Raw genomic sequence first — 72,089 nt, 5'->3', positions numbered from 1 at the left:
ACCTCCTTCTAACCTTGACAAGTTATAAGGCTTTGTGTATCACTGCATACAAAAATTTGAACCCCCTTTACAAGTTTAAGAACGGTTTGTTCTCATCCTAATCTACCCTGGAAATTTTAGTTTATTATTCATTGTTTTTAACGTTATTTTCTTTTTTATCTTTGTTACCACTTACCTTCCATTTACTTAGTTAACCTTTTAATTTTCCATAGATAAATGTTCTCAACACGTATATGTATAATCAAATTGATCGAAATGTAATACATCATATAGTTCTGATAATCTTCATCTTTTTATTCGACGAACAAAATGAATAAAATGCAATCCTACAATTTGTATCCGGTTTTTTGTGTCGATAATACAGATATGTGGATGATCGTTATCAGACCTATCTACTAACATCAAAAAAGACTGAAATCTCCACAAAACCCCTTCTGATAATAATCGTATGGTCACTAGTGACTGACTTCAAGAGATATGTCCTGGAGTTCTAGTGAGAAGCAGTGACCAGTGGAGTTCAATCAGGTCTGTTGGGAGATATCAACTCACTGAAGACAATTGATGAACGGTTGCTCAAACTTCGTGGATTGGTTGAAGTTCAACATTAACACCATTGGATGCCGGCTCAGTGGTCTATCGGTTAAGTGCTCTGGTGCGAGACTTGTAGGTCCTGGGTTCGAATCTCGCGAGTGCAGAATCGTGGATGCCCACTACTTAGGAGTCCCAAAATAGAACGAAATGATCGTGCAGTGCTTCCAGGTCTTCAATGGTTGTCTAGCTTCAATCTACTGATGATTTCAACTTTGCAAATAGACAAAAGCATCCAATATTCATCCGTTACAACAATATCAGTATTAATATCAAACTTAATAGACTTCAATCAATAAATAATTTAAGGGTTACAACAGTTTCTAACGTTGAATAATTCCTTCCTAGCCAATTTTTATATATTTCTTCTTGCTACTTAATAATAATCAGTAGTTTAAATTAGATTCGACTATTTATGTAGACTGCATCCGTGAACATTTCAAGTTCCACTGTTGTAACAAACAAATTATTTCGCCCGTTTTTACTCTTACGTTTACATTTTATTGTGTTCTAACATCATCGGTGCCGCCTCACACTCTTTTTGTTTGTTGTCCTCATGTTTAATCTTTACATACCTCCTATATCATAAGGAAAACCTTAATAAGTCTGCTACCAGAATGCTTATTACTGACTTCCTAGCTACTTCCTATGAACTCAGATTAGTTTTACCCTTGAACTAGAACAATAGATAAGAGATAAAAAGGTGAATAAGATCTTGACTCTAAGATTGGTTTATATGCAGAAAATAGAGGGTATTTATAGAATTGTATCTAAACTTGGAATTCCTGAACTGTCTGAAACAGTACTAAATATAGTGACGGTATATGTAAGTATCCAACCGTAAACACATTACGTGATATTTCATTTTCTGAATTTTTCTCAGGATCATTTATTTGACGCTTACTGGATAAGGCATTTCCTGACATTTTCTTGGCCTCTAGAGACTATGACGAAGAATATTTCGAAATCCCCAAATATAAACCTTCATAACTGTCCAGTTCATTTAAATACGCTAGAGATTCTTATAGTGATAATATTCATGGATTTACAGCATTACAAGGCAATCCCTTACTTGGAATCCGGAAGGGAAGCGGAAAAGAGGAAGGCCAAAGAACACATTACTCTGGGAAATAGAAGCAGATATGAAAATGATGAATAACAACTGTGAAGAACTGGAAAGGAAGGCTCAGGACAGAGTTGGATGGAGAATGCTGGTGAGCGGTCTATGCTCCTCGACGGGGGGTAACAGGCGTAAGTAAGTATAGCTATAAAATCTGTAAATACGTAAGTTTTACAAATTATAAGTTCACGTAAACATTCCTTATTTATCAACATACAGGAAATAATGAATCATTGAACTAAATAGAAAGCAATAGGAAGAAGAAGAATAATAAAACGGGAATGAAATATAATTGATGAGTAGAAATTATAAAATTCAACTAATCCATGATATTGTACGATCGTCTTGCATTGTTTTCAGTTAATAACTGTCTCACACCAGACACGGTTGAACTCCACTGATCGTAGCTTCTCACTAGAAGTCCAGGAAATTCATCCCAAAGCTAATCACTAGTTAGCACGTGATAATTGTCAGTAAAGGATTATGAAGATTGTTGAGTTTTGATCGAGATCATGGATGAATCAATGTTAGACCACCATTGTGAACCTGAAAGCATTGGACAGCAATCTCGTCCTAATATGTGAATTCTCAGCATTGCGTATCCACAATAATGCAAACTTACAGAATATCTTCATAAAATATGAGAACCATAATTTAATACTCTATTTGCAAATCTTCCACCAATTGTCTTTCATATTCTGTATGATTCTTTTAATTCACAATTCCTTTTTATCTCCCTTTCTGTTTGCTTCAACTCGATCTTCTTAGGCTTTGATGCCAGGGTTTTCACTTCCGATTGATGTTACATACTATTTATGTCGACAGACAAAAGTTGCACACACAACAGATCCTTTAAATGATATCGATTCAGAAATTTAAAGTTGAATACATGTGATGATTAGACATGTTTGAATTTTTATACGAACTAGGAATTCTCGAAATAACGAAGTTTAAACCAAGAAGGACTAGGTGAGCACGAATGAATGTATTGTATTTGGAATTCAAAATCAGGTAGTCATCAAGTACAAAGGAATCATTAATTCATACAAACACCACAATACATTCATAAGTAAACCGAAAATACCCATTGATACATAAAATAAGAAAGATTGGTTCAGTTACCAGTTTTCTTTCCCGTGGATTCGTTTTCGAAGCTGTTCAATCTCAAACACTCACTGATTTTTCTAGATAATAATAAAATTCTGTTAAACATGGTACAATAATATCTACTTCAATGTCGCAGACTAAAAGATGTTGTGAATCAGTATTGATCTCTACTAAGTTATACTCCAAAATACAATACTATAGCAGCTCACATACAATTTGGCTAAGCCCTTATGTTAACTTATCTAACGGACAGTCATTCGTACAACAACAACCTATCTATACTATTATACCTTTATTATGTACGTTTGTGCATTGCTTACTGCCTACTCATGTATTCATTCTGCTAGCCTTACTATTAATCGCTTAGTCGATTCAATGATTCATGCTTTTCCATTTGTATATATATACACATCTTAATCCGGTTCACTGAACTGTACTGTACACGTTTACTCGGTCGATTGATCTCTCGCTCATTCGACTCATACGCCCACTCGCTTACTTTACGGCACCACTCTTTCATGCTTGCTTAACGTGCCTGTAATTTTGGATATCTGTGTGTGGTCCAATAATAAATGCGATCAACCTTTCTGCTTTATACTCTGTTTGGACGTTATCGAGTAACGGTTATCAGGACGAACAATATACGAAGTTTAAGGATAATATAGAATATCGACCACCGCAATATGGTATGGAGTTTATTGAACAAATTAGGTACCGGACATCTTCAAAGAAATTTAGATGGTACGTATACACCGAATAAGTCAATGATAAGAACTCTCTCTTTATTCAAAGATATGAAAAACGGAACCAATGTTTGATTATAAACTGTTCATATAAAATTCACTCAGTAATGTTTGTTTGAATCTTACCATTGATGCTTAGGACTGCGACTGGTCAGTCTCTTATTGGCCATATGTGCATACTGTGAGTATTGCCTCGATATTGCCTTAGTTTACAAGTATTATAAGTAAAGATGCATACTGGCTAGCAGTGGAACGATGGTGTTTGAAACGAAAAGTACTGAGTTCGAGTCACAGATTGAACATCAACTCTGAGATGCAGGTACATCCAGCTGACGAGTCCCAAATAGGACGAAACGTGCGTCCTGGATTCCACTACTAGCCACTATCCATCTGTGCTTATAATGCTTGTGAATTAAGGCTATATCGAGGCAATACGTACAGTATGCACATATGCCAATAAGAATCTGACCATTTGCAGTCCTAAAAATCAAAAGGGAAGATTCAAACAAACAATACTAAATGAATTTATATGTTGTATGGTTCAAAATGTTTAGGAACACGACTGTTTACTGAATAATAATAAGTAGTATAAAACAATACACTAGAGTTGATGGGAAGTGTATACAAAGAAAGAATATAAAACAGACTTAACAGTATGAATCGATCATTTATGCCGGTTTACAAATCCTAAAAAATGTCATGCGGTCAAATTCGTTTTGATCATTATTTATATTCACATAACATTCATAATCCATGAAATTATAAGGTCATATAAATAAGAGGAGAAACTATGTATGTAAATGTAAAAATTCGTTTGGTATTGCTTGTTTGAATCTTCTCATCGATGTGTTAGGACTGCAAGTGGTCAGTCTGTAATTGACATGTGTGCATACTGTGCATAGGGATATCAGGACTCAGTGGCTGAGTGGATGACGCGATGGCGTTTGAAGCAAAAGGTACTGGGTTCGAGTACTAGAGTGAACATCAAATCTGAAATGCAGGTACATCCAGCTGACGAGTCCCAAGTAGGACGAGACGGGCATCCTGGATTCCACTACTAGCCACTATCCATCTTAGCTTACTATGTTTGTATGTGTGTATTGATTATACAATTAAAAGTATATACAGTTACTATTTAGTACGTGTTTAGCTGCTTTGAAAACGAACTCATAAGGTAAGAATCCTTCAAATAATACCTATATTGATGTGAATTGGTCAAATGGCGGTTGTCCACAACGTGCTCCTTCCTTTTAACACATAATAAACAGATACTAAAAGACAACATAGCGAACAACAGTTCTCTTATTCGGTAAAATAATATATTTTTTGTGTAAAAGATTAGCTCGAGGATAAACAAGAAGTCAGTTAAAGAATTGACAATTGAAGAACAGGGGTTTCTGTAGGTCATTAACCAAGCTATAAAACTGAAACTTGAACATCAAGTCTAGAATGTTAATTTATTGCTATAATTGTCTTGATAAATAATTTTCTAGAGTATTAAATATTACCATTGTGAAAATTAGAACAACACATGTAAGCGAACAATCCGAAAGATAGGTTAACGAAAGTAATTAGTAGGACATTCTACTCAGCTAATCTTGCGTTGACTTTCTCGAGTCGACCAACTATGTCTACTCAAACGAAGAGAAAGTTACCTGAGTTAATCCTCCTCTATGTGCATTTATAAGTTCAGCTGCTCCTGTGGAGATAGCTATATCGGGCGTACTACTAGGCAACTTAACCAACAAATGAGTGAATATCTACCAGCATGGTTTGGAAAGGGCCAAATAAAAACAATACACAGTTCTATCTTGGCACATCTAATTGTTAGTGATCATATTGTTGATAAATTGAAATCATTTCAAGTGATCTATCGTATACCTCCATCATTTCCCAACGGAGTTCGCTCCCGTCTACTTCATATAGCAGAAGCCATAGGAATTCGTACATTCCATCCCAATTTATGTGTACAGAAGAAATTCGTAACCCCCCTATCCAGGACGTAACTTAACAAATGACATTATTATTATCATTATTTCAAATTTTATTTTTAATTTTGTTATCATTTGTTTGTAATTTTCCGCCTCTTTTCGTTTGTACCCTTCACTATCTAATTATTTACATACTTTTGTGATGACTATTATAAGTCTGAAGGGGTTTTGTGGAGTCCCACAATAGAACGAAACAGCAGTCCAGTGCTTCCAGGTTTTCCTTGGTGGTCTAGCTTCAATTGACTCATACTTTCAACTATTATAAGTCTATTTACCAACGTTTGACCTCCTATTTCCAATGTTTAACTATTAATAAAACTTTTGTTATCGTAATTTAATATTCTTACTACTATCCGTACGCCTGACTTCCTACTATCAACTTGTACTTTTACCTATTATACTCAATGACGTATTCTATTTCATTATGATTATTGACTCAAATAGCCTTGATTGGTCTACCATTTTCGTGTAAATATTCATGTATATAATAGAGTAGAGCCTGATGACGATCGAATTGTAAACAATTGTTTGCTTACATATGTTGTTCCAATATTTTTCTCACTAATTATTGTTTACTTTGTCATGCAAGTGAGTTTATCTTATGAGGATTGTTTATTGAGTTCATTCGTAGGAAATTTTAAATGTATTCGTAGAAGTTTTGCTTATTTTAACTAAAACCAATTAGAGAATAATCAGAAATAATGATTTCGATGTAGGTTTGTTCTTTGAGCTAGATGGTTTGGTCATGGAGCTTTCATCGTCCTTCTGAACGACATCATCAGCACAAACTTCAGGTAGAACACTTCACTTCTCAAAGAACAAACCTACATCAAAATCACCCACCTGAGCTACAAATCTTCTCCAGCATCTCCGAAATAATGATATTCTGTTTGTCTTAATAAATAATTTGGTTAAATAAATCTTGAGTACCAGAAAGTATTGGACAGCTGTTACATCGTCGAATGGGGTTCTTCAGGAGTGTATCCACAGCCCCAAAAGAGGTTGAACCCAGAACTTTCAGTGCTCATGATATGCCCTTAGTCTACAAAATGCTAAACCGTAACTCAACGGCTTATAATTATAATTTCACTCAACAATCTCCATAACTCTCTGTACTAATTTATTTTGTCTATTAAAGTGCTGATTAATCTACATGACTTAATAAAGAAATATATCGTAGGTGACGTTTAATTTTAAATGGCCAGCACAGAAAGTATAAGATATGGGTAGTGTTGGGATCCATCACACGAGTTTCGTCCCATTTTAAACTTATCATCTGGATGTGCTTGCATCCCATAGTTGATGTTTACTCCGGAACTCTAACCTAGTACTTTTCGCTTCAAAAACTAATGCATTATCCTTTCAGCTGCTGAGTTTAGATAGCCTCTCACTTGTGCAATGGGTATAAATTCTTTTTTCCTTTTCTTTTCGCTTTCATTCGCGAATGCACAGACTGTCATAATAATGATATTTGACTGAAATTTGATCAGTCTTATTTCGGATATGTGCATCCTGTACAGACTGCATCAATATTGCCATTATGAAGTAAGTTTATGCATATGATTTTCCCCATTTATTTCCTTTTCTTCCCATTGATCGGCAGTATCCACTAAAGAAAGTGCATCTGCTTAAGTCATTTGTAAATTTTCATTTGAGATTTAGTCCGTGAATTCGCATTACATAATTAAAGATCTTCCATTGAAATGAGGAAACAAGAAAAAATGGTTCAACAAAGGGTTCTGTTTCCAGTGAATTCATTTTCTCAATGCTATAAATTTATACTTTTATAGAGACAGTCAAACACCATTCAGGTCTACCCAAAATCGTTTAAAAAGCTGAACTGTTTCTGTACTAAAGAACAAATCATTAAACGTCTAATCGTCGACTGAATTTAATCAAGGTCATGAATAACCAATGTGAATCGATGAAGTCGATAACATAAATCGGTCCAAGCAGTAATTTGTCCATACTTCGTACTTCTATAATCTGTTCTAGGTAATATACACTGTTACTGTAAAAAGCCTTTATTTCCTGGTGAATTACTTCACGGAAACAAGATAGTTTGACCCCTACATTGGGGTAAGTTAGGTTAGGTAGATCATTGTGTGATTAAGCTTCGAAATATGAATACCTAAATAGGATAGTCACAACATTCTCGTTCAACTCAAGTCAACTGAACATCCACACTTTTATGCGTAATAATAATCAATAATATTGTGGTGAGGGCTACTTATATCGACACAAGTAGTATACAACGATAGTCAGGATTAGGATGTCTGGTAGCAGTAGATCAAAAAGATTGAAAAGGAAAGAACGGGAACAGAAAGCAATTAGTATGGAAATACAGGAACATTGAAGTCTGAGACGATTGATTGACATTTGCAAAGGAACAGTCAAGTCTAAGACAGTTGATTGATATTTTGCAAATGAAGTATTTATTGTATGATTCCCAGATTTTACTGAGAGATTCTGTAATTCCCCTTAAAAGACATTTGATTGTCCCTACTTACGTTCTCCTTAACTACAATGCGTTAGCTATTACCAATCATTTACTGACAACATTGTTTGTTCCCCTATGTTACCATAATAAGTAAATTATCGTTATTAACATGTATTTTATCGATTACTACTGTAAAAGGGTATACATTTACATTTATACAACTATGAGAATTAACTTACCGAAAAAGCAGGACTCTTAAATAAATCAATCTATACTGTATTAATACTTTATTTGTATTGGTTGGTGTGAAAATACTGCTATTTTCGATTTTTTTTTTGATGTTGTGTTCTCTGAGGTGAATCCTTTTGTATCTAAACTTTTTTATTATCTTACTGGAAAGTTTGATTAAGACATCTACTTTAAATAGAGATGAAACTTCTTCAAAATCACTTCTTACATACTTATGCCTGTTACACCTCGTGGAGGAGTATAGGCCACCCACCAGTATTCTCCATTCAACCCTATCCTGGGCGATCCTTTCCATTTCTTTCCAGTTAACATTCATCCTTTTCATACCTGCTTCTATTTCCCAAAGTAATGTATTCTTTTGCCTTCCACTTTTCCGCTTCCCTTCACAAATCTAAGTTAGGGATTGCCTCGTGATGTAGTTTGGTGATTCCCATAATGTATGTCCTATCCACTTCCAACGTCTTTCCCTAATTTCCTCTTCAGCTGGAACCTGGTTTGTCCTCTCCCATAAAACGCTGTTGCTGATAGTATTCGGCCAGTGAATGTTGAGTATTTTGTGTAGAAAACTGTTTATAAATACTTGTACCTTCTTCACGATGGATGTTGTAGTTCTCCACGTTTCAGCTCCGTACAGTAGAACTGACTATCTTGACGCTCGTATTGAAGATTGTGACTTTGAAATTAGTTGACAGTTGTTTTGAGTTCCATATGTTCTTCAATTGTAGAAATGCCGTCCTTGCTTTGCCAATCCTCGTCTTTACATCTGCATCCGATCCTCTTTGTTTATCGACGATGCTTCCCAAAATCACTTCACAAGACTTAAATTTATTTGTTTCAAAGATTATTAGTTAATTGTTAACTTTCATGTGTATTTGTTATCTTACTGGTCGTTATATTTGGCTACTACTGATAGTATGATTGAGTGACTTTGTCTTTGTCAGTTTCCATGAATATTACTGACTTCAGGATGATCTAGAAGTGAAACTGCAAATTCTTTCAAATTTTCACTATTTATAAGATTTAACACGAACATAAATTACAATAGACATTATCAACAGAAACTACTCGATGATATTGATCAGGCACATGTTTATAGAAGTTATAACAAATCAGTGCGTTATCAAATATATGAACTCCGCACGGTTGATCAGATGCATATGTGAGGGCGAGGATCGGCGGCCTATGGTTGATTGGGAGTAACAGGCGTAAGTAAGTAAGCAAGTAATCAAATATTTGATTTCTATTCATTAATCCCTCCAAAGTCACTTGATCGGTAATAAAGTCATGAAAACTAACTGAATTAGTATTTTGTGGAATAATCAACTGCTCAATTCTACATTGAATTAAACACTGATAATGTTGTAAACAACGATGAGACCTTCCGAGTCAAACTATACAACTCAGAAGACAAAATATCAATTTCAAGATTAATACATGTAAGAAAACCAACCAACATTGAATAACTATCAACTTTGAATAAGTAATAAGTAATTAATTTAATAGAATTCATTTTTCAATAGTTGAAATCATGATTCAATTGAAGCTAGACCAATATGGAAAACATGGAAGCACTGGACGGTCGTTCCGTCCTATTGTGGGACTCCTCAGCTGTGCGTATTCACGATCCCACCTCACAAGATTCCAACCTAGGATCTATCTGTCTCGCGCGCGAGCGCTTAACCTCTAGACCACTGAGCTGGCCGGCATCCAATTGTGGTTATGTCTAAGTTCAACCAATCCACGAAATTGAGCGACACATCCACCATTGTCTTCAGTAAGTTACTCTCTCACAACAGACCTGGTTGAATTCATTTTGTTCTTATTCAATCTTTCCGTTTATTGATTTTCACTACATAATTTTTACTTAAAATGAATACAACATTTTCATGTTTCTAATTCATTTATACCTTTTCTTTATCACCTCTATCTCTCTATTTAATAATCCAAAAACATATTATTATGATTTTATGACTTCTTTTAAATGTTCATGTTTCATTTATGGAATATTAGTGAGTTGTAGTAAGAGAGCGAGAGGGAAGGAGAGGGAGGGAGAGAGAGACAGAGAGACAATCAATATAAGTGGGTTTTTTATAAGACAGTGATAGAAAAGTAAGGTAATTTAATCTAGGAAACATTTTTATTACATCATTATAGATGAATAATTTATTAACAATTTTGTAAAAGTGTGTACTTTTTCTAAACCAACATGGAAAACCTGGAAGCACTGAACAGCCGTTTCGTCTCATTGTGGGACTTCTCAGCAGCGCACATCAAAGATCCTGCTTCACGAAATTCCAACTCAGGACCTATCTGTCTCGCGCGCGAACGCTTAGCCACCAAACGACTGAGCCGGTCTTGGGTTCGAATGTCGATAGGCGAGATCATGAATGTGCACTGTTAAGGACTTAAACAATAGGACGAAATGGCAGTCCAGTGCTTCCAGATTTCCCATGGCGGTCTAGCTTCAATTGACTCATGATTTCAACTACAAAATTACTGAGCTCTCCACAAAATCTCCTTCTAAATGATAATCTACCAGAACGGTATGAATTAGTTGACTAATTGAATGATTAAACAATGTAAGCATAAGATATGCTTAACTACGAATTTCAAATTCACTAGCTTGAATAATGTTATGTACACAGTTGATCATTTGATATCCTTTCCAGCTTTCTTTATCACTTATAACTATGCTAATCTTGAACTTCTTAACTAAGATAATTCATATCATTTGGATTTCTTGTTTCTTCAAGTTTAATTACTGTAAAGAATATGAGTAACTTGAATGAATGATGTCTTATAATGATTAAGAATAGAGATATGCTTGGATAAATGAGTTCGAAACTTTTGAGAATACTAACTATTACTGATCTCTAGGATATTTACTATGAACTTAACCATTGGGATAAAACACTTATCTATTTACTTTTTCTGACGAAGATATAAATATTCACTATATAAATAATCTGAAAGAAGTAAGTATACATCCTATGACTATTATAAACTCTCAGACTGATGTTAGGGAAACAAAACATTGAAAAACACGAAGTGGATGACATATGTTTCATCCTAGTTTAGGACTCCTCAATACTAGACATCTACGACCCAACCGGCTATTGGGTTCAAGACCTTCAGTTCTCGCGGCGAGTGTTTAGTCTTTAAACCACCGGGATGATGCATAATTGGTTTTATTTATAACTTTAATCAATCGAAGACATCTTCATTTCACAGATTTCTCGTAGGACGACGATGTTGATCCTGAACCGAAATATCTGCATCTTTCTAAACATTGATCTAATTCTCTTTGGTCAATCGAAGTCAATTTTTGATACAATATATCTTTAAATTATCAAAAATAATCCCCTCACTTTAACCATATATTTATTCACTAAACCTAATTGTTATACTCTTCAAATTCAAATTATGCATTTTGATCAGAGAGGGGTTTTTGGGATATTATAGTGATTTGATAGTTAAATTCATTAGTCAATTGAAGCTAGACCACCATGAAAAACCTGGAAGCACGGGACAGCCGTCTCGTCCTATTGTGGGACTCCTCAGCAATACGCATCCACGATCCCGCTTCGCGAGATTCGAAACCAGGACCTGCTCATTGGTCTAGTGGTTAAGCGCGCGCGAGACTGATAGATTCTGGATTCGAATTCCACTAGGCGGGATCGTGGATGCGCACTTCTGAGAATTCCCATACTAGGACGAAACGGCCATCCAGTTCTTTCAGGTTTCCCATGGTGGTCTAACTTCCACGATCTCACCTTACAAGATTCGAACCCACAACCTATCGAACTCGCGCGTGAAAGCTTAACCTCCAGACCACTGAGCCGGCTGGCATCAAACGGTGTTAATGTCTAACTTCAACCAATCCCCGACATTGCGCCACCCTCTACCATTGGATGTACACTGCTGACGAGTCCCATATTAGGACAAAACGGCCATCCAGTACTTCTAGGTTTTCCATGATAGTCTAGTTTCAATTGTGCAAACTAAATTACCAATACATGGATTTCATTCAATATCTAATTAGATATTCATTAGAATAAAATAAAATAAAAACATGAAACTTATCAATATTCAATTGTCATTATATATTTTAAAAACAACACATTGTAAAGTTGAACAAATGTTTATAACAAAATTCTATTTTACTTATTAACTTATAAGCAAGCTTATATCACTTCTTGAGGTTACGAGTACGTTCTCTTTTCTTTTCTTTTTTTTCTTTTTTTTGTTTTTCATGGTCTAATGAACTGAAATTTGTAATTCTCATTAAAAAAAAACATCAAGTTACTATGCAAATTTACATAAGTGTAAATAACTTATACACTGATATTGATTATTTGTTTAGAGAAAAAAAAGAGAAAAAAAAATGAAAAAATAACCTAAATTCAAATTGTGCTTTCCAAGGTCAAAAGGTGAAACTTAATATTGTGGTTTATCTAGAAATGATATTAAAGTTAAGAAATATAAACAAAAAACTAACCAACTATTTAATATTTCAAAAATAGAAAAAAAAAAAAACTGAGTGGAATTGTCAAATGAGTTCAAATGATTAAGAATTTTATGTTTGTTTTTTTCAGAAGAAGGGGGGGGTTGTGGAGATTCATAAGTTTGTTTGTTGCTGTCAGAATACCAATACATTATGTTAATGATTGGATTAAAATTGATTAATAAGTCAATGTTGAATCGCGTATTCTTGTTTGTTGTTAATGTTATATATTCGAAAAAGATTAAATTATGTTTTAACTTCTGAGAACTATTTATGAACTGTTATTATATTTCTTGTATTTATAAACAATTGTTTACGCAAAATACTCAACATTCACTGGCCGGATACAATCAGCAACAAAGTTTTATGGGAGAGGACAAACCAGCTTCGATCTGAAGAGGAAATTAGGAAAAGACGTTGGAAGTGGATAGGACATACATTATGGGAATCACCAAACTACATCACGAGGCAATCCCTAACTTAGATTTGTGAAGGGAAGCGGAAAAGTGGAAGGTCAAAGAAGACATTGGGAAATAGAAGTAAATATGAAAAGGATGAATGTTAACTGGAAAGAAATGGAAAGGATTATCCAGGAAAGAATTGGATGGAGAATGCTTGTGTGCGGCCTATGCTCCCCCACGAGGGGTAACAGACGTCAGTAAGTAAGTATTATATTTCCTGGTTAGCGATTTTTTTAGCGAGTTATTTTTCTTCGGGGTGGGGTCGCTAACCCCATGCCCAACCCTTCTCCTTTATCCAGGCTTGGGACCTGCAGTATATATATATATATATATATATATATACAGACGATCGAAGAAATCAAGATGGCCGGTGATCAAACAAATGAAGAGTGGGGAAGCAGCAGGGCCTGACAATATACCAACTGAAGCATTAGGCGAAACTTAGAAGTAACTGCAAATATGCTTCACCTGATATTCAGAAAATTTGGGAGGAGGAACAAGCGCCATTGACAGACTGGAGAGAAGGACACCTCATCAAGATACTATAGAAAGGAGATCTGAGCAAGTGTGAGAACGACACAGGCATCATACTACTATTATTACTAGGAAATTTTATCAACATAGTGTTGCTGAATCTCATGAAAGATTTAGTAGACGCCCAACTTCGAAATCATTATGCTGGATTCCGTAAGAATCAGTCGTGCACAGATCAAATTGAGACACTACAGATCATCGTTGAACAATCAACTGAATGGAACTCGTTACCATACATCAGCCTCTTGACTATGAGAAAGCATTTAATAGTGTGGATAGGAAAGCATTATGGAAACTTCTATGACATTATGATGTACCTGAGAAAATCTTCAAAATCATGCGGAATTCTTACGACGGACTACAATGCAAAGTGATGCATAGAGGACAGCTGACTGACATATTCCAATTGAGGACCAGTGTCAAACAAGGCTGCTTAATCTCTCTTTTCCCCTTTCTTCTGGCGGTTGAGTGAAATATAAAGATCTCCACATCTGATGGGTAGCAGGTCGTATACAACTAGACGATTTGGACTTCGCAGATGACCTGGCCCTACTACCTCATACATACTAACAAACGGAGATGAAGATAGTCTGTATAGTAGCAGTCTCTGCACCTTTAGGCCTCAACATATACAAAAGAAGAGCAAGATCCTTAAATACAACACGGGGAACACCATACCAATCATACTTGATGGAGAAACTCTAGAAGAGGTGGAAAATTTCACGTCCCTGGTCAACATCATCAATGAACCAGAAAGAGCTTATGCAAACGTAGAGGCAAGGATTAGCAGGGCCAGTTGATGAATCCTAGTAGATGACCTAAGCTCCTCCACGAGGGGTAATAGTTATAAGTAAATAAGTAAGTATTATTCCGATCTCATTAAAATATGTCAAACAAAGGTATGAATCTTTAACATCATGTTATTGATTAGTGTTATATGGAATGTAAGTCACATGGTTATTATAAACAGTAGTCTAACAGATTATCAAATTAAATTAACTTTAACAAAACGAAATATGATAGATTGTCTTCTACAAACAATTGATCCCTTTTTTGATCAATCTAAATAATATTAGAAGATGAAGATGAACTCTACCAGAACTATGTAACATATATTGGAGTAATACACTTAGACGAATAAATTCATTTAGTATTGTTTGTTTCAATCTTCCCATCGATGTGTTAGGGAAGATTAAACAAACAATACTGAATGAATTTAAATTACACCTCATCACATAAGCAAGTGACTATCAGGACTCAATAGCTAAGTGGATAACCCGATAGGGTTTGAAGCGAACGGTACTGGGTTTGAGTCCCAGAGTAAACATCAACTCTGAGATGCAGGTACATCCAGCTGACGAGTCCCAAATAGGATGAAACGCGCGTGCTGGATTCCACTGCTAGTCACTATCCATCTTTGCTTACTTAGACAAATAGTCTGATTACACACTAACTTGCTAAGACATTTACTTATATGAAATAAAAACTACAGTTCAAACAAAATAAACAAACGAGAACATGAAAACAACAAGGACGGTAAAGAAACATAGATCATATCACTTTAGATATTAAATTAATATGACCAGAATAGATTTAATGTAAGTGTAGGTGTTTCTTTTTTCGGACATTCAGAGTGAGTCTTAGACTTCAACAAACCTAAATGTTAATATTCACTTGGTGTTGTTTACTTGTATCTTCCCATTGTTATTTAGAACTGCAATTGATCAGTCTCTTGTTGGCATATGTGAATCCTGTGAGGACTGCCTCGATATTGTCTGAAGTCACTGGCTTTATCCATCTTTTCTTATAAAGCTTGTGACTTCCGACAATATCAAGACAGTTCTCACAGGATGCACATATGCCAACAAGAGACTGACCAATCGCAGTCCTAAATAACAATGGGAAGATTCAAACAAATAATACTAAGTGAATTTAAACTTCACCCCATTACACAAGCAGGTGACTATCAGAACTCAATAGGTAAGTGGATAACCCGATGGCATTTGAAGCAGACGGTACTGGGTCCGAGTCCCAGAGTGAACATCAACTCTGAGATACAGGTACATCCAGCTAACAAGTCCCAAGTAGGACGAAACGCGCGTCCTAGATTCCACTGCTAACCACTATCCATCTTTGCTAAATGTTAATATTTGATAACTTTCATCCAAGATTATAACAGTTAAGACTAATTTTATAACTATGAGTAACTATATAATCAACCCTAATAATCATAGAAATTCAGTTGATCAATATCATAGTCCATATTTATAAATCCATATGACTTTCCTCTTATGTAATAGTAAGAATCAATGATGCAGACAATAGAATCAAAATTGACAGGATATCTTCACAATAAGTGTTGTAAATTGTACATATGACATTTAAAGGAAAAATATGAATCTATTAAAGAGGTTGTATGATTACAACGTGAGGTGTTATTTATCTTAGCAAGCTGTACATAATTCTTTACTATAGAAAAAGAGCATCTAATAACATAACTATCAGAAGGGGTTTCGTGGATATTATAGTAATTTTAATAGTTGAGATCATGAATCAATTGAAGCTAGATCACCATGGAAAACCTCGAAGCACTGGATGGCCGTTTCGTCCTATTGTGGGACTCCTCAGCAGCGCTCATCCACGATCCCACCTCACGAGATTCCAACCCAGGACATATCGGTCTCACTCGCGAACGCTTAGCCACTAGACCATTGAGCTGGCCGGCATCCAACAGTGTTGATGTCTAAGTTCAACCAATCCACGAAATTGAGCAACTATTCACCAATGTCTTCAGTGAGTTAATATCTAACAACAGACCTGGTTGAACTACACTGGTCAGTGCTTCTCACTACAGATGTCACATGTACTTTTGAGTCCCACAATAAGACGAAACGGCCGTCCAGTGCTTCCAGGTTTTTCATGGTGGTCTAGCTTCAATTGACTCATGATCTCAACTATATAAAATTACTGACTAAGTATTTACTACAGATGAAGTTTATAAGAAACAAAACCTTGGAACAGTTTACTGATAATGATATTCGTGATGATATTTAACCAGAACAATTAAAGTTAAATATACTGACTTTATTAATTCTGAACATACACTGAAGCAAAGTATTTTGTGGTATGTATTCACTAGTAACTAGCTCAAAACATTTTCCTTAGATGTGCTGAGAACCTATAATCACATAAATTTGATTGTGTTGGTAGTCGGACAGACATCTTCCATGATGACAGATAAAGATTACGTAATACTGGAAATTGACTGAAGTTGAACATGTAAGCCACTTCGTTTTGACTTACGGGTCTAAAAATGACTCGCTTCTCGTAAGACCTGATGACCCCGAGTATGACATGGTGAGATTGTAGTGACCTACTTTTTATGACGAGAACACAATTGGTATAATGGAAACAATTATTATTATAACCCATTGTACTAGTGGTTGTTTTACTGTACTTGCCTTTTTAAATGTACTAAAATCACTTTTCCTTCCGTTGTCCATCTTGTTCGTGCGAACTCTCTTACGCTCTACCATTTTGCCTGTACTCTTTGACACGTCTCGGTATTCTTTCGATACCACGAGATCGCCAATAAATATATCTTATCTGAACCAGTAACAGCCTTCTGGTTTTCGGTCTATTGAGGGATCCAAGTCAATATCTGTTGCGTAATCTTATTGTAGTGGTGATCATAGTCAATCGCGACTCGACGCCATCTACAAGATTATGAGTGTGTACTGTCTAATAGTCTAGAAGTAGGATGAAAGAACTCCTAAGAGACTTGCTGTCTTCAATAACGTTTTAGCTAGATTTATTCTAAGTCTACAAACCTTTTATAACAATGTCTTACCATTAATAGAAAAGTTACGTTTTTTATCGATTGCAATTACTATTTTGTTACATCCAGTCAAAAGAGAAAAGATGCAATAATTTTCGGTTGAACATTTAAATGTTAAGTTAATTAAAGTAGAACATGTGATGATGAATGGAAAGATGTCTAGTGTGTGTGCAGATGACAATAACCTGGTTTATTTCACAATGAAAAGCTGATAATATTTAAACGTACTTCAAAAGTTACCATAAATAGCGTTTAAAAAGTAGAGCATGTCGGTTGATTACTAGTGTCCGTTCATAGATGCTTTCGAAGCATTGCTCACATTTGTTGAGGGCACCAAAATAATTCTTGTATTAAGCGTAGATGATTAAACAGGTGTAATAAATTAATTAATTAGAGAGGTTAGAGGTATGAGGGCAGTTATCACTTCCCGGTCGCCCACACCGTGAAAGAGTTCTTCTAGAGGTACCTGAAAAGGAAATTGGATTAGTAGTGGGCTTAATGACCTGAGAGCGTGACCGCAGTGCCCAAGCGACAACTGCTTGAGGTCGGTTACATACGACCTTTTTATGGGTAGTTTTTGTGTTAGCTTCGTACTTTAAAAGGACCTTACCGCCGGAGACGGAAATTCATGGGATAAGGCCAGGTGTGCATTTTAGGGTCGACCTTTTCTAACCCCACCCCCCTTGTGGGAAAGCAGCATCGCTGTTATGCTGGTTGTCTGAAGGAAACACCTTACTGCCGTCACACCTCTGTACAGTCAGCAGTACTTCGCCTTCGAACCTTGGGTTTGCTGCTTTTAGTCTTACCGCTGTTCAACCGACCTGCCTGGCATGGTAGGACCTTGATTGTTCCAACAAGTATAACTCGATTGGTTCATCATGATAGGCAAGCCCGACCACCACTTCAAGGTAGCAGCAACGGTCGGGAAAATTAATTAACTAGGCAGTGAATATTCGTCGGATGAGATAGTTGGGACATTTACCACGTATGCCAAACCACCGGTTACCTTGATGAAAGATGTTGTCTAGCTCAGAGTCACGTTGAGGGAGAATTATGGACAACCTAAAAGAAACGTGACATCAATCTATGAAGACAGTTACTCTTGATCTGAGACATGTCAGTAAATATCGACTACCTGGTTGGGATCCTGACGATAACCACCATCAGGTGCTAGAGACATTAGGTGTTGTGGCTCAGAACCAGTCATTATAGCAAAGATTCATTCACCTTTTGTCTTCATTTAGATCTTTGGTTTTCAGATTATTTCAAACATCTTATTCTATAAATTCGTTCTTTCATTTCCAATCATGTCTAATGTATCCTACTCCCAATAATCATGTTACTATTACTACTACTACTTGTACTGTTCTGTTATTCGTCTTTGTAATTTCATCTAGCTATACCAATCTGGATCATGAAGACGTCAATATCTGGAGGAAAGCACGGGATACAGTGGACAGGTAGGATGCAGCTGGACGATTTGGACTTCGCAGATGATCTGGCTCTTTTATCACAAACGCAACAACAAATGCAGGGGAAGACGACCAGTGTAGCAGTAGCCTCAGCAGCAATAGGTCTCAATATAAAAAAAAGGGAAAGGCAAGATTCTCCGATACAATACAACATGCACCAATCAAATTACACTTGACGGAGAAGCTTTGGAGGATGTGGAAACCTTTACATATCTGGTCAGCATCCTCGATGAATACAGTGGATCTGATGCAGATGTGAAGACGCGGATCGGCAAAGCAAGAGCAGCATATTTACAACTGAAGAACATCTGGAACTCAAAACAATTGCCAACCAACACCAAGATCAGAATTTCAATATAAATGTCAGGACAGTTCTACTGTATGGGGCGGAGAAGTGGAGAACTACGAAAGCCATCAACCAGAAAATACAGGTGTTTATTAACAGTTGTCTACGCAAAATACTTCGGATCCGATGGCCAGACACTATCAGCAACAAGTTACTGTGGGAGAGAACAAACTAGATTCCATTCAGTGGAGGAAGAAATCAGGAAGAATTGCTGAATGTGGATTGGGCACACTTTAAGGAAATCACCCAATCGTGTCACAAGACAAGTCCTCACATGGAATCCTGAAGGTCAAAGGAGAAGAGAAAGACCAAAGAACACATTACGCCAAGAAATAGAGACAGACATGAGAAGAATGAACAAAAACTGGATAGAACTAGAAAAGAAGGTCCAGGACAGAGTGGGTTGGAGATTGCTGATCGGCGGCCTACGCTCCATTGTGAGTAACAGGCGTAAGTAAGTAAGCTATGCCAATGTGTTATGGTAATTTGAACCGTTGCATACGTATCTCACGTTTTATTTTGTATATGGATGACTGATTAGTTGATTGATTGCAACTAACTCAATAAACAGACAAGTTTCGATTCAATCCAAACGTGTTCACCATCTTTCAAATATTCTTTACGTGGAGTGAAGTTATCTGTTTACTTGATTTCACTGTTGATTAGTAACATCCATTAGGTATTTCTTTTCATTTCTTCGTGTAACCTAAGTGTTTTAATGTCCCTTTGAACCCAGAAAAAACAAGGTTTATACACAGTTTAATTTTTAAGTCACTACGGTTATATATATATATATCATAGGTATACTTAGTTGATAGATTTTTGAAAGTGAACTTATCTCCATGATTATTATTAGTAGTATTATATCTTGTAATTGTATATAAACTTTATATAAGTATATTTCAATCATGTATGTGTATAACTGAATAGTTGAAGAGACTCTTATTTATTATGTGTTCATAACTGGAGATTGAATAAAGCTATATGAGATGGTGGAGAAGATTTGTAGCTCAGGTGGGTGATTTTGTATGAGTATTATTATTATTATTACTATGACTATTGTTATATGATTGAGTCCAAGTCTTTTTTTCTCTTTTTTTTAAAGAGAAAAATAAAACATTCTAGTAACTAAGTAAGTGATGAAGTTGACAATTAAATTATTGATTACTTTCTAATTTAGTATTGATAGACTTATGATTCTAGAAAATACTTAAGTAACATAATGTTTCAAATCCTATCTTATTAATTTAAACACATAAATATTGGTACATGGAAGCACCAGATACATATGCACCGCACGAATCTCATTTAATTTATGTGAGGGCTGTAGTATTGCCCAGCTGCCCAAACTGAAGCAGATGGTTTTCTCAGGGTGACACACCCCGAGCCTATGACCTAAAAATCTGATCCACAAGGCGGTGGAGCATCAAGAGGAGATGCAGTCCCATGTTAGCCGAAGACCGACGCTTGGTTCATACGCCATTTGTTCCCTTAGGATACTGGAACCCATGTGCGCAATTGGTTTGGAATCAGGGTTTTCCAACTCCCCTAGGTGGACCCTCCACATCCACCAACCCTGTTGAAACGCCGGACATTCGCTTTTCGTCTTCTCAATTTCGTAAAAAACACTCCGGCCACGAGAAGGCAGTGAGTAGGACTTCCTTTGCAGTATTTATTTATTTAAACACATATATATTGGTACAAAAGGGCACCAGGTACATATGCGCCACACAAAATAATGAAAGTAGGAAGAGAAGGGATGAAAAGATAAGGCGGACTGAAATGTACAACCAGAAGACTCTTTCAGTTAGGAAAGTTAGAACCATTCTTTATGTAGAAAGTAAAAGAAGGTTGCAGCAGGATCGCCACTGGCTTCTATTCTGAGCCATATCTGATAACGTCTCTAGCCACTGTGTTGCACCATCTCTCGGACCCCAACCAGGGAGTCGTGAAGGACCAACAGAAGCTAGCCCTTTGCAGCTCTCTTTCATGCCACGACACCATGTCATACACTGACCTCCTCTCCGCTTTTTCCAACCAGTCCCAGGGTCGGAAAATAATGCACGACGTGGAAGTCTCTGGGACGACATTCGTAAAACATGTCCAAGCCACCGAAGTCGATGTTTCAAGATGGTGACACCAATTGAATTATCGTCTCTGCACCCGAACACATGATGCCGAACCTCTACATTACTAACATGGTGTTGCCACTGAATGTCAGCAATCCTTCGGAGACAACGATGATCGAACACAGAGAGACGTCTAACATCCTCAACTCGGAGAGGCCAGGTTTCACAAGCATAGAGCAAAACTGCTCTCACCGACGCGTTGTAGATCCGACCTTTTACAGCCAGACTAAAATCACGAAGGCGCCAAAGATGGCCCAGATTGGCATAAGCCGCTCTGGCTTTCACTATACGTGCATCAATCTCATCACTCACGCCACCACCAGCACTTATATAGCTACCTAGATACACGAACTTCTCAACTACTTCGATCTCCTCACCATCCAGGGTGAGTACAGGATTAGAATCCTGCCAGTCTTGTAGGAGTACTTTGCACTTGGAGGGTGCAAAGCACATGCCGTACCTGCGGACACTGATTGCCAACTGATTAAGTGCGGATTGCATGCCTTGGGCATTATCGCACAGTAAGACAATATCATCCGCATACTCAAGGTCGAGAAGTCGTTCTCCAGGCAACATATCCACATCGCCATTACTTACATCCACCAGAGCTGTTTCCAGGATGTCGTCGATGGCAAAGTTGAAGAGGAATGGTGAGATCAGGCAACCCTGCCTAACCCCACTGCTCGAATGGAACAAGGGAGAAAGGTGGTTGTATGCCCTCACTCTGCCTGAGGTGTTCGTATACAGGGCCTTTAAGATGTTAATGAACTTCTCAGGCACACCCTTCTTCAATAGACAATCCCAGAGAACAGTCCTGTCCAACGAATCGAAGGCAGCCCTGATATCAACAAACACTACGATTGTTGGCCTGCGATAAGTATGACGGTGTTCTAACATTTGGAGGAGGGTGAAGATGTGATCAATGCATCCTCGACCAGAACGAAAACCAGCCTGCTCCTCGCGAGTCAATCGTTCGCGGGTTTTAAACAACCTACGAAGAATGATAGAAGCCAATAGTTTGGACGCAATCGAAAGTAGACTTATCCCCCGATAGTTATTGCAGGAACAACGTGAACCCTTTTTAAAGATAGGGACGACTATTGACTCATTCCATAATGTTGGAACACTTTCTTGCTCCCAAACCTTTCCAAACAACACAGTCAATTCCTTAGTCAGAAAGTCACCACTATCTTTAAAAAGAGCCGGAGGTAAGTCATCTGGGCCCGGTGATTTGTAACGTTTCAAGAGTTGGAGTTCCTTGCGGACTTCCGCCTCGTTTGGTGGATCAGTCGTCACTGGCCATGGGGGGCAGGACAAGCTGGTTGATGTTGCCGGAGCAGCAGGCCAGTCGAACTGCCCTTCGAAAAATTCCGCCCATCGTCCAAGACGTCGACAGATGTTAGTGATTGGCATCCCGTCATCTTCGTAGATTGTTTCACTCACACCAGACTTCTTGCTGCCAGTGGCTCGGATGAGTTGGAAGAGCTTCCGGCAGTTACCAGATGCAACTGCTGCTTCCATCTCATTAGCACGCTCCGACCACCAGGCTTCCCGGTCCTTACGCAAGCTTTGCCCGATTTCATTACGTAACAGCCTTCGTTTGTGGTCAAACTCACGGTCACCTGGAGTAGACCGACGGGCTTCCATCAGTTGTAAGGAGCCAGAAGAAACCCAGTGCTTGTAAGCGGGACGTTTCGCGAAGCCGCAAGCGGCTTTACTCGTCATTTTCATGGCGTCGTGAAGATGCAACCAATGTTCATCTATACTTTTCGGTGGGGTGGTAGCTAGCCTAGAGGCTAGCTCCGCTCGATACTTACTTGCAACAGAAGTTGCAGCCAGTTTACTAACATCGATCCGTTGGTGGTGGTCAATCCTTCGGCCACTGAAAAGTAAGGCGAGATTGGCGCAGACCAGGGCATGATCAGACTCCAGATAGGTACTCCAAAAGGAGCGGCAGTCTTGTACACAACCACGCCAGCGGTAGCTGATCACGATGTGATCAATCTGAGTCCAGGCTTGGGATGCAGAGGGAGGATGCCAGGTGGCACACCGGCGATGACTGTGCCGTAAGTTAGTGCTGGCCAGAAACAGGTTGTGGTCTGTGCACAGTTGCAGCAAACGGTCCCCGTTATCTGTCCTGCGACCAACAAGTCCCCATCGGCCACCTAGACGACTCTCTTCTGTGCCTAGACGCTCGACCTGTGCATTCAAGTTTCCGGCTACTACTACAATATCTGTCGAACGCGCTTCCTGGAGAAGAACTGTTAACTGGTGGTAAAACTCATCCTTGATTGCATCCGGGCTGCAATCTGTCGGGGCATAGGCGGAGATGACGAAAAGACACCGTTTCTCACACCGATTTCTTCTCACTTTGATGGAACTTTCTAATCTAACAGCACATAACCGACTGTTAATGGGGATCCAATCGATTAGTGCTGCCTCAGCCCTAGCGCTTAGTGCGACACCAACGCCAGCAAGACCAGACGAAGATGCCACAGGGTCCACGGATAAGCGCACGTGGAACAAGCTTTTCGAGGCGACAGATGGAGAGCGGATTTGTAGTACTTCACTAGAGTCTTGAATACGGGTCTCGGATAGACAGCAAACATCAACATTAAGACCTTCCAAAGACATAGCCAGCCCTATCTGTTATCTGATATGCATTAGTGTGCGAACGTTGAAGGAAGCCAGCTTGAACGGCGTACGTGGTTTCAGAAAGACTGCTTCAGTATTCATTATCGGTGGAAGCATTCACTTTCAACCAGACAGTGACTGGAGATTGTTTAGATAGGACAGATTTTCCACCATGGGCGAGCTGCTGCATAAGTTGAAAAGTAAGGTTACACAAATTGGGGATAAAAGGGGGTGAGTTAGCGATATGGTAAATAATAATAATAATAATAATAATAATAATAATAATAATAATAATAATAATAATAGTAATAATAATAATAAAGGTAATAATAATAATAATGTAAATTGTCTTGCTTTTAGTATGAGCAGGGATATTATCGTCAATAGAGTTCATCATTTCATTCATTTGTGTGTGGGCTGTGATACTGCCCGGGTGCCCAAACCGAAACAGGTGGTTTTCTTAGGGGACCACACCCCGAGCCTTTGACCTAAAGGTCTGATCCACAAGGCAGTGGAGCATCTTAAGGAGATGCAGTCCCATGGTTGCCGTTGACCAATGACAGGTTCTTCCGCCATTCGTTCCATCAGGATACTGGAGCCCATGTGCACCATTGGTTTGGAATCAGGGTTTTCCAACTCCCCTAGGTGGACCCTCCGTGTCCACCAATCCGGTTATAGCGCCAGACATTCGCTTTTCGTCCTCTCACTTTCGTAAACAACACCCCCGCCACGAGAAGGCAGTGAGTAGGACTTCCCTGGCAGAGGCTATATATTCGCTGGCCATGTGAGAGCATTTCGAGAGGGAGAGTAGACTCTCCCCACTCTCGGCCGTACCAGGGCATTTGGGGACTCCCTTGCAGAGGCTATATACGCATGGCCATGCGAGGGCATTTGGAGAGGGAGAGAGGACTCTCCCTACTCTTTGCCGTATCAGGGCATTTGGAGGCTCTGATTTTCAATAGTACCCTAAGATCAATCTGTAAGGAATACAATGTACATAATAAATCAAACTCTGAAAATCCTCTTTGACTAACTGAAGAATACTTGATTTCTTATGAATTTAGTGTATTCATTTGAAGAATCATAAAAAAATTAGTCATAAAATCTTTTATTCTCTTCAAGAATTAGATTATTAAATTTTTAATAAGTATAAATAAGCTATTAACTGCTTTTACATCCGAGAAAAACAGTTGTTTTTTTTTGAATCTATACACCATTTTATTACAGATTAACGAATGAACTAACTTCAAATACATCATTTTATTACAGTTTTGTAACTTGTAAGTGATAAAACAAAAAAAGGAATTCTGGTCCAACAGGAAGAGCCGAAGACATTCCATTCAATCACCACTAGGGGAACATTCTAGAATGTCGACGTATAGCTCTCCTATTGGATGGATAAGAAGGATCCTCTATGTGCCTATTGACTGTCCGAAATGATGATTTACTTTCAGCCAAAAAACTATAAATACATGAGATTTTTGTACTATATTTGACACTGTTTGGGAATAAGATTCCTACTTACTAGTCTTCTGTCTTCTCATTTTGAGACTTGAGAGGGTTCTAGAGTTCGAGTGCTCAAGTATTACGCGACATACTAAGAATCTAAGTTCGAAATATAACATATATATATGATGAATTTTTGCACCAAGTACATGAACTTTACTTCCGTTGTATGGTAGTATGAGTCGTGATCTTTGAGGATGAAGACAAAATGAAAAACACTTCTGTACACATGTTATCATTAATGTTCCATGCAACTACGTTCACATCCTTGATATGTAAAATTCTTTAACTAGTGGAAGTCATGAGCTACAGTTTTATGCTATTGTGTGTTATAAATTCAACTATACCAATAATAATGATGAATCCGTTAGCTCAAATACACAGTATTCGTTGTGTTCGATAGCTAACATATATAATTCACTCGTTCTCGATTCTCCCATCATGACATGAGAAAATCCAGCTCCGGGGTTGGACTTTCGAGAGAGCCATTAAATTGTCAGAAAAGACAGTGAAATTAGCATCATATTATCAACACTTCATTACAATAAATACGAACTACGCAGAATTGCCACATTACAAAGATCATAATGAAATCGATGTATAAGGTTACAGTGATAATTGATGCAGTAGTAACACCAACAATTATAAAACTGATTCGGATCAATCCTAACAATGTGATCGGGAAAGATTCATATACCATTCATTTGTGAAACCCATATACAACGCTGGTTTTCCTCTAGTTTCCGAACCTTTTTTTAAAGATCACTGATACACGTTCAACATAGTCGAAGTATTATTTTTGTGAGAAACTGGGCTACGTGAGAACAATGAATACAACTTTTTGTAAACAGTCATATGCGAAAAAAAGGATCTGCAAAAGTCATACATTCATGACAAAGCAACGACGAGACAATATTTAACCTTATAGTCTTGAATGTTAATGATTTGGGTTATTTTAGCAATTTCAAAAGAAGTTAATCGAAACATGATGCAAAAGAGCTAGAGAAACACAACACTGCAATATATGGACTAATCGATTTGATGATCTTCCACTAGATCGTGAGTATCTTACTGACATACACCTATTTGTTTGATGTTCGCCTTTTTCTTAATTTCAATCACTTTCGATTGCTGATCTAAAGTGAATGATTTAAAATCGGATTCAAATCCCAATAAGATCCCGAGTGATTTTAGATATCCGAGTGCTGTCCCTTCCCTATGACCTATACTGTGGAAGGATACTTCTACTTGAAAAAAAACTGGATACTAAGTGGTCTCGATGACCTGGAAAGTGATCATGAAACCTAAGGAATAACAGCTTGGGGTGAGACAAACGAGAACAGCATTACTTCAAGTAGTTTCAAATGTGTTATCTCTTTAATTCGAAGGCTTCACTACCGATAACGGATATTCGTGGCGAACTACCTTAAGGAAGACCGATATCAATTATTTCTGTTGCGAGAAGGAAGCATCGTTATAGACTCTGTTTGTCTGATAGAAGCAAATTATTGTCATCAGGCTCTTGTACAAGTCAGCACGACTTCGTCCTCAGAATTCCTTGTTTTATTGCTATATAGCCGACTTGCATGGTAAGATATACCCCGAAAAAAACCAGCGTATCAGCTAATAAACCTGAATTGGGTCATAATATGCAGACCTAATCATCCCATCAAGGCAACAAATACGACGGCCTCGACATTGGTCTCTTTGTCAACAAAGTTGATTCGTATCAAAAACGATATCTCCTATGGAGTTTTTATGGCTAAATCCTTTAACTTTCAAACAATAGGTCCAACGTTTGAGACTTGTTGCGCATACTTTTGTATGGCAAGCCAGGTAGTAGTAGTATTCCTATCTCTGACACAAAACATGTGACTTACAGATGAGTAGATAAAACTGTATACTCAGTCTTTAAACGATACCATTACACAGTTCATTCTTATTCAAATGAATAGTGATTCATTCTGTGCCGTTATACCAGTGTAGATAACTTGAATTAGTAACAACAAGAAGTGGAAGAATGAATATAAAGATTTAATTTTATTAATTTCATTGTTCAACAAGAAAGAAACAACGCATTATATGAGTTATAATAATGATATAGCAATAAGAATAAGGAATGTATTATGTGCGTGTTAAGAAGAATGCAGTGACCAATACATATATATATAGTATTGGCATATATAGATAAATAATAACGGTAATAATAGTAAGTTTGTACTCCAGAATAGAGATAGAAATGCGTTTGGCTCTGCATATATATAATGCATATTTAGTCCCTTTTTTTCATCAAAGAAGCAACATCTTCCACCCAGTCATACACACAATTAAAATGAGAGAAATATTACAAGCGTTAGTTAAACTGTTGAATATGTGAAGGAAGTCGATCGTGAAGCAGATGCACATTAAAAGAAAGATGCATTTAAATAAACTTACTATATATATGTATATATATATATATATATATATATATATATATATATAAATGTATGTGCGAGTGGGCGAGAGAAATAATAATGAGAAACAGTATATATGAGGCAGCTCCTAAAAATTCATAGGTAAAAACTGACTGAATCTTACAACAACGAAGACGATAACGACAATAACAGCAACAACTAGAAACAAGTGAACGACGTCAATATAATAAACTCTTTAAAAACCAATCGAATAAAATAACTGAGAAGCCAGTCGAAAAGTTTATCGATATACACAGAGAGGGACGCATACACAATGTTTTTTTTTACTTTCTAATGTCTTCGAAAAACACTTTCATACTGTAAGATTCCTATCCTATTTCTTGATGTAATAATATGGATGGATAGCTGCTCGCGTTAATACACACGCACGCACACATGCACACACATACACACACATGAAGATATAGAAATGAAACACTATTGTTTTTTTAAAGCCGATACAACTGATGAAAAGATGACTGAGATTCATCAGTTAAAAATGAATTATGTACGTTAGTGACATGCTGACACGTTTTTGCTTAACATAGGTCTATACGATAGCCTGGATAGTTAAGAGGACCATCGCCACCAGCTGAAGCTTTTTCATTTAATATTTGGATAGATGAACGTGAAATGACAGCGGCAACATTAACATGACAATTGTTAAGACGTCCAGCATTCACACCGAGCCATATTAATAACTCCTCAGTTTCATAAGCCAATATTAAAGAGACATCAAGTTGTGCATCATCACCACTCCACGATTCTTTCCCTACGACTAAGGATTCTAGAAGAGAGCATGTTGGTCTTACATCAGTGGCTACATAGTAACGAGCTCGAACACGTTTAAACCACTCAGCATCAACGTAATTTGAATTTCCACTACCTGGTAGGAAAGCGACATCAACATAAATCGGTTTGACCTTGTCATATGGAGGAGCCTTAGTTGTACCTGGAGCATGACCAGAGGCAATAGTATAACCAGCAGGATAAGTGACTGGCTGGTTGCTTGTATTCGAATGTATTCCACCAACACGAGGTGCAAGAGAAAGACGACCTATGAGCAGAATACAGGAAAAAAGAAGGATAAGTTTAAAAACAAAGACTTCATTTGGAAAAAACGCCAAGATATGTTTTCAAGGCGCAATAATAAAAAAGAGAAATGAGATTAATGAAATACAACGAATATAAATAACAAATGGTAAGAAAATATGCTTATACACTGCTATCCAATGCGAACTATTATTTTATTTATTTTTATTTAAACACAAATATTGGTACAAGGAAGCACCAGATAAATATGCGCCACACAAATCTCATCTGATTTGTGTGAGGGCTATGATACTGCCCAGCTGCCCAAACTGAAGCAGGTGGTTTTCTTAGGGGACCACACCCGGAGCCTTTGATCTGAAGGTCTAACCCACAAGGTAGTGGAGCATCTTAAGGAGATGCAGTCCCATGGTGGCCGGTGAACAACGATTGGTTCATACGCCTTTTTTTCTTTCAGGATACTGGAGCCCATGTACACGATTGGTTTGGAATCAGGGTTTTCCAACTCCCCTAGGTGAACTTTCCTTGTCCGCCAACCCGGTTAAAGCGCCGGACATTCGCTTTTCGTCCTCTCAATTTCGTAAACAACAGTAATGCCACGAGAAGGCAGTGAGTAGGGCTTCCCTGGCAGGGGCTATATATTCGCGTGGCCCTTCACTCTCGGCCGTACCAGGGCATTTGGGGGCACTTAAACTTTGGAAGTTCACACAATTATTTAGTACATATAGTTACCATTATTTCTATAAAATCCCTCAGACTTCGTAATATGTGATTAATACAAAGCGAAATGAGAAGGAGCAACGCATTTCCAATTATTGGTCAAATAAGCCCAATAGTTTTGTATCGGAGGCTTCTAGAAACGACCATTATCTACCAGTATTGAAAAATAAGAAAAGAAATGAGATCTTTTCTACGTGAGACCACAGTCCTCCCACCCCACTTCTTCCTACGTACAATTCAATTGGCTGAGTTTGGAGCATCACCTTTGAAACATGTGATGGATTAACTGTGTTAATCGCTAATTTTTTATATGAAGGAAAACTATTAGCCAAGCAACAACTATTGAAAATTACAATTAAAACAAGAGCAAAGACAAATAGAAAAGAACAGTGGATGTACAAATTGCTTTATGAATCCAGTGGTCAGGTTTGTTAAGGCAGATGTTGATAGCTTTAGAAAAATATAAAATTGAAAAAAATTTGTTTACGTCTACTTGATGTCCTGAATTAATTGGGTGATTACATAGAGATTTTAATTAGCTTCAAATATCCTTCACTTAACCCATTAGGATCCTCTACAAAACATCGATCGCGGATTTCTCTAATTTTGCTTCTGCTATGAAAGCTTTACCCGAACATCTGAATTGATAAATACACATAAATGAGGGGAATTCAGGATGACCTTGTTTCTGGTTCTAATAATACGACGGTTGTACAATAGACCACACACACAGTTTAGCTGTAGTAAATGCTTCATGCATAACTTCTATTACTCGTTGTGTTATTAGTTCACTGAGTGTCGTTTAAGAACTTTAATTTCAGGAATACATGCTTCTGGAGGACTGTAGTTATCTCTGACTTGGTTCTAACCCGAATCGTTTATTTTTTTGATGAATTTCAATGGATATGCATTCGTGGTAAGTTGCGGATGGTACCTAAATCTTCTTCGATGGAATCATCAAAGGTAACTTTCTCACCAGGATTTTTTATACCTGAGAGCTAAAAAACTATAGAAATGAATGTATTGAATAACTATTGTTGACTATTACTGAATATGGGCTCATATAATACAGATTACACTTTATGTGAGGGCTTTCGATAAATTTAACTTCTAACGGTTAAATGTAGTTTTTATCATTCTCAAACATGTATGGTTGTGATTTAACGGTTTCAATGTTTAAAACAATGAATGAAACTTAATATGTCATTTGAATTAAATTGACGAGAAGCTAAGGTTTTCGGAAACTAGACAATTGCGAGAACTCCAGAGACCATGTCGATACCATTGTGAACAAATGTTCTGAGGATAAAACTTTGAGTCTAAAACAGATTAAATCGAAAAAACTTCAGTTCCCAAAACACAATTGTTCTAGGGCTCCATTATCCACCTTTTAAATATAACCCTTACCAATTGGGACACAATTTTGAGAGACATCGAAAAGAGTTGATAAACTTCACACAAAAATCCGATTCAAGAGTTTCATAAAACAAACATCTAACTAAATCTCAGTCTCCGACAAAAATTGAGGACTCGAATCTACCGGTATTAATTTCTGACGATGTATGTAAACTCCAAACATAATATGGTTTATAACCTTCGCTTAAATGACCAGTTATTGTATATTGAAAAAAAACTAACGAAATGGCAAAAAATGTAAACCACACAAATACAAACCGGAAAACAGGAAACAATAACGATACTACTACTACTACTAATAATAATAATAATAATGATAACAATAATAATAATAGTAATAATAATAATGTCCGTTCATCAATCATAAACTTACCAGTTTTCGTTGCACCCAATGCTGTACTACCACTACTACTGTTGACAGATGTAACTCTCCTCGTCAAATGAGCTGAAGAGAGAAGAGGGAGGAAAACAACCAAAAAAATAATTTATTGTCAGTAAAATCAGACGGAAATTGTCATACTCAGAGCATGATGCACATAGACAACCAGAAATAAATAATATGACAAACATTTTGTTGACAAGAAACCGATTCAAGTACAAGTATTTTTGCTCTAAAATTTTGATCGCTTTTTTTGGAAGAAAAATATCCACCATTATACAAATGTAAAGTGAACATTTAGGCGATTCAACGTTGTCATCAAACCAGTTTTAAAGGTTTAATATTTAGAATCAAAATTAAATTTTTGACAAATAAACAATCAAGGATAAAGACAGACATAGGAGTTGGGCTCAATAGAATGCTAATCGATAGACGATGAGCAATGATATAAGGTGACCAAGTGACTGTATTGGTGACTTTAGCCTTCCAAATGGTAAGAAATCAAACATCACCGTTTAGATGAATCGTTTTCCATGTAATAAAATAACATACTAATATTCGGAATATTAAATTTTAGGTAACCTATGCCACAATCAAATAAGACTTAATTGTTAGGTCTTATATTTGGGCATCATATCATCATTATGTAGTCAGTCAGTCAGCTACAATGTAGGACCAGGCACATTTATGCATCGGTCCAAGTTGCCATACCTCGTTAGCACAACAAGATGAACACCGGATTCATAGAAGTAGTTAATTTAGTGGTCGATATAGCATAGGAAGGAAGACAGATATGAAGCAATTTTAATCTCAAGGTTTAAGGGAAGATAAAGAGTGTATACTCCTGTGTCATTGTGATCGATTCTGAGCCATGTCACACACAGTCTCCAACCATTGGTTACCATAGTCACGCGGACCCCAACCAGGTAGTCTGCATCTACCAACATGGCCCAGACTAGAAGTTAGTGACTTCATGCTCTGATGATACGTTTTGGTTTGGCCGCCTCTAACTCTTTTCCAACCATCCCCTACACTAGACAACATTGCGCGTCGTGGTAATCGGTGTTCAGGCATACGTAACATGTGGCCCAACCATCTCAGTCGATGAAGATTCATGACCTCATCAACTGATTTACCATCATTTCCTAATACCCTGTGTCTAACCTCACTACTACTTATCCGGTGATCCCAGTAGATGCGAGCAATATTTTTAAGGCATCTGTGGTCATATACTAGTAACTTACGAGTATCCTCTACTCTTAATGGCCATGTTTCACAGCCGTAAAGTAGAACAGAGAGAACTGTTGCGCAGTATAGTCGTCTCTTAATTGATAGACGGATATCTCGTCTTCGCCATAGGTGACGTAAGTTGGCAAAAGCCAAACGAGCTTTTTGAATCCGTGTGATATTAATTCCATACGAAAAAAATAAACCATATTAAAGTTTTGACAATTTTATCATCAATAACTCATTATTAATTATTCATACAATAATAATCAAACAAAAAAGATTAGTAACGATAACAACTGTAATGTTGTCATACATGCAGATTTCTTTTCACCGTTTGTTGTAGCGATTGTTTCAGGTTTTTTGCCAACTTCTGGACCTGTATAGAATGAAAACAATAAGATTAAAACAAAATTAATCCCAATCACTAAAAAAAACTTAAGAGATGAAATTCACTTAGTATTGTTTGTTTGAATCTTCCCATTGATGTGTTAGGACTGCAACTGGTCAGTCTCTAATTGGCATATGTGAATACTGTGAGTATTGCCTCGATATAGCCTAAATTCACAAGCATGGTAAGCAAAGATGGATAGTGGCTAGCAGTGAAATCCAGGACGCGCGTTTCGTCCCATTTGGGACTCGTCAGCTGGATGTACCTGCACTTCAGAGTTGATGCTCACTCTGGGAATCGAACCCAGTACCTTTCGCTTCAAACGCCATCGTGTTATTCACTCGGCCACTGAGATGTATATTTTTTTGTAAACATGCTGATAATTTCTTCCTTAGATATTGAGTTTATCGGAAGTCATTCCACTACTCTTTTTTTTAGTTTTCGATATCACTTACTCCATGTAAACACTCGATAATTGTCACGCTTAGTTTCTCCCACTACGTCCATTGATACGTTTATTTCCTTTCCTCTTTTTTATGATGTACTGCTGAGGTGTTGAGTTATAACACGACTTGAACCGATAGGCATTAATGTTAATTTCTACATTGCCTATTAGCGAATGATTGATTGTGATAGACATTATCAGATATAAGCTCAGAATAAAAGCTAATCCTTCAGTTAATTAGTTATAACCAACGTAGAACCTAATGTGCACATGCATCGGTTTAAGATGCTACATTATATCAACATCGCCAAGTGAAACTATCTAGATAAATCCAACATTATTAGAGGTAATAACAGATAGAAAATAGGAATCGACAAGAAGATTCGAAATACTGTCAGGGATACAGGCCAGCGGTAATCTTGTTGTCTTTTATGGTCACTTTTTCTCATCAATAAGTAAGATAAATCTGATTAGTCGATAGAAATCTACTTCATATGTATCGAAATCATATAGATATAGATAAATATTTTCGACTGAAATGTACACTACTACTGCATTAAATAACATTTTTGTTCATTTGTTTATTGATTTTACGTTCTTTATTTGCCTTTATTACGTCAAATGAAAACAAATTAGCATTCCATTATTTATGGCGCATTCTTTTGGTTCCCAATTGTACCAAATGTTTTTCTTTTCAGATATAAACTATATATATATAAGGTGCTTTGTCTATCGTCAGTTCAATGTTCCCTATTGTTCTGAACTGGTCATTTTGATATAAAATGAAAAGGAATTTGGAGATTGTTAAAGCCAACTGATTATTACTATGCAATAAAACCGATAAATCCTAGTGATGGCTACGTAGTAGATCGAATTACTGGCGTAAACACTACAAATGTTTTAAAGATCAATGAACATAACAGCTTCTGCTTCTTCTTAGAGAAAAGAACAACCTTATATGTAAAATATTGAACCGAAAAAATAAACATGATTAGAAATCATTTAGCAAATAAATGACTGGAAGATGATACGGGAATTACAGATCATTTACTCTCCAATCGCATTCATGGCTAATTAATTCCATTAGGCTTAACTTTTGTTGTCACATTACTTAAAATAAACAAGAGAAAAAGATATAAACAAAATATGTGAAAAATAAAACCAGTTACAGTGAAAACAATCGCATCACAATCATGCAAGAAATGATACATTCGATAAGATATCAAGTTCAAGTCAGTTGGTCAGATACAACGTAGGACTAAGAACATATATGCATCAGTCCAGGTTTACATGCCTCATTAGCACAGCAAGATGAACACCAAACTCATAGCAGTTACTTGAATGGTAGTAAAAGAAAAAACATTTCATATAAGGATATGATACAGGGAGAAAGAATTAGTTCGTAAAATGAAAAATATAAAGCAATTTTAATCTTACGGTTTAAGAGAAGACAAAAATTGTATGCACTCACGTCATTGTGAGTGATTCTGGGCTACGTCGCACAGAGACTCTAACCATTAGTTACAACAGTCGTGAGAACCCCAACCAAGTATTTTAAATAATATAAGTCTTTCAAGAACGCGAAAAATATCACTTCAGTTACATAATGAATATTTATAATTACTGCGTGAACGATTATACAACTGGATGTATGAACAATTAAATGAGTAATGAAGCTATTACAAATCATACAAACACACTACTACTACCACTGACATAAACCAAAGATTAACAAACCATGTATAAAAGGTAATCGAATTCATAAAAATTACTTTTACTGTTACCTGTAGGCGGCAAAGGCAAATTCTGAGGTGATCCCCATGATGCAATAGGATCATATTCATCTAAACCGGGTGACATCATTTGATTACTATCCTTTAAATTGTTATTAGTATTACTAGTATTATTAACACTAGTATCATTATTATTACTATTAAGATTATCAGCAGCGATCAAAACATTTTCACTATAATCTTGTAATTTCATTAAATTCATATCATGAGTCAATAAATCATGATTCGTTTGCTCTGAGCTAACAGAAGGTTCAAAATCGGAAAGATCATGAGTAAAACCATTTGTTTTATGCATAATATCACCATTGATAATATTATTTGATATATTATGAATATTGGAACTTTCAGTAATTAATTTTGAAGGTAACGAATTCGGTGTAGAAACTTCTGTAGAGAGAGAAATTGAAGAAATATAATTTTATTGATTTTAGTAAACAAGTTATCGGAATGATTGATTGCGAGTAAAAGGGAAGCATACAGGTATCAATATAAAAAAGACACTTGATTCTTTTTAATTGTTCGTTGCCAGACTTATTTTTATTTGAAACAGTTGTTCAAAATGTATTGAATGACCTGTAATTTAAGCTTGTCACAAAAATTCTTAAGAAATAAGGTAAGAATTGTAAATCAACTGATGAAATAGCGAACCTTCATTAACAGAGATGATTTGGATATGTATTGCATATGCTTAACCACTCCATACTTTGATGCCTGATATATGCTGATACAGGAGTAGTTTGGGAAAAAGATAATGGCGGTTAAACCAAGAATTAACATCAGTTCATGAAGTCAATGCCTATGGTCCGGGGGCATGTGGTAAGTACAAACTAACTGGTTACGGTACATGCGATTATAGTAACCAATGATTCGAGAAGTTGGGTGACATAACCATAGAATTATGTTGTTTATGCTTAATTTTCCCTAATATCACTGATATTGTTACTAGTCCTACTATTCTGGTACTTATCTTATTAACTTGCTATATTGCAATGTTGTAACAGCTTGAAACAGAACACATATGTCCTAGATTTCATGCTGCTTATAACAGTCAGTTAGCTACAACATAGGACCAGGCACATATATGCATCGGTCCAAGTTGCCATACCTCGTTAGCACAACAAGATGAACACCGGATTCATAGAAGTAGTTAATTTAGTGGTCGATATAGCATAGGAAGGAAGACAGATATGAAGCAATTTTAATCTCAAGGTTTAAGGGAAGATAAAGAGTGTATACTCCTGTGTCATTGTGATCGATTCTGAGCCATGTCACACACAGTCTCCAACCATTGGTTACCATAGTCACGCGGACCCCAACCAGGTAGTCTGCATCTACCAACATGGCCCAGACTAGAAGTTAGTGACTTCATGCTCTGATGATACGTTTTGGTTTGGCCGCCTCTAACTCTTTTCCAACCATCCCTCACACTAGTCAGCATAGCGCGTCGTGGTAATCGGTGTTCAGGCATACGTAACACGTGGCCCAACCATCTCAGTCGATGAAGATTCATGACCTCATCAACTGATTTACCATCATTTCCTAATACCCTGTGTCTAAACTCACTATTACTTACCTGGTGATCGCAGTAGATGCGAGCAATATTTTTAAGGCATCTGTGGTCATATACTAGTAACTTACGAGTATCCTCTACTCTTAATGGCCATGTTTCACAGCCGTAAAGTAGAACAGAGAGAACTGTTGCGCAGTATAGTCGTCTCTTAATTGATAGACGGATATCTCGTCTTCGCCATAGGTGATGTAAGTTTGCAAAAGTCAAACGAGCTTTTTGAATCCGTGCTGAGATTTCGTCAGACACCAACCCATTAGGGATGATCAGACTTCGAAGATATACATACTTAACAATACAAATATTAGCTTTAGTCAGATGGAACGGTGGAAAAATGTCAACAGAATAGTATCAATACACAAATAGTTCAATTAATCAATTTTTTATATAAAAAGCAGTAATAATAGTAGTAGAAGTTCACATATGCGGTAACATTCGCTTCAAATTCACAAGTTCAAACTAATTAGTGTTACTATCTCTATAACCAAATAAAAGTTTTATGGATAATTAACTTATAAATGATTATTAAACCACAGTTTACATATATATAATCCTACTTTCAAATCATGGATGAAGGTTAATTCTTGATCATATGTACATAGATTCATGCATGTACTGTATGTAATGTATGTACACAAAGTTAATTTATAATTCATGGCGTTTATTATTCATTTCTACATGAAATAATAATATCCTAGTGAATTAGTCAACAATCATAGTGAGGCAAGAAAATTCCTTTCAACTACTGAATCAATAAAAATGGGGCGTTTTTATTGCGAAAAAACACAAAACAAGACGAAATTCGGGACAACCTAACTGATTTTATTCATTAGTTCTGTACTTCATTTCTTATATATTTGTAAAACAAAGTTGTTAGATGTATGTAACAAGCATTGCATTGTGTATATCATTGTAATTAAAACATTTAGGGTTAATATCATAATCATGATCAAATTGTAATTGCACTATCATATATCTCTTTCACTCTATCTAACCCATATTTATATTCTGATCATGGATCTTAAATTTTCACTTAACATTATTTATTCATTTATTTATTTGAACACATAAATATTAGTACAAAGAGGCACCAGATATATATGCGCCACACAAATCAAATGAGATATGTGTGAGGGCTGTGATATTGCTCCGATGCCCAAACCGAAGCAGGTGGTTTTCTCAGGGGTCTACATCCGGAGCCTTTGACCTAAAGATCTGATCCAAAAGGCAGTGGAACATCGTGAGGAAATGCAGTCCCATGGTAGCCGGTGACCAACGATTGATTCATACGCCATTTGTTCCCTCAGGATACTGGAGCCCATGTGCACCATTGGTTTGGAATCAGGGTTTTCCAACTTTCCTAAATGGACCCTCCGTGTCCACCGACCCGGTTAAAGTGCCGGAAATTCGCTTTTCGTCTATTCAATTTCGCAAAAAACACCCCCGCCACGAGAAGGCATTGAATAGGACTTCCCTGGCAGAGGCTATATACTCGTGACCATATGAGAGCATTTGGAGAGGGAGAGCGAACTCTCCCCACTCTTGGCCGTACCAGGGCATTTGGGAATCTTTAAACGAATAATAACAGTCTATTATATATACACATACATGTACTAAATTAAAGATAAAAATCCGTTGAAAAACAAAATTCTTTTATGAATATGAATGGATTTTACAACAACAACAAAATCGGATCAAGCACTAAATCTATCGACTTAACATCAGAAATGATTTACAAACTGAAATATTTTTCTATAAATAAAATTAAAATTTTTATTATGCACTAAAAATTAAATTGGAAGAAAAAAACTTGGAAGGCCAAGTTGTTTTTAGAACTGGCATAAATCAACTTCTCGTTTGCGGTCATTCGTGTTCCCATGTTATAAAAGCTAGGGTTTTGGTACAATCAGAAAGTTTATTCATCTTGGAATAACTGTGTTTTTTTTAAAAAGCTAAACTGAGTTATTATGTTAGTGTGAAAATTTTTTTAAAAAAAACCATGAGATTTACAAGACGTTGAATAATCTTATCAGTCTGGAACACATTTCAGAAATGGTTTTTTTTAAAATAAAAAAAATCGTAGTATTTCTTGACCTTAAGGCGGCATTTGACTCCGTGGATCGTGAGGTTCTATGGCAGTGTTTGTCACTGAGAGGAGTACCAAAGAAGTACATTAACCTCATAAAGGCTTTCTACTCGAACACAACTGGTCGAGTCAGAGCCTATGGCGAACTGTCATCAGAACTGATTACCTCAAGTGGTATTCGTCAGGGCTGTCCACTCTCCCCATTCTTGTTTAACTTTGTCATTGACATACTTTTAGAGATAGCACTTTCATCAGCTAAACCTCCAGGAGTTGAACTTTTACCGGAAGGCTCACTTGTTGACTTAGAATACGCCGACGACATAGTTTTATTCGGTGAAGACGCTGACAAAATGCAGAGTCTTCTGACCACTATAAGCAACAATGCAGGCATGTTCGGGATGCGATTCTCTCCCTCGAAGTGCAAAATGTTACTTCAGGATTGGGTTGCATCGACACCTGAACTAATGATAGGGAGTGAAGTAGTTGAGCGTGTTGACAGCTTCACTTATCTTGGGAATCTCATCAGCCCCTGTGGTCTGGTGTGTGACGAAATCTCAGCACGGATACAGATGGCTCGTCTAGCTTTCGCCAACTTGCGCCATTTATGGCGTAGGAGAGATATCCGTCTAGCAACAAAAGGACGGGTTTACTGTGCAGCAGTTCGTTCCGTCCTACTTTATGGCAGTGAAACATGGCCGATAAGAGAAGAGGATATTCGTGGGCTACTAGTATTCGATCATAGGTGTCTTCGAAGCATTGCCCGTATATCCTGGGACCACCGAGTAAGTAATGCAGTCGTTAGGAAACGTGTACTAGGTAAGGATGGCAAATTGATTGATGAAGTAGAGAAACTTCATCAGTTGAAATGGCTGGGACACGTGTTACGTATGCCCAACCATCGACTGCGCCGACGTGCAATGTTTCATGGCGTAAGAGTAGGTTGGAAGAAAGCTAGGGGTGGCCAGATCAAAACGTGGCACAAATCCATGAAGTCACTGACAATTGGACTGAGCCATGCTGGTAGGTGTAGACTACCTGGTTGGGATTCGCGAGATAATAGTAATCGATGGTTAAAGACCTTGAATGACATGGCTCAAAATCGTTTGCAATGGCGAAGGTGCATCCACTCCTTGTGTTCTATCGAATTCTAACCTTTTGAATTCTTCATGTCCCTATCCTTTTTCTCTCTCCAAATTTATTTCACTGTACTATACTCCTTCAATAATTTCTTCAAACCCTAATCTTTTGGATTTCTGATTATACTCCTACTACTTCTACCACTATGGGATTCGAATCGACAACTTCATCTCTGTGCTAATGTGGTATGGCAACTCGAACTGATGTACGTACGTACGAAGTTCTACGTTGTGACTGACTGACTGACTGATATTTCAGAAAGCCTACAGCTGGAATTACTGTTACCATTTCAAAAACTTCCTTACTTGGCTTTATAATGTATAAACTCTAAAGATTATATTCCTTTAAGAGTTTTATATTAAAATTTCATCCAACTAATCATAGTGTATGTTAAAAGTATTTACTTACCATTATCATGAACTTCGAGTTGTTTAGATGGTGACTCTACAACAACATCAGCGTTTTTAACCACTTGATTCGTTTTATGAACAGGAGGTTTAGCATCAGCTTGCGTTTTACTGCTTGCAGGTGTTTTAGACGATGGAGGCCGATGTGCTGTATTATCCTGTGTTGTCTTTGTTGTTGTTGCCTTCTTTGCGACATGAGATGGTCGAGAAGCAGTAGTATTATGATGATTTTGTCCTACAGAATTGACACTACCTTCATTACTACCAGATGTTGCGTGTGTTGCTGGTATCGTTGGACGACGTGAAGCTGTATTTTTTGATAAATAAATAAAAAATTGCACCAATAGAAAGTTTTAAACAGAATTATACTATAGAAAATAGTACTGTCAAAAATACATCATAACAAAGAAAATATGGAAATTACCAGCACTTAAAGGTTGTGGTGGTCGTTTTCGTTCGAACTCTGCTGGGATAGCTTTAGGATGACGAAGGTAGATGAAACCAGTAATCAATGCATCAAGACTTGACAAAATACGTGTTTGATGTGCATTTGGTGATACAAAAAGAAATCGAAGTATAGGTTCAGTATCACTAGTAGGTCTCCAAATAACCAAAGCTGATACACTTGTGTAGGAAAGCTAAAACAGAAGATTAAAAAAATAAAAAACATTTGAATACAATTCTTTTTCAAATAGCTCGATCGTAACGTTCCCGACTGATAAGTTAAGTTGTGATGTGGGTTTGAATCCCACAGTGACAATCAGTTATCTCATAATCACATAAACATCATTTTGCCAAATACTTACTAGCATCAAACCTAGATCCAGGGTTTTCTGACGATAGTAACACATAGTTCACATCATATCAAATTACTTAGAACAGCAGCCATATTACAGCTGCCCCCAAATGCCCTGGTACGGCCAAGAGTGGGGAGAGTTCGCTCTCCCTCTCCAAATGCTCTCATATGGCCGCATGTACATAGCTTCTGCCAGGGAAGACCTATTCACTGCCTTCTCGCAAACGGGGTGTTGTTTACGATATTGAGAGGACGAAAAGCGAATGTCCGGCGCTTTAACCGGGCTAGTGGATACGGAAAGTCCACCTAGGGGAGTTGGCAAACCCTGATTCCAAACCAATGGTGCACATGGGCTCCAGTATCCTGAGGGAACAAATGGCGTATGAATCAATCGTTGGTCACCGGCTACCATGGGACTGCATTTCCTCACGATGTTCCACTGCCTTTTGGATCAGATCTTTAGGTCAAAGGCTCCGGGTGTGGTCCCCTAAGAAAACCACCTGCTTCGGTTTGGGCATCGGAGCAATATCACAGCCCTCACACATATCTCATTTGATTTGTGTGGCGCATATATATCTGGTGCCTCTTTGTACCGATATTTATGTGTTTAAATAAATAAATAAATAACATATTACAGCTCCACCACTAAAATTCGATCAACACTAAGGACTAAACAAACATATCATTGATCACCAATCAATAATCATCAACCAATTGCTGTATGCATTACGAAGAGCAGATACCGGATAATACAATAGTTCTTGAATATTATGAATATGGGTAACTTTTAAATAGGAATCAGTAAATGTTTATCTATCTAATGATCCCTAATAATATTAATTTAACATGTAAAAAAACGCAATCGTTTGTTTTTTTTAATTTGATCATAAACACCATGAATGGAACACATGTGACATTTGAAATATTAAAACTAATTAAAATCTAATAGTAACAAAAAAACTGATTTAATCATTAAACAGTATTAAAATAGCTCAACACATCAGAAAATATACAAAATCACCACCACCACCACAACAACAACAACATGTAGGTGTAAGGGTACGGATGTATGTGTATCCTAGATCAATAACTAAATACAGTACCTCACATGAAATAATAATTCTTTTGTTTAACACGTGTAAAAATAATATAAATTATGCCAATTTACACTCAACAATCATACATATCAATTTGTAGAAATCCATACAAAAGTTTTCGTACAATGTTAATGAATGTGATTAACTATAAAATGTAGTAAGCTCTGAGTAATGAACATTGTGATTCATTTACCAAGACAACTGACTTTTGCATGATTGGATTATGTGTTTTCGAATCTTCATTTAGTTACTCTAGTTAAAACACCCAAGTAGTATTTTGCATACATATCAGTCAGTCACAGCGTAGAACTTCGTACGTACGTACGTACATCAGTTCGAGATGTCATACCACATTAACACGGAGATGAAGTTGTCGATTCAAATCCCATAGTGGTACAAGTAGTAAGAGTATAAGCTTTATGTGAAAAATTAGGGTTCGAAGATGTTATTCAAGGAGTATAATACAATGAAAAAATTTGGAAAGAGAAAAATGAAAGGGACATGAAGAATTCAGAAGATTTGAATTTGGCAGAACACAAAGACTGGATGCACCTTCGCCATTGCAAACGATTTTGAGCCATGTCATTCAAGGTCTCTAACCATCGATTACTATTATCTCGCGAATCCCAACCAGGTAGTCTACACCTACCAGCATGGCTCAGTCCAATTGTCAGTGACTTCATGGATTTGTGCCACGTTTTGATCTGGCCGCCCCTAGCTTTCTTCCAACCTACTCCTACACCATGAAACATTGCATACATATTTAAAATAGGAGTTACAGTTTTTATATTGGAAGCTGTGTGCAACAATCATTAGTTTCATATTTACATAATTGCATATCTGATAGAAAAACCTATACTGTAGAAAACAATGATAGATGTGTAATGCTAACTGATAACTGTCAGTTTCACTCATACTATCACTGACAAACAATGGAAAAGAAATAAACTGATAACCAAGTACATGTAACAAGTAAACATTGGAACCTTAAAATAGCCAGATTTCAAAAATGGTATTGATGGCATTAATATGATTGTGTATAATACATTATTAGATTCTACAGTATTTTGATCTAAGTTGGCTGTCAAGAAAATATAGATCTAAGTTTTATCTTAGTTGGCACTCATCAGTAAGGTGTATGGAGCAATAACAAGGAAACCGAGGTTGAACGAGTAAAAACAGCTAAACAACATATCAGCTTTATTGTTACCATACATGACAAATCAATGTAAACGCATATTAGTTTTACAAAATATCAAATGCAGTTGTTTCAGTGATAGTGTATGATCCTGATCACGACAGTGGATAACATGGATTAGAATAGAGCTGAGAATATCTGATCCGCCAAGACCGCAATTATATCCTATTAACAAGTACCAATTAGTATAAAGAATCATGTCAAACATAACAGCATGCAATAGTTACTAAATAACATCGAAAAAACTTCACCATAACTAGTTACTAGTAGTCAAATAGAATACAATAAAAGAATTAACTGACATAACATTGCTTACTATTCAATGATCAGTTAGTTTATATGATGGTCTATTTACTAGATATTCTAACCTGATAAAGATAATATTTCTATTCAATAGCCCATTCGTTTTTTTCTTTTTGGAGTAAGCCCAAATACCTAATACTACATGAACCCAAATAGGGGTTGATACATTTCAAGGCAACAGTATCCAAAAACAGTAGATGAAAATTCACTTAGTATTGTTTGTTTGAATCTTCCCATTGATGTGTTAGGACTGCAACTGGTCAGTCTCTAATTGGCATATGTGCATACTGTGAGTATTGCCTCGATATAGCCTAAATTCACAAGCATGGTAAGCAAAGATGGACAGTGGCTAGCAGTGGAATCCAGGAAGCGCGTTTCATCCTATTTGGGACTCGTTAGCTGGATGTACCTGCATCTCAGAGTTGATGTTCACTCTAAAGTGGATAACGCGATGGTGTTTGAAGCGAAAGGTACTAGGTTCGAGTCCCAGAGTGAACATCAACTCTGAGATGCAGGTACATCGAGTAGATGAAAATGTTAAGCATTCGAACGAATATTTCACCATTTTGTAATAAATAACTAGGGTGTAAGCATTTACGAGAAAATGGGGTTACCCATTATTCATTGTCTACCACAGTTTACTTTTCAAGGATCACACCCTATGAATGAATTCTTTGGAGTTATCACCAAGTCACAAATAATCAATTTTGTACTTTCACTACAAAATGCTTAAAATCAATAATGAAATTCAATCTCTGACGATAAACCTAGACCTCAGTTGTATTAGTTACTAACAGTTCAAAAAAAGTTAACTATATGCATAAAAAAATGAGCTGACAAAAGTACAAACTAGCCATCATAAATCCTAAATTCCAATGAATAAATAATTTTTATAATGACAGGACGAAAAATTGTATTGCATACATCGTTTGTATTAAATGAAAACAACAGTATGAAACTATTTGATATTTAAGCTTAGAAAAAACCAGATAACAAGCTGTCAATCGTTAGTTAACAGAATAGGATTATAAATTAAAACTGAAATAACTCTGAACACGTTCATAGATTACAGAGCCATACTAAACCCTGAGTGTATATACCAATAAAAGAGATCCTCAAGTGTCCGGATACGGCCAAGGGTGGGGAAAGTTCCCTCTTCCTCTCGAGATGCTCTCATATGGCCACGAGTATACAGACACTGACAGGGAAGTCCTACACATTACCTTCTCGTGGGAGAGGGTGTTACCTACGAAATTGAGAGGAAGAAAAGCGAATGTCCGGCCGTCAAAGCGGGTTCGAGAGTGCGGAGCGTCCACCTAGGTGAGTTGGGAAACCCTTATTCCAAACCAGTGGTGGACTTCAGGAACCTGAGGGAATAAATGGCATATGAATCTATTCTCGGTCATTGGCTGCCATGGGATCGCATTTCCTAGCATCGCTCCACTGCCTTGTGGATTAGACCTCTGGATCAAAGGCTCAGGGAACGACCCCCTAAAACAACCATCTGCTTCGCTGTGGGCACCTGGGCATCATCCCAGCCCACAAACAATGGTTTGTGTGACGCATATATATTCTGGCGCTCCTTTGTACCAATGTTTGAGTATTTAAATAAATAAATAACCAATAAAAGATACAAGTTATTCACTCAAATAAAAGCAAGGTAAGTACAAGCATGTACAAGTGACTGCATTGAGGAAGATTTGAACACGTAGACGATCATTATTAACCAACTGACTATGTGTATAAGTACTAGGAAAGTATAGCCATTAGTTATATGAAGAACACTCAACTATGATCTATTCATTACTTAACAAATGAATCATCGGAGATGAATAATAAAACATCACAAGACAAGCGATGATAATTCTTTTCCGACCGTCGTAACAGTAAAGACGAAAGTAATACCACTGAATACCTGTCTGCCTTACAACTCAAAGATTTTAGCTATTTCATATAAACCAGAACTTTAGTTTTTAATATGCCTGTAAAACTTACAAGTGGAACGGTAGTTTTGTTTCCTGAACTTTTATTTAATAGGACAGATGTTGTCATTAGTGAAGGAGCACATTTAGACCAATCATCATTTAACTTGCGCAACTCGGCAGAATCATCGTCTCCAGGGGTCAATGGGAACAACTCCAAACAACCTTGACCTACCTAAATAAAAAGGAATATTGAGGATAGAAATTGTAAGAACATAAGAATAAATATGTGCATTCCCTAAACATACATTTCATTTATGCTCTGTAGCAAGAAAGACAATCAAAGAGAAACTGTCGTTCCAATATGTCTAATGGTCATAAAATCTAGTTGAAAAAGATCATATTTAGTCTATATCTCTAAAGACTCTTAGAAGTCAGGCTCTACAATTGCCTCATCGTCTCACGTCTTATTGCCAACTCTAGAGTTGTGTTCTCAGTTGATTTTCACAATTCGGTTTATCAGTAATCACGATCAGAAGACACTAGAGATCATTCAGGTTTGGTGTGTTCATTAACGAGTAAGATAAAATAACTTACTTTCTGGAAAAGTTGTAATGGTTTTGGAACTACTGACAGTTTTCCTCCTCGAGTAACTGGGTAGACCATGAGATTAGTGCCAGAACGTTTTATTTCTCCGACTAAATTAGAAAAATGCATTGGTAGATTAACCGTAAACGGTAGTGGATCTTGAGTAGGATTATTTATTTTCATATTGTTAATATTTGGTGGAGGAGTGAGAAGACACAGTAACGACTGATCATTACTCGGCTTGAAAACTGTCGGAAGAATTGTATTCAGTCCAAGTATGTTATCAATACCCCAATGAGTTATCAGAACAGAATCCAGGCTAGAGAATAAAATGGGAATGTATAAATCATTCATAAGTTTTGATATCGACAAACTGAAATGAAAGAACTATGAAGCTAAATATAATTACTTTTAGGTAAACAAGAAGCTCAGTCAGTCAGTCAGTCAGTTACAACGTAGAACTTCGTACGTGCGTACATCAATTCAATTTGCCATACCACATTAACACAGAGATGCAGTTGTCGATTCGAATCCCATAGTGGTAGAAGTAGTAAGAGTATAAGCAGTAAACCGAAAGATTAGGGTTTGAAGATGTTATTCAAAGAGTGTAATACAGTGAAATACAAGAAGCTCATGGAAGATATAAAACATTTTTAATATCAAGGTTAATAAAATAAATTCTTATATCCTCATAGCATCTGAACTTAGTTGAATCTGGAATACATGATTCATATTACAGAGGCTGTTATTGGTGTTCTGGACTTAACAGGCAAGGCTAGGCGGGAAGGAAGGGTCGATAAGGACTCTAGACTGCTCGTACGGGTTTTATGTGTAATTGGTCCGATCGACAATTCACTGTATTCTAATTGGCGACATCGTCACGTCATATATTGGTTGGGGCACAAACCCACAAACCCAACACATTTGAAAACTGTAGTTCTTGATGATATCGAAATTTAAAAATAAATCCTACATTACTGTGACCAATGCCAAGTCATGTTCATCAACTAGTAAACGCTAGAACTGGTGTAGTTAATCATACAACTGAGGTGATGGGTAGTGTCAATTATTAAGATATCTATAGTCAACATAAAGAATTATTTCGCGATCCATCTCTACAATTATATCTTGATAGGGTGTAACTCATAAATGCTTCAAGATTTCTGCATAATGTTTTTAAAATGGAATTTATCAGAGAAAGTTTTATCTGCATAATTTCGTGATAGATGATATAATGGACGAAGAAATGGTGTTTCAACAGAAAAATGTGATTGGAACTGTGAAGAAGAAGAAGCACCTATCTCACTGTTAAGTAAAAATAAATAAATTACAATAAATTTAATTATTAAGAAATGTATTTTTCATAGTTGAAATCATGTGTCAATTGAAGCTAGACCACCATGGAAAACCTGGAAGCACTGGCAGGCCGTTTCGTCCTATTGTGAGACTTCTCAGCAGTGGGCATCCACGATTCCGCACTCGCGAGATTCGAACCCAGGACCTACCAGTCTAACGCCAGAGCACTTAACCGATAGACCACTGAGCCAGCCGGCATCCAACGGTGTTAATATCTAACTTCAACCAATCCACGAAGTTTGAGCAACCGTTCACCAATTGTCTTCAGTGAGTTGTTATCTCACAACAGACGCGGTTGAACTCAACTAGTCACTGCTTCCCACTAGAACTCCAGGACATGTATCTTGAAGTCAGTCACTAGTGAGCATATGATTATAATCAGAAGGGGTTTTGTGGAGATTTCAGTATTTTTCATAGTTGAAATCATGATAATTTTCTTATCAAAATTAATTTACCACCTATTTCGTTTGTTCATCATGTCTCTTCACATTCAAACCGTTTTCCATTGAACGAATTAAGTAGTCAATAATAAATTAACTGGGTGAAAATGAGTTACCCGCAAGAAAATTATCACACACACACACAATCATTGTGAAACTATCTACCGAATAAACTCTATAACACCAAACTGATGATCATGTACACGTACATAGACATAAATACATACTGTGTACGCATAAAACAACACAATGCAAGAAAACAATTAACATAAATATTTTACTGACAGAAGGTGGGTCAAAAAAAAAGAGAAAACCGTTGATTAATAACTATATTAATGATAAATAAGAACAAATACCGAAATAATTAATTAACTTTCGGAAGAGATATACATAGAGAGAGTGAGAGAGAGAGATTACTTCACAAAAAGTAAATTCTTGGTTAAGAAATTTAATTAAGTTAACGGTATTTTAACTTAGCGTTGATATTTCTAGAAATAAACTATCCTAATAGATTAGCGACTGATGAAATATCAGTTCGGATACAAGAGGGTAACTTGGTTTTTGCTAAATTATGTCCACGATGGTCAAAAATGACTGGCTGACATTACGTTATCTGTGGCGTCAGATATCATTTCTTCTATCGAAGGACAAGTATACTCAAACAGTAGTTCTACACTGAATTATGTTACATGATCTATGAGATTGAAAATGCGTACGTTCCTAACATCCATAAGAAATGTCTTATGAAGCAGAAACTGTGAGTGGAAGGGCCACCAAATGAGCAATGTTGAGATTAGTTGCGAGTAGGATTCCAAAACTATAATGCAAGGGTTGGTGGGACATTTGCTACATATACTCAGACAAAGACTACCTCAAAATCCTAGGCTAACTATCATAGACGTTGCCCCCAAATGCCCTGGTACGGCCGAGAGTGGGGAGAGTCTACTCTCCCTCTCGAAATGCTCGCACATGGCCAGCGAATATATAGCCTCTGCCAGGGAAGTCCTACTCACTGCCTTCTCGTGGCGGGGGTGTTGTTTACGAAAGTGAGAGGACGAAAAGCGAATGTCCGGCGCTTTAACCGGGTTGGTGGACACGGAGGGTCCACCTAGGGGAGTTGGAAAACCCTGATTCCAAACCAATGGTGCACATGGGCTCCAGTATCCTGATGGAACGAATGGCGGACGAACCTGTCATTGGTCAACGGCTACCATGGGACTGCATCTCCTCACGATGCTCCATTGCCTTGTGGATCAGACCTTTTGGTCAAAGGCTCGGGGTGTGGCCCCCTAAGAAAACCACCTGCTTCGGTTTGGGCACCCGGGCAGTATCACAGCCCACACACACAAATAGTGTGGCGCATATGTACCTGGTGCCCTTTTGTACCAATATATATGTGTTTAAATAAATAAATAAAATAGACGTTGCAAGAGGCTAAAAACAACCAGTCTAAGTCATAGTCGAATTTCCTTGACTAATAATTCAGGCATATCGGAAGGCATAACCTTCCACACTAGTTACTTAATTGGGCCTGAACCCATCGTAGAGGAGAACAGGCCACCCACTACTATTCTCTATCCCACTCTGTCATGGGCAATTCTTTCCAGTTCTTTCCAGTCGCGATTCATCCTTTCGATGTCTACCTCCAATTACCGATGGAATGTCTTCTTGAGTCTTTCATTTACCCGTTTCCTTTCAGGATTCCAAGTTAGTGCCTCTGAAATTTATCAAAAATTTATTTGATCAAAATTGTTACTCTATAGTCCAAGCATGAAACTATCCACTGGACAAAGAGTACATTTACAAGAAATTAGTAGAAAAATCAAGGTATTATTAAAACAATATATCCAGATTTATTCTTGTAAAATAATACACCAAATAACTCTGAATAACCTTTCGATAAACAAGGTGTGGTTAATTCTGGGAACCTAATTGTGTTTAGCAAATATTTACACAACAGCGATTATCTTCACTGACACCTACTCACTAATTATTTCAATCACACCCAATTTCAAATTAACAAAAATCATAAAGGAATTCAACATTTATTATAATGAATAGCGGTAATTCCCTTCTCATTAAAAAAAACCTTACCGATCAAGATAATTAGCAACAGACCAAAAGCAAGGCTTATGACTACATCCTCCATCAATTAGCATATTGTAAAAAGGAAGAGCGAGGATAGATACTTGCCCAGAACCTTCAGGGAACACATAAATGCAAGGTTTAGAAACTTTAAGTGTAAGATCAGTTGGTGAGCGCATTACCAAAGTTTGACTGAGAGGAGGAGAATAAGGATCAGGCAGTTTGGTTAGCATATCGCATAGAAAACTCTCAAAATCTGAATTAGAATTTTTTTTAAAAAACAGTAAAAAGAAATATTTATTAGTGAAATATATTAAAAGTTAGAATAACAAAAATTATTATTATTATTTAAACACATAAATATTGGTACAAAGGGGACACCAGATATATATGCGCCACACAAATCTCATTTGATTTGTGTAAGGGCTGTGATACTGTTCGGATGCCCAAACTGAAGCAGGTGGTTTTCTTAGGGGACCACACCCGGAGCCTTTGACCTAAAGGTCTGATCCAAAAGGCAGTGGAACATCGTGAGGAGATGCAGTCCCATGGTAGCCGGTGACCAACGATTGATTCATACGCTATTTGTTCCCTCAGGATACTGGAGCCCATGTGCACCATTGGTTTGGAATCAGGGTTTGCCAACTCCCCTAGGTGGACTTTCCGTATCCACTAGCCCGGTTAAAGCGCCGGAGATTCGCTTTTCGTCCTCTCAATATCGTAAACAACAGTAATGCCACGAGAAGGCAGTGAGTAGGACTTCCCTGGCAGAGGTTATATACGCGTGGCCATGAATAACAGAAAACCTAAAGTTTATGAGCCAAAATATCAATCACAAAATGACAGATTGTCGGGGATCCATAAGTAACAAACGTTATGTTTTTCTACTGAATACGTTTTAATTCCATATTTAAACATGACTTAAATGTTTGAAATGTTATTATTAATGAAACATTAACAGAGTGAGTAGGCGCTCAACACTCCGTATTTTAAATAATTGACGATTATTAGAGTAAACTTAAACCTTGTATTTATAGGTATCAATGCCAAGTTGGAATTGATAGTTTAGAAATAAATTGAGCGTTGGGTAGAAAGTTGCTCTAACAAAGTGACTTACGTTAAGTCACGAAACTTCAGAAATACAATTTTTCTATTCATTTGGATACAACAAAAATATATTTATTGTTATACTCCATATTATTTAGGTGACCTTAAAATATGGCAGTGGAAAATGTTGGAATTCATACACAAATCCTGAACATACATTTATATTCTGTATCCAACCTTGTAAAATATGGTTTATCAAATTGATTTTTTCTTAATGGTGAAACTACTAAATACATAGAACTGAGAAACCCCTTGAGATTTTAAACGATTGATTACTATTGACGGATGACCACTGTGATTTGTACTGCGTAAATAAAAAGACAAAACTGGTGCAGATGGAGATTTTTATAGACCTTTGAAAAACGCATTGACCGCTGTTGTAATGATTGATAACTGATAGTGATTACTTGAACCTGTAAACCGCGCAACACAAACAACCACATAAAGATGATAGATAAGGATTTATTTGGTACCAGAATAGGTTAAAACCATACCTAGAATGTGCTGTTTTATTTGCACTGAATAGTTAGATTTGTATGACTTAAACTGATTGGTACGTGACATCGATTAATTAATAGCTTATGAATGAATACAAACAGTACCATGTCTACAAACAACAGATATAATTGATATTACTCCTTAAAGCGTAATGACGTGTCATAGATAACTAGAAAAAGAAATTGATTTTGCAAGCCACAAACTATCCAAACCATTAAATTCGCTCACAAAATCATCTCTCCCACAAAATGTTGTGGGATCGTTGTTAAACAAGATTAATAAGGGGTCATCATTTTTAAAGTCTTCTTCATTGCATGAAATATCCTTAAAATTTAATAGGGTTCTCCATTTCCAGTCATTAGAGACTGAATGAATGAGGCAGGCATTGAGATAAGTTTTCAGTACTACAGAAGCTGTCAACACATACATCCAACATTTACCAACCAGTTTTATTATTCAGATATGACAATTTAAAAGTGGGAAGGGCTACAGAAAGATGTGATCCGCCTGAACCAATAAACCCTTTGAGGACATCAGACTGTTGAATAGGGAGAGGTATTGTTCCCCTATCTTAATTCATACAGCTGAATTAGAGGAGGAGCACGTTTCCTACAGGAGGAGAGGTAACAGGTTTGACCACCACAGTTACACCTCATGCCTATGGGCACATGCTAGGTCAGGGTCAAATGATAGGTGAGTTTTGTGCAAGAATAAACTCTACTGATCGAGATTTGGCTCTACTATTCGAGGGATATATATATGTATATTTATTAATTGACTTGTGCACATTTCAGTTCGGTTAGTCGGTATAGCTCCCAGTTTATTCTTTGTCTCGTAAATCAAATGAAGTTGGTTTCACATATAGGAAGCATGCATATCAATTATAAGAAACGGACGACTGCCAAACATAACAGACTTATCTAATACAATTTCATGGATTTAGTCAAGCGATATACACCTAATCAAAACGGATGTGATATTTTATGTGAGTGATAAATAATATCCAACTAAAATGAACTTGAGAAAAAGTAACGATAATAGTTAGGCTGAAACTGATATTATCTAATACCGAGTTATGAGCTTAAAAAACAATGAAGGTAAACTAGGCGAAATGGTGGATCTAAGAAGCGCTGCCAAAAAGTTGGTTCAGTAGGAAAAAATGAAATACACACTAACCAAATGAGCTGGAAGACGGTGAAGGAATATCTGTAGGCTTGTTACTCTTTGGTTTTGACACTGTACGACAACGGTTAACAGTAACTTGGAATACATGCCCTCCAATAGGTTGTGGTGGGTTGCTAACAAGGTGACGCCAGTCTCCGCCCGATGAAACGGCCCCAATACCAATGTGAAGCCGAATAGGTTTATGAGATGGGAGACTTTCCGTATCATCCTGAAACACAAAAACAGAAAGATGAAAGAACTGACACTGTAAGTAATCAATACAGTCCTGAATAGACTAGCATTGCTCGTTATTTCAGACATGACATACGCTGAATGAATTGAATTAAAGAAGCCTTATTAAATGGTGATTCTGAAGACACGAATAATTTGAAAATTGTATTTAACGGTGGTATTGATTGAAAAGCTACAAAAAACAAGCATTTAAGGGAAATCGTGTTACACGTAGAATTTTTTAGCAGTACTCATGATTTATTGGACTTCGTTGAAAAAATTCGAATCAACTGGGATGGGATTTCCCTAATATCATCGGGGAATGTTGGTTATCAGTTCAGATTGTAGTTATTATTCGGACGTGATAACGTGATGATGGATTGGTAACCATGACAACCTAGTTGAGTAGTATTGGTGCACTTGTTATTTAAGGTCCAAATAGCTAAAAAGCGACAACATCAGAATTATATAGTTTAAAATTTCAGGGTGAAATCGTAAAGGCAGTAAGGAAATTGCTACAGATATTTAGTATATTCAGTGATACTGGTAATATGCTACAAGACAAAAAGATTAGGCTAATACTACAAAACAGGAAAGAGTTACTCATAAAAAGTAGGTAGTATGAAGTAGTTATCCCTTGAGTTTTGTGTTTATGCTCCCTGGTTCGGGTAAAACACAAGTACTAATTTACTCTCCTTAATGTTTCTCAGGAAGAAATATTCTTACACATGGTGACATTCAGGAAGTCGTAATGCCCAGCATACTTTTAGTACCGCCTGAGTTTATTTTATTTACTAACCTACTTTCTTCATCGGTTTTCACATATACCTACTACCGATACTTCCTCACTATCTTCATATTCCGCAAGTCTTGTATATTTAATTCATCGCTTGTGTCCTTACTGACCATATATCAGGCGTAAAGAAGTGAGTTTGGACAAAAGCTTTCTAGCCTCCTCTAAAAAGACGAATGATCAGATGTAGTATTTGTAGGTACCTTTGAAACCCAAGGAAGAAGTTCCAATAAGCATTTTCCATTAGGATATAAGTTGGGCACAATAAATCAATGAACATTATGAAATAAAAGTGAAAAATAGTTAAATACTGAATTACCTATTTCTGTATGTATACTTAAGCACAACAACCTACGAATACTGAGAAGTGTTGTGGATGCTAAATTATCAGAAATCACATGGTCTTATTTTGTAATTTTATTTTGGAAATTTGAATTCCTCACTCACGAGCCAAAAGCGTCCATTTTCAGATTGTATTTCCCCCTTTTAATATGCCATTTTGTGACGTTTCCCAAGGACATTCTTATGCTGAATACAGCAAGAAGTATGATTCAGTATATAACTATTTCTTCACTTAGAAGTGACAATTTAAACACCTTCAAGTAAAACATTACTACAACAGGGACAGCAATAGCTTGAAACGTAAATATGAGGTACAACCATAGTGTTTCCTAGGTTGTAGTGCCATATATAAAGTCGATGTGAACTCAACCTTGTAAACTGGGACCAATAGTGTAACAACCAGACTAAATGATATGAAATCGTAGTGCAATATAAACTATAATTATGTAAGCAATAACTTGAAAGCTTACAACCTTACTGGTACTCATGAGCTCCTTATGACCACGCACAAGGAAACCAGTATCTCTTGTACAGTTCAAACCCTTAATGCTAAACATACAAATACACTAGTGTAGATTTTGGGACAGAAGTGTATGAAGTGTATGAACAATTAGTGCATCCGTATCACTCTGAATTACTACGAATAGCTACTAACCAGTGGTTTGCATCATTTAGAAGAGACTTCAGGTAGAAATTCCAACCTTACCAACAAGATGCAAACTGGAAGTTAATGACCTTACAATACCTCTTGATTTGATCACTTTTAATCTTGATTTAAGCCTACATTCACTAGTGTTGGGGTAGACAGTAACGTGGATTGTATAGCATACGACCAAAACAACTCGGCTGTTAAAGGTTTACATTATTACCATACACTCCACATCAAGAAGCCAGCATAGAACCTGTTGGCAAACATTTAGTAGCATTTAAATAATCATTTCCTAATTCTTCTATTCAACTAGCCTGCACAGTATCATTACGTAATTACGAAGTGAATTATTTATTTCCTTATTAAGCAAAACCGAAGATATTATATACACAGTTACGCTATACTATAACTATCTCTGAATATGTAATAACGAATGACTACGAAAAAAATCTCACGGAAAACTTCGAGAGGAAAATATTCATTTATTGTAACCTGATATGTGAATTGACAGTCAATAGTTACTTACTGGTTTAGGATGTAGAGTAGACAAATGTTGAATAAAATCAGTCAAGAATGTAGGTGTTAACACAAAGTTGGGTAACAACCAATGAGCTGATCCGTCCGATAATAAACCAGCGTATATAAGAATAACATTAAGAGTGACATCAGAATTTTTTGGTGGTTGAAGAAAATTTGTTAATAACGATGTGATTCCAGATGAAGATGGGCGACATAAGGTTAGGAATTCAAAATCTTCCTCTTTGTAAGAGAAAATACCTGATGATGAACAGATAATATACAATTTACGTGAAATATTTTAAACAATTTTAGTCTCTCTCTAATGTAAAACTGAGAATGGTGAAATAATGGAACGACAATGGATTCCATTCTTGAGGAACTGTGTGGGTAACTAGAAAAAGTAGTTTAATCAGCAAAGAAATGAATGCACTCGTGCAAGCTATACTATATACCAGTCTCAGACAAAAAAACTAAAACCGAATATGAGCATATCTTAGCAGTTCTTAGGACAAATAGGATGTGTTAGATAAAATACAAGCTCATAATAAATAAGTAGTGCGACAAAGCTAGAGTAAAATAATAAACATTTTGAGCTAATAAACGCAAATTGAAACTAAGATGGTAAACAAGTGCTTGAAATGCCTGAGAAATATTGTTGTGGATAAGGCAAATGGCTTAGCTTCAAAGACGAACAGCCGATTCATTGTTACGACCGGACTTTCACCACAGAGGAAGATTGTATGATTTACGATGAAATATGTTTGGGGATTGTTAAATCAATGAACAGAATGCTGGTCGGTGGATCATATCAAATTTCAATCAATATTCACGATATTAACAAACAAGTTCTACATGAACTGGGGCTACAAAGTTTAATTTCTATAATTCAGTAATTCTTCTACAACACAGAAGGTACCACACGAAACCTGGCGAACAAATAACGAAGTGTTAGTCATATTGTCATTCAATCTCAATATAGCTGTCATCAAACACCAGTAGTTTATCATTCACTAATTTTCAAAGACAAATTTCAGTTATCAAAGTGCGAAGTAAAAACTGAAATATTATGAAATTGAAACAAATACATATAACACACTCTATGGGAAAAATGAGACGTGGGACCAAGTACATTATAGGACCTACGCAATTCGCCGTCAACGGTTTTAGAATCAGATGACTATACAATGTCATTGTTTAAACAATGACAGATTTAAGGTCAATAAGAACCAATCAACATCGAGGTGCACAGGACAAGCTGTGAATCACATGTGGAGAAATTCAAACACTTCACTTCTACCCGAAGTTTGTGCTGATGATTTCGTTCAGAAGGACGATGAAAGCTCCACGACCAAACCATCCAGCTCAGAGAACAAACCAACATCAAAAATTTTTAATCTTTCATATAACTGAAATCGTAAAACTGGGACTAATAAAGAGATTTTATTCAAAATTAGAACTATTACTGGGGCGAGATCAATCTATATTTCCTTAAAAACGTTGAAACTCTTCGTAAAATCACTGATGGCGGAGTTTGAGCACTCCGTTTCAAGTGCGAGTTATTCTGTATGTATAGTGTAGACCTTATAAATTGCTAAACGCAGAGTATTAAATAAATATATACTTAGTCGAACGTTATTCGTAGTCAGTCTCGTTCGTGATATAATCAAAAGATTTTATCTGCCATTATTTCATTTTCATGACCCTCGTAATTTCTGGGCTCTTATATACAATACATCAAACAGAAATCCGATTCTCATATTAGTAAACAGTCTAACATAGGTTTCATACTACCGCTCTAAAAGTAACTAGATTGAGCAAGAGGCATAAAATTAGTTCTGTATTAGCAGTAAGATAATAGCCGCAAATAGTTTGTCATTTTATGCTTTCACGGTTTAAAGATTGAAATGTAGGTAAATCAGAAATGTAAATGTAGGTTAACTCACACTCAGGTGAACACTGTTGATTGCTTGTCAATTTATCCAGATGAGATTGGATCTTTAGCAGAAAATCTGGTGGAGATGTACTCAAACCTGAAAGGAAATTTTTTTAATTCAATTAAACCGAGAAAATGAAATAATACTGGAAATGTGCTATACAATATTGTATCATGCAGATGAAATTTCCTGGTACGAACCAAAAATAAACTTGACTTGTAGAACAGTTATGATGCGGTAAGTTTACATTTCAGCCCTAACTCCTACTAAAGAAATGACCATTAATGAGTAGGAGAACGAATAACATAGCAGTAGTCGACTCAGTCAGTCAGAGACAACGTAGGACCAGGCACACATAGTCAACTATTTTAACTTGGGGCAGAAAGAAATCCAAAATCATCTTGAAATGAACTAGAACGGGTGAGAATAGTGACGAAATAGGTATAAAAAGTATTGATAGCCAAAAGAGAAAATACGGACATGCTTCAGTGTGTCTGAGGGAAAGACAAACTTCATGTATCTATTGGGACTTATTCACCTCTTAACCAATCATTGTGGATATGATCTCTAAAACAACTCGTAACTGTTATATTGTAACGCTGAAACACGTTATTTCTTATACGATTGCACTACAATTCCCTACATGAAAACCTGAAAGATTGAATATTCTTGATGGATACCATCAGATGAAAGATATTCAAGCAAACTACTATCAATGCAATCGATTCAAGGCACTGTCACAAAGCTTATCAGTCAACCAACTTAAATGTTACTATCTTCTTGATAAATATTCACGATATTCCACGGGTACCCTTGGTGAGAATATATGAACTGATAGAAATACCCAAAAATACTATAGAGGATGAGCTAGAATGTTGAACTCCAACCGTTGCTGCTACCTTGACGCGGTGGTCGGGCTTGCCTACCATGATGAACCAACCGAGCTATACTGGTTGGAACAATAGTTCCTCAAGGTCCCGCCATTCCAGACAGATGGGTTGAAAAGCGGTGAGACTAAAAGCAGAAAACACAGGGTCCGAAGGCGAAGTCATACTGCTGACTGGACAGAAGTATGACGGCAGTAAGGTGTTTCTTTTAGATAGCCAGCATAACAGAGATGCTGCCTTACCACAAAGGAAAGGTGGAGTTAGAAAAGGTCGACCCCAAAAATGCACACCTGACCTTATCCCACGAATTTCCGTCTCCGGCGGTAAGGTCACAACAAGTACGAAGCTAGTACGAAAATTACTCAAAAAGATTGCGTGTGACAGATTTCAAGCAGTCGCCTCTTGGGCACTGTGGTCACGCTCTCAGGTCACTAAGACCACCTCTAACCAAATTTCATATACAGGTGCCTCTAAAAAAACCCTCCAGTGTTGGAAACCGGGAAGTGATGAACGCCCTTATACCTCTAACAGCACTTAAGATAATTGTATTCATAATCAATCAATCTAGAAGGTTGAACGAATTATCTAAAATTCCTACCTTAAATACTACTTACTTACAAATTACTAACATTAATCGAGAAGACTCGTGCAGGCCATATTGGATCAAAATAATAAACAAGTGGTTATCTTACCCCTTTTTTATCCGAGGACATTAACATAAACCACGTGAGCCTTATACAACCACAATACCATTACAGAAGTAACTGTCTTCATAATTCTGAAGATGTGGTTCGATGCACCACTGAACCAGCGAGATTTCTGCCATACACTACATGATTATAGTCACGGTGGCGGATTTAGTTTCGATTTCACACCCAGCGTATATCAAACCACACTTGTTATATTGGATATTAGCGAAAACCCTGCGTTCCGAACATGAAAGTTTGAAAGAAACTCGAACACTGAGAAACCTTATCTTTATGGTGCCATGTCAACATGAGGCGATTGTCCAAAATTTCGAAATAAAACAGTTGTTTATATATAAAAGTTTGTCTCGACCACCATGTTGTGAACCGAGATTCGCTACAAGGGTTAACTTAGTCAACCGACTATTCCCATTAAAACATGTGACATCGACAGTCTGAGAACGGTCTCAAACAACACGGTGCTCTCGACTGCGAACATTATAACAGGTTACTCGGTATTTACACGTTACCGAATAGTTGCGTGTGTGGGGAAAGAGATCGACCATTTGGCACCATTTGTGTAAAACATAAGGCTAGAGGTAAAATTCAAAACTTTCACTGAAACCTTTCAATATTAAACACTTGCTTTACGCAATAACTCTTAAGCCAATTTATCCATTATAAGAAAACCTTACTACACGAGGACAGCTACATCTTTAATGGGTACACACCTACTAAATAATCATAGATCTACTGTTTAACGAATTTGAGTATGTTTGAACTATACATACCCTGAATCACATCCTTTACCAATGATGATTTTTGCCCCTCGTCTAATAATTCCCCAAGAACGATCGCTATCCGAGTGACAGCCATAAACCACGCAAATTAGGAAAATTTATTGGCGGCTGAACGTTCAAGTACAAGTAAGTTGAACCTGTAAAACAACCTTACAAGTATATTAAAAGCTAGTCATTGTTTCACAGAAGCGAAAGGACATGGCATAATAAGCTTTCTGGTTTTGCTTTTTTTAATGGCATTAATGGCCGTGCGAAGAGTCATTTAAATGAAAAAAACCAAAGTTTCGTTCAGCCAGTTGTTTCGAAGGCCACTTTTCATTATCTTAGTCCTACTACAAAACTTTGGTCTCCTTATCAATCTATAAGACACGTCTTAACTCAACGTTAGAGTCGACTCAGGCCTTGATTTAATTTATGGGATAGAAGTGCTTAAATCACAAGGAAGCGAAAACCCACACTAATCATGCAGGTTTTCATCTAAAACTCATTCTAAGTATACAGATAAAAACAGAGTTGAGAAGCTTAACGCTTCGTGAATGTCGTCGTTAATGCCCACACACACGAACGAGAACGTTCGAAGATCTACTTGATAGGCCATCGATATATCGAGAAGTGGTCAATCTAAGCTGTCTAGCAGTCGTAGGAGATGTAAAGCACGGCGTACTCACAAGTGATTTAGTGCGGATGTGTGATCGAGAGCCTTCAGATATGTGAGTTCATTAAACCTAATGCTGCCAGCATCAAACGTTGAAAACATACAGAACTATTGAATTTGGAGATTTATTTACCGCTACAACAAATCGTACGGGAGCCCATTATTTCATCCTATTTATCGACGCTTCTTCTTAAATGATGTTGTTTCCAGTTCCCAGTTATCGTATTTGTCTAGTGGTACTCTATTTAGGTGGTGCCATTTAACAAATGGCCTCTTCGAAAGGTTTGACAAAGTGCGGACTTGTCTGTAATACATTAGATGGACAAATGTGAGAACTACACAAGCATCAAACTACAGTTGGTACCAGGAAACGTTTTCAAAAGAGTGTTGTTTAACCGAATGAAAGATTCAACGGATGCTCAACTTCGAGATCAACAAGCTGAATTCCGTAGGGATCTGTCGTGCACACACCAAACGGTAACACTAAGGATCATCGTTGAACAATCAATTGAATGTAACCCATCACTGCGCACCAACTTCTTTAACGATGAAATGGCGTTTGACAGTGTGGATAAAATAACCTTAAGGAACCTTCTTTGACACCATGGTGTACCTGAGAAAATCGTTAACATGATAAGAAGTTCATACGATAGAAAACACAGCAAATTCTTGAATGGAGTAGAGCTGACAGACGCATTCCATGTGAAGACCTGTATCAGACAAGGCAGCTTACTCTCAGTCTTTCTCTTTCTTCTGATGTTTGACGGGACTCTGAAAACCTCAACATCTGAGGGGAAGCAAAGAATACAATGAACAGCTTGTGTGTAACTAGACGACATGGACTTCACAGATGACAAAGCTCTTCAGCCCCATACACACAAACAAATGTAGATGAAGACAAGTAATGTAGAAGCAGCCTCTGCATCAGTAGGCCTCAACATTACTTACTTACTTACTTACTTACGCCTGTTACCCCTCGTCGAGGAGCATAGGCTGCTCACCAGCATTCTCCATCCAAATCTGTCCTGAGCCTTCCTTTCCAGTTCTTTCCAGTTGCTATTCATCCTTCTCATATCTGCTTCTATTTCCGTCATAGTGTGTTCTTTGGCCTTCCACTTTTCCGCTTTCCTTCCGGATTCCAAGTTAGGGATTGCCTTGTAATTCACATTGGTGATTTCCTTAATGCATGTCCGATCCACTTCCAACGTCTTTTCCTAATTTCCTATTCAGCTGGAAGCTGGTTTGTCCTCTCCCATAAAACGCTGTTGCTGATAGTATCCGGCCAATGGATGTTGAGTATTTTGCGTAGACAGCTGTTGATAAATGCTTGCATCTTCCTGATAATGGTCGTAGTGGTTCCCCACGTTTCAGCTCCGTAAAGTAGGATTGACTGTCTTGACGTTCGTATTAAAGATTCTGACCTTGAAATTTGTTGAGAGTTGTTTTGAGTTCCATATGTTCTTCAGTTGTAGAAATGCTGTCCTTGCTTTGCCAATCCTCGCCTTTACATCTGCATCCGATCCTCCTTGTTTATCAACGATGCTTCCCAGGTACGTGAATGTTTCCTCAACTGATTGTTCAACTATGATCCGTAGTGTCGCAATCTGGTCTGTGCACAAACTATCCTTACGGAATCCAGCCTGATCCCTAAGTTCGGCGTCTACTGTGTCTTTCATCCGATTCAGCAGCACTCTGTTGAAAACTTTTCCTGGTACTGATAACAAACTGATGCCTCTGTAGTTCTCACATTTGCTCAGATCTCCTTCGTTTGGTATCTTGATGAGATATCCTTCTTTCCAGTCCATTGGCACTTGTTCCTCTTCCCAAATCTTTTTGAATAGATGGTGAAGCATGTTTGCAGTTACTTCAATGTCTGACTTCAGTGCTTCTGCTGGTATATTGTCAGGTCCTGCCACCTTCCCACTTTTGATTTGTCTGATGGCCATCTTGACTTCTTCGATCGTTGGTGGAGTGACATCTATTGGAAGGTCATTGTGTGCTGCTTTGATTTCCGGTGGATTCAATGTTGCTGGTCTATTCAGCAGTTCCTCGAAGTATTCTGCCCATCTTTTCCTCTGTTCTTGAATCTCAGTGATTGTCTTTCCTTCTTTGTCCTTGACTGGTCTCTCTGGTTTGCTATATCTTCCTGTCAATTTCTTCGTTGTATCATATAGTTGTCTCATATTCCCTTCTCTTGCAGCTTTTTCCGCCGTTGTTGCTAGTTCTCCCATGTATTTCTGCTTGTCGGCTTTGATGCTTTTCTTCACTTCCCTGTTTGCTTCTGCGAAGTCTGCTTGTGCTTTGACTTTCTCTGCTCATGTTCGGCTGTTGTTAATTGCTAGTTTCTTGTTCTTCCTTTCTTGAATTTTGTCCAGGGTTCCCATAGAGATCCATTCCTTATGATGATGCTTCTTAGGACCAAGAACCTCCTGACACGTTGAAGTTAGTGCTTTTTTTATCCCTTTCCAGTTGTCCTCCAAAGTAGTTTCTTGTTCATTCAGTAGATCCTGTAGAGCTTGGAACCTGTTGTTGAGAGTTATCTTGAATTCGTGGAGCTTGTCAATATCTCGAAGGAAGGCTGTATTGAACCTTTGTAGTGCTGTTTGTCCAGTTGTCCAGTGTTTCTTTAGCTTCAGTCTCATCTTGGCCACAACCAGCCAGTGGTGATCTGAAGCTATGTCAGCTCCTCTCCAGGTTCTCACATCTTCCATTGATCTTCGGAATTTTTTGTTGATACAGATGTGATCTATCTGGTTCTCTGTGGTTTGGTCCGGTGAGATCCATGTAGCTTTGTGTATGCGCTTGTGTGGGAATATTATGCCGCCTATAACCAATTTGTTGAATGCACATAGGTTTACAAGTCTCTCCCCATTTTCATTTCTCTCTCCTAATCCATGTCGTCCAATTACATCTTCATATCCTGTGTTGTCCACTCCAACTTTAACATTTAGATCTCCCATCAGGATGGTCAGGTCCTTTCGTGAGCACTTTGCTATAATTGATTGCAGCTTTTCATAGAACCGATCTTTATCATCGTCGTTGCTATCATTGGTGGGTGCATAACATTGGATAACGTTCATTGTGATCCCTTGCTTCTTTGTTCTGAATGATGCTTTGATTATCCTGGGTCCATGAGATTCCCATCCCACAAGTGCATTTCGTGCTTCTTTGGACAGAATTAGAGCAACTCCCTGAGTGTGTGGAGCATTTTCCCCTTCATGACCGGAGTACAGCAGCATCTCTCCTGTACCTAGCCTTTATTGTCCAGTTTGTGTCCAATGGGTTTCGCTGATTCCGAGTACTGCCAAGTTGTATCTCCTCATTTCCATTGCTATTTGACTGGTCTTCCCTGTCTCCCACATTGTCCGGACGTTCCATGTACGTATAAAGAGTGTTGCTCTGGTTGTTAGAAGGTGCATCGGTCTCGTGGCTTCCGAAGGAACTCGGCTTTCATCATGAGACGTCATAATTATTCCTTCAACTCGGAGGGCAGAGTTTAAATGGTTTGAATTATTTTTTCTGGTTAGCGTTTTTTTAGCGAGTTAGCTTTTCTACGGGATGGGGTCGCTAACCCCATGCCCAACCCTCCTCCTTTGTGTGGGCTTGGGACCGGCAGTAACTCTAGAAGAGCTACAGGCGGAGTTAGGCCTCAACATACACAAAGGAAAAACCAAAATCCTTAAATACAAGACAGGGAGCACCAACTCAAACATACTTGATGGAGAAGCTCTGAAAGATGTGGAATCTTTCACGTCCCTGGTCAACATCATCAATGAACCAGGAGGATCCGATGCAGACGTAGAGGCAATGATTGGCAAAGTAAGAATAGCATTCTCACAGTCAAAGAACATATGAAACCCAAAACAACTTTCAAACAATATCAAAGTCACAATCTTCAATGAGAACGTCAGGAAGGTTCTATTGTATGGAGCTGAGACTTGGAGAACTACTACAACCATCATCAGACATGTACAAGTATTCATAAATAATTGTCTATCTAAGATACTCAATATGCGCTTGCCTGAAACGATCAGCAACAGTCTATTGTGGGAGAGAACAAACCAGCTTTGAGCTGAAGAGGGAATTAGGAAAAGACGTTGTAAATGGATAAAACACAAATTTCAGAAGCACTAACTTGGGATCCTGGGAGGAAACGGGAAAACGAAAGACCGAAGAAGACATTCCATCAGTAATTGGAGTTAGACATTAAAAGGATGAATAGCAACTGGAAAGAATTGCTCAGGACAGAGTTGGATAGAGAATGGTAGTGGGTGGTCTGTTCTCTTCCACAAAACGTAACAGGTGTAAGTAGGTCGGTAAGTAAATGAGCAAGTAAATAAGTAATAGACTTAAAACTGCGGATGAACCTTGCCAAGAACTGTGAGGCCTATCATTTATCCCCAAAACATCAACTGCATGTTGTTACCAAACGCCGTCAACAGTCTTAAACAACGGTCCAATATCTGACCGATCATAAACATTCATCTTTTGTGAACTGGTATTTAGTTGGTTGGTATTTGCTATATGGCTTACCTCGGTGATGTTGTAGTTAAGATCAATGTGTGATATGTGCTCCTGATCATTGTGAGTCACTGATAAACCATTAGTCGAGTGTAACCCATAAATGCATGCCAATTTCCTTGATTTTGGGAAAGTATTTGACATCACGGTTCGGAAAACAGTACAGAATCTCCCACTGTACGAAGTACCTGAGAAGTTTGTTGCCGTCATATTGAACTCGTACGAGGGACTTAAATGAGAGGTCCTGAACAGAGATCAGCTCACATATCCATCCTAGGTGGGGCTTCATGTCATACAAGGCTGTCTGCTCTACCACTTTTCCTTTCTTTCGATGAGTGACTGAATTATGAAGATATCCATTGTCACAGAACATCGACAACATCCTACTTAGCCAGGGAACAAACCAACTACCAGATGATGAGGTGACTAGGATACAGTTGTCCCTATTAGCTAGAAAGGATCAAGAAGCATGCCCTAGCTTTGGGTGATCGAAACTGTAGGAAAAGGGGCAGACTGAAGAATATATGGCGTCAAGAATCTGATGCGAACATCAAGACCCTGAATAGCAATTGGTGACGATCAGAAGTAAGAGCCCAATAAAATGTTTCTTGGGGATTCTTTGTCCGTGGTCCATGACCCATAAGTAATAAGGCGATCAAGTAGTTACGGTAGTTGGTGGTTGTTCATCCAATTATATGTGCAGATAAGTCTTTACAACAATGCTTTCAGTTCAATGTCGATTGAACGATTTATTAATCAACCGTGGAGCCACTCTCATAGCTCGCTTTTTATGTGCTTTATTCTGATGTTTCCCTGGAGGACGTGGAAAGATTTACAAACAAACCACTCAGTACATGAAACATAAGGTCTGCAAAATAATCCTCCTGAGCTAAAAAAAAATCTAACTCATCATGAATTAATACCATGTACACAAAACTCTCAGGATCAAATGGTGACAAACCCGAAGCCCATGACACACTTGAAGTCATTAAGTTATGACTACAACTTAATGATCCCTAGTCGAACCCATCACACTGAAAATGTCACTCCTATGCAGTTAGATTACAAACCACGGTTTACGTCCGTAGTGTACCATGATGATCCTGTTTCATCTTGCACAAAATATGGTTGGTGCTGGAGTAAAACCGCAGTATTCAACGTTTCAAAGGGTACTTGTTTCATGCCATCAAATAGGTTGGAAAAACAGAGTACGACCACTGACACATGAACCAGTTCATGGAGTGCCATCAGTTAATCTGAATTACTCATCCCTGCTCTTAACTATGTTCTATAGACTGTATACTCATCAATGGTCTGTCATATAACGTAGAGTTGTTTAGGTCTGAGAGATGATTTGTCTAGGGCTCAGAGATGTCTCACTAGCCCTACTGCACAACTAAAATATTTAAGTCTATGTCTGGATCCATTCAATCGAGAAAAGTCATTCCACTTTGCTTTCCAGACTATGACAAGCACTCAAGTTATCAATCTTTATTTTATTAAAGGGGTGACAACTACCGAGAAAAAAGACAGATACATAGAATTGAATGACTTGACTATGGTGTTTAATACAGACAAGTTGAATGAACATAATAGCGTATTCGTATAATTATGGTCTGTTTCGATGTTTATCTTCGCTACCATAATAATATTCCTAATCCGAAAATCGTAAATTTGTTATGATTTGGCTACCTTATCCATAGGATATTACATGAAGGTCACATCATGGTCTACAACGACTCGTCCTGTCGTGACAGTCAGCAATATGAGGTCTAGCACTTTTGAAGAACACATTTAGGTTGGGATGATGGTAATGCATTCAATACAAAAAACAAGATGTTACATGAAGTAACCATCCTTTCATGGCCGAGTCATGCCATTCCGATTGGTTCCTCCAGCGTCCAATACTACTGACCTTCTCTCCGTGTTAAATGTGAATTTTTGCAGCTATCTTACATTCAGCTTCAGGGTTCGTGTGAACAAAAAACACCAATCCTGTCCCGTTTTGCAACCAAACGTTTCCGAGCTGACCTATGTACACAGAAGGGAAGTTTGGTTAGCCTTTCCCTGACATAGTGACTGGATGAATGGTTTCGCAAACACCCATGGATCGGTTGAAGTTAGACATTAATACCATTGGATACCAGCCCAGTGGTCTAGAGGCTAAGAATTCGTGCGCGTGACCGAAGGTCCTGGGTTCGAGTACCGCACACAGGATCGGGGGTGTTCACTGCTACGGAGTCCCGTACTAGGAAGAAACGGCCATCCAGTGATTCTAGGTTTTAAATGGTGGTCTAGCCTACATCAACTCATGAATTCTACTTCTAAGAAAGGACTGGACATCTGTCCAATAACGTTTGTTAATTTAATTTTTTTTTCCCAACCGTTTTATTATTCTCATCTCTTACATGATCTGACCGATGTTCACATATTTGTTTATTTTATGATATTGAGTGATTAATTTCATTATCTTTACATAACTACTGAATTATACATCAATCTTAGCTATGTTTATTCATACACTTTATATCTCTATTCCTCTAGTTATTATGATTCTGGTTGCTTTTCGAAAATTCGTCTAAACTCGACGCTCTGGTGCCAGACTGGTTGGTCCTGGGTTCGAATCTCGCGGGGCGGGATCGTGGATGCGCACTGCTGAGAAGTCCCACAATAGGACGAAACGGCCGTCCAGGTTTTCCATGGTGGTCTAGCATCAATTGACTCATGATTTTAACTATATATATACTGAACATTTGTTAATAATTACATTTATATTACTAATTGTTATTTTAGGTTGAATACAGCTAATATAAAACCGTGAAATAGAATCAACTCATTTTATTCTACAGACTTTATTATTCTTGCTCTGTGTACATTTATCTAGGGATCTGGTTATATGAAAGGAATATAAAGCTGACTTTAAAGAAAAAAAGACAAATTTACCGGCTTGTATACTGTAAAATCCAAACCTAGATTATAATAGGTCTGGATGTGGCCGAATAACGGGGAAATAGGTTTATAGACTCGTGACCCAATCGAAATCAGAACAAAGTGTTTTGGGTAACAACGGTTCTAAATTTCATCATATATACAAATGTACAAATTTACCTAAACAAATATTACCACCCAGTTATTCAACCGACAATTGATACCAAAATATTCAATCTAAATTACAATGAATAGCAAAGTGGTAAGAAATATATGAAAATTACCGAAAACACCAAAAGGTAAGTGTTATTCTATCCTTTCTGGATAGATCAAGTAAGATTCCGTTTGAGCGGCTGTTTTATAACACAGTGTTTCAATATCTGGGAAAGTGCTCCAAATTACAACCAAAATGCACGATCCCATTCAAAATCAAATAGCGAGCAGTCAATATGGCAGCCGCCAGAATAATAACAATCAAAACAAACTAAATACAGTTCAGTAAGGAACATAAAGACTCAATAAAAACGATAAGAAAACCAAGAAAATTAAACGTTACAGACTTAATCAGCATCAAAAATGTTAACAATATATGCAAATAAAGAAACCACAAGGAAGAAATCACATATGTATGCATGGAGGGATTTTCACTTTCAAAAATAACTACAAGAAGACCTATTTCTGTCTCCGACACATCAACTTCCTTATTTAATCGTTTAATAACAGTAAGCAACCCAGATTACATACCTTGAATTTTATGATGGTGATTACATGTAGACAGTTAGTTGTAAACATCATACTAACTAGTATAGATGTATATTTTCCTAACTTATCGCATTTGCATCAATGTTAGTGACGGAGAATCAACAAGAAACAAAAGCGTCAAAAAGATTAAGAGAATATAATTCGGAAAAGGAATGAATCAAACTGTAGAAAGTTTTGATTAGTAACAACTAAAATTTACGATTGACTGGAAGATAAAGCTTTCAATCATGTTAATGAAGGTTTTGTTTTATACATTACGATAATCTCAATGACCCAAATCACCTTTCCTTATCAGTGGACAACAGTTGAGTTAGATAATCATGTACTTTTTTTCTCTGTAGCAATGATAATCCAATTATATTGATGCAATTACAATTATAAACAAACAGAACAGTTGTGATTTAAAAGCACATAAGTATTGAGGAGGGAACTAAACCACCTAATGAATTTAATTAAACCAAAAAGCTGATATTAACTGATCTTCTAATTTTTTAACCCTTTCTCTTTTAACCATTCGATCATAAGTTTGAAATCATTTAATTCACTGTACTTTTGAATATGTAGTTTGATTATCAAAGAGCATATTCTTATCTTTAGTTTGAACTATTATAGACTTTACTCCGGGTTCGAATGGCACCTTGACCCATTAGTTTGGTTGTTATCTCCAGTTAGTGTGAAATATACTATCCCATAAAATTTCATAGTCAACTCTTGATACTTACACCTGATAAAGGACGAATCATAAGTGTTTGGATCAATACTGAACAACAGTTTTTTCAAGTCTTATCAAACTTACAGATTACTCGATACACTCACATTAAAAGTGTAATGACTTGGCTTTGAAATAATTCCTTAGACTTCCTGTATCAATCACCTTGATAACAGTTATTAAATAAATTCCGACGGTGTACGAATTCAGAAGGCAACACGAAACGCAGACAACAGTTTAGTATTAGATAGCGCAGATCACAAAGCTACAAACATTCCAAGCGAATTTGAGTAGAAAAGCCAATACGCACAAGCAAGCGAAAACAGACGTGAATTCAAAGTCGAATCAACTAATAAGATCCAAGCGTATATATATACATATATATATGGGGAGGTGAATAACTCATCGAGCGATGCTTAAACAACTAACATCTAAGCTAGAGAGAGGGATATCTGCGTTGCCCGTCACATGTGATCGAGTATACATGTTCATACAGACATAATAATAATAAGATATAGACAAATTATTACAGTTCGAAGAACACTGTCTTTTAATTGAAGGGTTTGACAAAATTAGCCGCAAACAAACTTAATTGTAGTAGAGATTTATTTATTTATTTATACACATAAATATTGGTACAAAGGGGACACCAGATATATATGCGCCAAACAAATCTCATCTGATTTGTGTGAGGGCTGTGATACTGCCCAGGTGTTCCAACTGAAGCAGGTGGTTTTCTTAGGTGGCCACACCCCGAGCCTTTGACCTAAAGGTCTAATCCACAAGGCAGTGGAGCATCGTGAGGAGATGCAGTCCCATGGTAGCCGGTGACCAACGATTGGTTCATACGCCATTCGTTCCTTCAGGATACTGGAGCCCATGTGCAACATTGGTTTGGAATCAGAGTTTTTCAGCTCTCCTAGGTGGACTTTCCGTGTCCACCAACCCGGTTAAAGCGCCGGAAATTCGCTTTTCGTCCTCTCAATTTCGTAACCAACACCCCCGCCACGAGAAGTCAATGAGTAGGACTTCCCTGGCAGAGGCTATATTAAGCATGATCATGTGAGAGTATTTCGGGAGAGAAAGCGGACTCTCCCCACTCTCGGCCATGCCAGGGCATTTGGGGGCTAAAGTAGTTCCATTCATAATTGATAACTAAGTAATCTTCACTAAACCTTCCTATATTGTATAGACCAAGAACATGTTAACATAAAGCAAATACCATCAAGTCAGAATATTTATATTTTATCAATGAATATACAAGAAAAAAAAGATACTTTACATTAAGATACATAATACACTAAATTTCAATTTAAATAACTAAATGTATGAAAAAGAAATCAACATTCATAATGGTATACAATATAATAAGATCATGTAACTCTTGATCCATTGAAATGATCTAATGCATATCACATTCAGATGATGGTTTTAATATATCTTTAAAATAAATTATAGTTTTACTTAGTCCTTCTTGTAAAGTTACTGTTGGTTTCCAATTCAATTGTTTTATAGCTATACCAATATCAGGTTGTCTTCGTTGAGGATCATCAATTGGTAATGGTTGATAAATTATATCACTTTTGCTATCTGTTAGTTAGACAAATAAAAAACAACAAATGATTATTTTGTATGGTTATCAATTTTGAGACTGACTTAGAAGCTTTCTATATGAGTGCCCAAATCGTTTACTTAAGTGAAAAGCAAGCTTTACTGACTAAAACTATATATATATATATGCCCCTCATAAATTTTAACTATATGTCTCCACAGGCCTTTCCTCGCTTACCATTTCATCTTTTGCTTTGCATTAAGATGGATTGGAATGATTTTGCTGGTTTATGTACTACACCTATTCCATACATCTTCAATAATCTCGTAGCAATATCGTGAGAGTGATCGCAAATATAAGCACCTATTCATTTGCTTTGTTATTTCAAATGTAACGTTGCGCCTTGATGAATAACAAAAAATCATAACTTGAACACAGGGAGTATCATTCATTAGATTACACCTGCAAATTCTACTTTATAAAGTTAGACCCACCATACACATATTAGGGTACTAAGCATAGATGATAAGTTGATTGATGAAGTAGATAATTTTCATGAATAAGGGTAGTCGGACGGTACAATGAGCATGTACTCGGCTATCGTTTATTCCGACATAAGATACTGACTAGCATAACAGTTGGTTGATTAAAGCTACTAGATTTATTTCTACATTTAAAAATATTTTGACGTTTACTCCTACTAACATCTCGTCGTCATAATGTAAACTGTAACAACTTGGACTGATATATTCACTGTGAATGAAGCCTTCAATCGTTCCATTACCAAGCGTCGATTCTGAGCACGTGGTAGGGTTATAGGTAGGTACTACT

The 72,089-nt window shown here is 37.1% G+C and overlaps 3 protein-coding genes across 4 annotated transcripts in view; all 3 read right to left on the bottom strand.

The window, feature by feature from the left end:
- Window positions 1–28,032: 28,032 nt before the first annotated feature.
- Window positions 28,033–60,207, bottom strand: Smp_135080.1 (putative microtubule-associated protein; the record flags this gene model as incomplete). Of its 2 annotated transcripts, XM_018796178.1 has the most annotated exons (13): window positions 28,033–29,175; window positions 35,519–35,621; window positions 35,706–35,926; window positions 40,738–41,043; window positions 41,161–41,374; window positions 46,126–46,287; window positions 46,650–46,959; window positions 50,531–50,777; window positions 51,982–52,041; window positions 53,303–53,519; window positions 55,832–56,082; window positions 57,768–57,854; window positions 60,123–60,207. In XM_018796178.1, 13 exons carry the CDS (start codon window positions 60,205–60,207, stop codon window positions 28,658–28,660), a joined length of 2,781 nt encoding a protein of 926 aa, XP_018650416.1. The 2 variants fall into 2 exon arrangements, with proteins under 2 accessions (XP_018650416.1, XP_018650417.1); XM_018796179.1 differs by lacking the exon at window positions 51,982–52,041 and having other exon boundaries at window positions 28,658–29,175.
- A 5,830-nt stretch (window positions 60,208–66,037) lies between these two features.
- Window positions 66,038–66,489, bottom strand: Smp_135090 (hypothetical protein; the record flags this gene model as incomplete). Its single annotated transcript, XM_018796177.1, has 2 exons — window positions 66,038–66,120; window positions 66,378–66,489. The coding sequence occupies 2 exons, from the start codon at window positions 66,487–66,489 to the stop codon at window positions 66,038–66,040; spliced, it is 195 nt and encodes a 64-aa protein (XP_018650415.1).
- A 4,491-nt stretch (window positions 66,490–70,980) lies between these two features.
- Smp_135100 (putative dtdp-glucose 4-6-dehydratase) overlaps window positions 70,981–72,089 on the bottom strand; it is a gene marked incomplete at its 5' end in the record, with an annotated part of 32,606 nt that continues 31,497 nt past the window's right edge. The window contains one exon of the mRNA XM_018796175.1: window positions 70,981–71,296. Coding sequence (XP_018650414.1) covers window positions 71,109–71,296 — 188 coding nt within the window. The 3' untranslated portion in view covers window positions 70,981–71,108. The remainder of the gene's footprint in view (window positions 71,297–72,089) is intronic.

This window comes from Schistosoma mansoni, chromosome 2 (genome assembly GCF_000237925.1).
Source record: "Schistosoma mansoni strain Puerto Rico chromosome 2, complete genome".
In the NCBI taxonomy this organism is placed as follows: Eukaryota; Metazoa; Platyhelminthes; class Trematoda; order Strigeidida; family Schistosomatidae; genus Schistosoma; species Schistosoma mansoni.
This window is presented reverse-complemented; position numbering and strand designations above follow the sequence as displayed.